The following is a 70,370-nucleotide window of genomic DNA, read 5'->3' on the forward strand; positions in this document are numbered from 1 at the left end:
CACACACAAAGAATATGCCTCGTTAAAACCTTGCCAAGGAAAAACCCAGTGGGAAAAAAACCAATGGCGAAGGAAAAAGAGTACAGTATTCTTGTGTACCACCAAGTGCTTTAGGATTGCCTCATTAAAACCTTGCAAAGGTAAACCCAGTGGGACAAAACCTTAGCGAAAAAAAAAGAGTATAATCGGCACAAAATCTTCAAGGTCCTTGACTCCCCCTGAAAAATGCATGATCAAAGGTCTTTAAGTTGTCGCATTCCAATGTTATACACAATCTTCTTAAATGTTGCGGTTGGTAATGCCTTGGTGAATAAATCTGCCAGATTTTCACTTGACCGTATCTGTTTGACGTCAATATCACCTTTCTCCTGGAGTTCATGAGTATAAAAGAACTTAGGTGAAATATGCTTCGTTCTGTCACCTTTAATATAGCCTCCTCTAATCTGGATGATGCAAGCAGTATTATCTTCATATAAGATTGTTGGGCTATCATTGATTATGGATAGACCACACCTTTTTCGAATATGGTGAATTAGTGATCTCAACCAAACACATTCCCGACTTGCCTCATGGATAGCAATAATCTCTGAGTGATTCGAAGAAGTAGCAGATAATGTTTGCTTCACAGATTTCCATGATATAGCAGTACCTCCACAAGTAAACAAATATCCTGTTTGAGATCGACCCCTGTGTGGATCAGATAGATAGCCAGCATCTGCATATCCAATCAACTGTGAATTTGATCCATTAGGATAAAACAATCCCATATCAGTTGTTCCACGGAGGTAACGAAGAATATGCTTGACCCCATTCCAATGTCTTCGGGTTGGAGTAGAACTGAATCTTGCTAATAAGTTAACTGCAAAGGCTATATCAGGTCGAGTGCAATTTGCAAGATACATTAGTGCACCAATAGCACTCAAATATGGTACTTCGGGATCCAGAATTTTTTCATCCTCCTCAGGAGGACGAAATGGGTCTTTCTTCACGTCAAGTGATCGAACAACCATTGGGGTACTCAAAGGATGAGCTTTATCCATATAAAAGTGCTTCAGAACTTTTTCTGTATATGTTGACTGATGAACAAAGATTTCATTTGGAAAATGCTCGAGTTGCAAACCGAGACAAAATTTTGTTTTTCCAAGATCTTTCATTTCAAACTCATTTTTCAAATAAGTAGCGGTTCTTGTGAGCTCTTCAGGAGTTCCAACAAGATTGAGATCATCAACATAAACTGCAACAATAGCAAATTCGGATTCTGACTTCTTAATGAAAACACATGGGCATATAGGGTTATTCTCAAATCCCTCCTTCAATAAATATTCGTTGAGGCGATTATACCACATGCGCCCGGATTGCTTCAACCCATATAAAGATCTTTGAAGCTTGATAGAATACATGCTTCGGGATGTACTTGAATTACATGCTTCAGGCATTTTATATCCTTCAGGGATTTTCATATATATATATCATGATCCAATGATCCATATAAATATGCAGTGACCACATCCATCAGTCGCATATCTAATTTTTCTGTAGCTACCAAGCTAATCAAAAATCTGAATGTAATTGCATCCATAACGGGGGAATAAGTTTCTTCATAATCAACCCCAGGTTTCTGCAGGAAACCTTGTGCAACAAGTCGTGCTTTATATCGCACAATTTCATTATTTTCATTACGCTTCCGTACAAATACCCACTTATATCCAACGGGCATTATACCTTCAGGTGTTTGGACTACAGGTCCAAAAACTTTTCTTTTTGCTAATGAGCTTAATTCAGCCTCAATAGCTTCTTTCCATTTTGGCCAATTATTTCTACGTCGGCATTCTTCGATGGTCTTTGGCTCACTTTCCTCATTACCTTTGGTAATGCCAACATTACTTCTAGTAATGTCAAGAGCCACTTTAAATGAAAATATGTTGTCGACAACAGTTTTATTTCTATCCCATATTTCTCCTGTACTTATATAATGTATTGAGATCTCATTATTTTCAAGTATATGTTCCTCTTCAGGGGATAACTCTTCAGGAGGTTCCTTTTCAGGAAGTTGTATTCCTGGAGATTGTAGAATGGGAGTTATGGTCTCTTCAGAAGCACCAAATTTTATGGTCTGTTTTGTGGGTATGGCCTCTTCAGGAGCTCCAGTTTCTTTTCTTTGTACTTTTCTCTTCCGAGGATTCTTATCTTTCGATCCAATAGGTCTTCCACGCTTCAGGCGTGCGTCAGACTCATTCGCTGCTTTATTAGCAAGTTGTCTTTCAGGGACCTCAATCCTTGCTGGAGCATTAACAGCAGGAATATGAGATTTTACTACACTTCTGGTGTCAGTAAATACATCCGGTAATTGATTTGCAACATTTTGCAAGTGTATAATCCTCTGAACTTCCAGTTCACATTGATTTGTACGAGGATCAAATTGAGATAAGGGCAAATTATTCCAAGTGATTTCACGTCGTGCTTCAGGCATCGACTTTTCTCCCCCTAATGATGGAAAGACTGTTTCATCAAAATGACAATCCTCAAAACGTGCCTTGAACAAATCCCCTATAAGGGGCTCAACGTATCTAATAATAGATGGAGAATCAAAACCAACATATATACCAAGTCTACGTTGAGGACCCATCTTAGTGCGTTGTGGGGGTGCAATTGGAACATATACAGCACAACCAAAAGTGCGAAGATGAGCAATATTTGGTGGTTGACCAAATGCAAGTTGCGAGGGAGAATATTTATGATAAGCAGACGGTCTAACTCGAACTAATGATGCTGCATGCAGTATAGCATGTCCCCAAGCAGAAACAGGTAATTTTGATTTCATAAGCAAAGGTCTAGCAATCAACTGAAGTCTTTTGATGAATGATTCAGCTAAACCATTTTGAGTATGTGTATGAGCAACAGGATGTTCAATATCAATTCCAATTGACATGCAATAGCTATTGAAAGCTTGAGATGTAAATTCACCTGCATTATCCAATCGGATTGTCTTAATTGGATAATCAGGGAATTGTGCTCTCAATCTGATTATTTGAGCAAGAAGTCTAGCAAATGCAACATTTCTAGTAGAAAGAAGACAAACATGTGACCATCTAGTTGATGCATCAATCAAAATCATGAAATATCTAAATGGTCCACATGATGGATGTATAGGCCCACAAATATCTCCATGAATTCTTTGTAAAAATGAAGGAGATTCAACAACAAGTTTTGAGGGGGATGGCCTAACAATCAATTTACCTTGAGAACAAGCAGAGCATAGATAATCACTTGGTAAAAGAATCTTCTGGTTCTTTAATGGATGCCCAAGTGAATTCTCAATAATCCTCCTCATCATTATAGAACCTGGATGTCCAAGGCGATTATGCCAAATCATAAAGATCTTTGGATCAGTGCACTTTTGGTGCATTACAACATTTGATTCAATCATTTTCATCGGTATATAATACAACCCAGATGAGAAAGCAGGCAACTTTTCCAAAACAAGCTTCTGGCCCGAATTCATTTGAGTAATAAGAAAAAGTTCTGTGTTGCCTTCGTCGGTGGTTTCAATATGATAACCATTACGACGTATATATTTAAAACTCAATAAATTTCTTCTAGACTTTGAAGAAAATAGAGCATCGTTAATACAAAATGTTGTGCCTTTTGGCAACATAATATATGCTCTTCCAGAACCTTCAATTAAATTTGATGAACCCGATATGGTATTGACATTGGCATTGCTTAATTTCAAGCATTGAAAATACTTTTCATTTGTAAGAATTGTGTGAGTTGTAGCACTGTCTACCAGACAAACATCATCACCATTCAATTCATCAGTAAGATCCATGTCTCTACAAATATGCAAAACATATGTAAAATTTTATTACTTAAAACATAACATAAAGTCTTACAACATGATAAAGAAAAATGCACTAATTAAAGGAAACACTTGCATCACCAATCAAATGATCAATTCTACCACTAGGATCTTTAAAGAAATCAGAAACATCAAGATGAGTAATATCAACCCCATCAAAGGTTTTGAAATGTGTTGATGGTTCAGCAAAATTTGTTTCAATTCCCTTTTCTTTTTCTTTCAAAGAGGCTTGGTAGAGGTCTGCCAAATGCTTAGGCGTACGACAGGTACGCGACCAATGTCCATTCATACCACATCTATAACACACATCTTCAAATTTCTTTTTACTCTGAGAGCCTTCTCTTTTATCTGAGTTATTCCACTTTTGGTGGTTCCACTTCTGGTGGTACGGTGCATCCCGCTTGTTATTTCCCCTTTTGGTGGTTTCACTTCTGGTGCCACCATGATAATTTTTTCTACCACGTCCTCTCCCATATCTACGATTCTTTTGGAATAATTTATCATTCGCTTTAGGGAATGATGTGCCATTCGCTTCAGGGAATGGTATGGAACTAGTGGGACGAGATTGGTGATTTTTCAACAAAAGCTCATTATTTTGCTCAGCCACTAGAAGACAAGATATAAGTTCAGAATACTTTGTAAACTTCCTCTCTCGATATTGCTGCTGCAGGAGCACATTCGAGGCATGAAAAGTAGTAAATGTCTTCTCTAACATATCCTCATCGGTGACTTTCTCACCACATAATTTCAAAAGTGAGCTGATTTTAAAGAGTGCAGAATTATATTCACTAACACTCTTAAAATCTTGCAACCTCAGGTGCATCCAATCATATCGAGCTTTTGGGAGGATTACGCACTTCTGGTGCTCATATCTCTCCTTTAAATTATTCCACAGAATGAGGGGATCTTTTACTGTTAGATACTCAGTTTTCAATTCCTCATGAAGATGGTGCCGAAGAAAAATCATTGCTTTAGCACGGTCCTGCAGGGACGCTTGATTTTCTTCCTTTATAGTATTTCCAAGGTTCATTGCATCAAGATGGATCTCAGCATCAAGGATCCAAGACAAGTAATTCTTGCCAGAAATATCAAGAGCAACGAATTCAAGTTTGGTAAGATTCGACATTCTCTACAAACAAGAATCATAGGATTATGAATTTGTATCATACAAATTGCAAGTGAACAATTTGACCATTCTATGTCAATCATAAAAAAACATAAATTAGATATTGAGAACACTAATTTGAAAAAGAAACTTACAGATTGGAGAATGGCACATAAAATATTTTTCTTGTAGAAAGAACACCATGTACTTCCACAATTGGTAGAGCCTTCGTGCTGATAACGTGTTGTAAAATAAAAGGTAAAGAGATTGGAGACAAGAAAATAAATAAGACATAGAAATTATAGAAAATTAGTTCTTCATGAACTAATAGTATTTTCCATTTCTTTCTAATGCCTTTCTTTCTCTTTTTACTTGTGTACATTTCATCCTCCTCAAGGTACCCTTTTATAGGCCTAGGGTTATAATGAGGAGATATAATAGTCATAATCACAAGACAATTAAAGGACAAGAGAAGGTGAAAAGGTGGATGAATGTAGACATCTCCAAGGGATAAGGGGCACATCTAGGAGTTACAAAAGATGGAAAACCCAAGAGGTGGGGAAACTCAAGAGGTGAAGGTTAAGTGGTCATCCACCCAAATACGGTGGATTCATAACATTTTATATCTTTTCTGGCCCCTTACAACTCTCATGCGCACTGTTTTTATATGAAACTGCCGTTTCATCCTTCAAATTCCCGTAATACCTGTATGAAAAGACCAGGTCAAGTCCCCTTTAGCTAATTAAGGGTCCATCCGGGGGCCTATAAATAGTTTTTATTAACTCTAGTAATTAAGGGTCCCCCCCTCTCTTCTTCTGTTCTCTTTCTTCTTGTTTATTCTCAAACTGAATCCCCGGCGACGGCCGAAGCGCTCATCAAATCCGGAGCATTTTCCAAGGCCTACATCTTCTCTCTACATTTGAACCTAATTCTCTTTATTCCCACTCCACTGCTTCGCCATCAGGTGTGGAATTCCCAAAACCTCTTCATCTTCTCAAAATTTCACTGCGCCCGATTGAAAATTTATCATTTCCGCCAAAATTATGTGTTTTTTGGTATTAAGGAAAGGCCAGGTGTTTCTTGGGAATTCCTTTGAATATAATTAGAGAAACAATGAGGGGAAAGAGGACTAAGTAGTGATGAGTTCGCCAGTAAGAGGTAGGTATTCAGTTAAGATTGTTAAGATGAAAGAAAGAATGCTACAAGTCTTCATTTCCAATAATCTTTGTTTGTTAATCTCTTTGAACATAATATGTGTATTGCTTTATCCTGATAGAACTATCTTCACTTCTATTAAATCCTTTTAATCAGTATTACTTATATGTGCAGTTCTCATGTCTAATACAACAACTAAAAAAGAAAAATCTTGTTCAAGAGAAGTGAAATGGATCATTTTGTGGTATCAAGATTACAGGATAACAGTTATCTGGAGAAAGTGCATTAATAGACATATCTATACATGGCCTCCAAGATAAGCTGTTGCATGTTTTCTTTTTCTTTTTCCTTTTTGTGGAAGAGATGTATTTGTTCTATGTATTTTTCTGACAAATTTCTATGAAATGAGACTTCGTGGTCAATGAACTGGTTCTCTAAACCATGATAGAACATATAAATTTTATTTAAGATGATGTAGTTTCTAAATATCGACCTTGATTCTCATCATTTGTTGACTTAATTGTATTAATTATGTTTTTCCTAAGATGCATTAAATATACTCTTGTCCTGCGCTTCTAGGCAAACAATAGACTCTCAGAACAATGGAAGCTAAGTTCTCTTCATTCTGCAAGTAAATGCTATTGGTTTTTTCCCTTTGCAAACTGTTTCCAACTCATCATTCAGGTTGCCAGGGAATTCCTTAATGCATCATGCATTAATCTATTTGTCATCACTAAAATATCCAACATGCAGAATCTTATTTTTCTCTCAGTTTGCTTCTGTTGGTGCCCTGTAAAACTAAGGCATGGTTGTGTTCATGCATGTTATGTTACGACGTAGCTGGCTGTGCCCAACATTACAAGTGCTGACTGAGAATATTACAGATAAAATTTCTGAACTATTTGAGCACAGGTTTAAAAGCTAGCCCATACTGACTGTTTTTTCATGCTAACACATCATTCTCAATTCATGTTTTCTGAAACTTAAATCCATATTCTCATTGATGTTGTAATGTAACGTATTTCTAACTTTATATATTTTTACTTCCAAAAAAGTGAAACTGAAGAAGAGTTTTGTTCATTTTGTTTTTACAAAAGTCTTGTTCATACTGATTGATTTTTGCTCATTTCAACATCACGCCAAAGAAACGTGGTTTGCACAACTTCGCAATAGTTTTCCCTTTTTTTCTTTTTGCCTACCAGCTGGTCACTTAATTTAGATAGGATGCATGTTGGATGATCCAATTTAGTTAAGTGGGTGCTACTTGACTCTTTAACTGATGACAAGGAACTGATCGACATACCTGAGGGATCATTAATATCTCTGAAAAGAATCGCAGTTCACCTTTGGATATCTTGTCCCATTCGTTGATCCAACATGCACAGTTGTTAAATACATATATTTGCTTTTGTTCCACTTATTCTGGAGATAGAAGCTAACAGCGCTGATGTAAGAGTTGTTCTGCTGCATGTCACAAGGAAGAGGTTTGCAGAACAAGGTCAGGAATTCTTACTCTTGTATGTTATATCTCGTATTTATTTGGAGATAAACTTAATCTTTGTTGTAGAATCTGCAGAGTGTTTTAGAATCTGGTTTCAGGCCAGACTTTGAGGCTCTTCATTCTTATCTATGAAATATGTATACGTTGAAATCTGGAACCAACCTATAGCCCTGTTTCTCATTATTGTTGTTAGGGCTGTTAATGAGCCGAGCTGCTCGGGCTCGGCTCGGGCTCGGCTCGGTAAAAGCCCGGCTCGGGCTCGGCTCGTTAGTCAAACGAGCCCGAGCCCGAGCCTCATATGAGGCTCGTTTACATCCGAGCTCGAGCCCGAGCTCGAGCCCGAGCAGCTCACGAGCCCAAACGAGCTTGGGCCTTTAGCTGAATGCTGATTGATTAATCATTTAGTCTCCCATGGCCATGGGCCCACCCGGCCGGCCCACTCTCCAGCCGGACCAGCCCCCACCGTCCATCGACCCAGATCGTGATCACCACCACTTGATGCTCATCAGCTCATGCGATGGCGATGCCCTAGTCTCCTCCTGACTGTCTCCCTCTCGGCCGCCTCTCCCAGACTCCTCCCCCGATTTCGGCCTCTCCCAGACTCCCACTCGACAGTCGACTCCCAAGTCCCGCCGCGCTCCGCCTCCCTTCGCCCGCACGCCGCACCCCCTCCGGCCCTCCTTCTCCTCCGAACCCCTCCGGCCCTCCTTCTCCTCCGAACCCCTCACCCCTTCCATCATCTGGACGACTGGACGGCTGGACCTCGACGAGACGACGACTCGATCAGTCGATCCCTCGACTTGCTCCTCCCGGATCTTCCCCGACTCCGACCGGCGACCCCCGACCGGCGACCGGCCGACCCCGACTTGCTGGTGAGTTCAAATAGACTCGGGTTTTTCTATTGCTACCAAGTGCACTACTCCACCCACGGATAGCAAATTTTGGGTTTAGCAATGCAATTAGAATTATTTTTCCATCTTTCTAGTTTCAACACTTCATATTTTTCCATCTTTCTAGCGAAGGAAGCTGCTCAGAGGATGAGCTAGGTTTCTTTCTCCTGATTTTTGGATCTGTGGATTTCACCTCTTGCATTTTCCAGTCTGTAGCTGTAGTCACATGAGTAGTGAGCTGACTGGCAGCCATATCTTAAATTTTGAACCGGCTATGTCTCAAATTAGATGATATTTTGAAAATGCTGGAACAGTCTTCCATCACAAATTGGCATCCCGCAACGGAGAAGCATTACAGTTATCTTAGGTTCCCATAATCCCATCCTCGGCCATGGACTGTTGAAACTTTCCTTCGTGGTCTCCCTTCTCTTTTGAGAATACTCTTGCCTTGATTTTCCAATTCAAATGGCTCCAACCGTCCTAAAAATAGAGTTTTATCTTGAGCATTCTTGAGGGACCTCAAGGTAATGCATGATGCCAACGGTCAACTTCATGAAGCCACCACCAATGCACCTCGTTGTTTTATTTGATTGAAAAATTGGCTTCTCTTGAAATGAATACAAGCACCAACCTCCCTCTGTTGAAATGAATAGCAGTTAATTACCCATACTGATGGACTATATAGGAATCCAATGATGGACTATAAACTATGTTCCCATCCTTTCCATACTGAACCAGTTAATTACCCATCCTTATAATTATTCTTTTTTGTTTTTTTGGAGAAAATCATACCTGTATGGCTATTTCTTTATGAAAATTTGTTTGGAAGGAGGGCTGTGCTTTCAAGTGTTTAAATGAATTGGCGTCTAAATTTCTTTGGTTTTGTTTTAGCCTTGAATAGGCTTTGTATAATTGTATGGCAGTATGGCATGCTTATGTACTAAATATGTAATTTGATTGGTTGTTTATATTTTTCAAGAAATGTCAGATGGCCAACATGAATTCGATCAACATGCCTCTACAGCTTATAGTGCAAATGAACTTGTTGAATTGGAAAATATTATTGATAAAGATGATGCAATGGATGAAATGAAAAAAATGGGTACAGGACAATCTTCGGATGACCCAAATAGGAGGAAGAGATCTGAGGTGTGGACTGAATTTGATATCGTAACAGTAGATGGCAACACAAAGGCAAAATTCAATTATTGCAGTGCTAAATTGGCATGGAAGAAGGGGGGTGCCACAACTCATCTCAAAAGACATTTAAATGCTTGCATGCCTCGAAAACTTTCTAAGTCTAGCGAAGACAAAGAGTTAAAACAAAGCTTATTGTCGTTTGATGTTACTCAAGGTCATGCAATGCTAGCAACTTACAAGTATGACAAAGACAAGATAAGAGAGATTCTTGCAAAGATGTTTATAGTGCATGAGTATCCTTTTAGGATGGTGGAACATCAGTTCTTTGTTTTATTCTGTAAAGCTCTTAACCCAAAATTTGAGCTAATAAAGCGGGTTACTTTGAGAAATGACTGCATGAAAATGTTTGCAATTGAGAAGCAAAAGTTGAGGTCAATGTTAAGAAATGTTGATAGAATTAGCTTAACGACTGATCTATGGACCTCAAATCAAACAATAGGGTACATTTGTATCACTGGACATTTCTTAGATTCTGAATGGAAGTTGCAAAAGAGAATTTTAAATTTTTGTAGCTTGGCACCTCCCCACACGGGAATTGCTATTGCTGATTGTATTCTTCAGTGTCTAACTGAATGGGAGATTGAAGATAAGGTTTCCACTATTACGTTAGACAATGCATCTTCGAATGACACAGCAGTTAAAGTCTTGAGGGATAATTTTGCAATCAAAGGAAAGCTTTACTTCAGTGGAAAAATATTTCATGTTCGCTGTTGTGCACATGTTTTGAACCTAATGGTACAAGATGGTTTAGCAGAAATACGGGATGTAATTGAGAATATCCGCGAAAGTGTGAAATATCTGAAGATGTCTCCTTCACGACTTCATAAGTTTACTGAAATTGTTAAACAGTTGAAGTTGTCAACCTCTAAAATTCTTCAACTTGATGTGCCTACTCGATGGAACTCAACATATGAAATGCTAGAGTCGGCATTGGAGTTCAAACCGGTGTTTCCAATGTACAAGGAAAGAGACTCCAACTATAAATGGTTACCATCCGAGGAGGACTGGATACGAGCTACAGAGGTTTCAAAATTTTTGGAAATTTTTAATGAAGTCACAGAAGTGTTCTCAGGACGTCGATATCCAACTTCAAATTTGTTCCTTAATGAAATTTGGAGAGTGAAGGAGAAATTAAATGAAATGTCCTTTGATACTAGAGATTTTGTGGTGCGCATGACTCGAAGAATGAATGAAAAATTTGAGAAGTATTGGGGAGACTGTAACTTACTAATGGCAATTGGAGCAGTTTTGGATCCTCGCTATAAAATGCAGCTCATTGTATTTTGTTTTCCACAAATTTATGGTGAGGATGTTTTTCAACGCCATATTGATGATGTTCATGAAGCTTTAGATATGCTCTACAAGGAATATGTATCTTCAGATGGACAAATAGATGTTGATGCTAGCAATATCCCAAGTATCTCTTCCAAACTGCAAAAAAAAAGAAGGGCTAATCATCGGTTTCATATGTGGGCTCAACAACATAGGAATGCTATTCCTTCAAACAAAACTGAGTTGGACATGTATCTAGAAGAAGATATTTTCAAGCCTAGTGATGAAGACTATGACAAGTTTGATGCTTTAAATTGGTGGAAAGCCAACACTTTAAAATTTCGCTATCTATCAAAAATGGCTCGGGACATACTATCCATTCCTATTACTACTGTTGCTTCAGAGGCTGCATTTAGTGCTGGAGGTAGAGTGCTTGATCAATATCGTAGCTCTTTGAAGCCTGAGACTGTACAAGCTTTGATTTGTACTGGAGATTGGTTGCGTCAAGAGCTTCGATTGGAGCAGTCATCAAATGTAAGTATCATTTATAGTATTTAATATATCTTTTAGTAGTTAGTTTTTCAATTTATAATTTCTGGTTTCTTGTTTAATTTGCAGGTTGATGAAGAGTTTACACAATGGAACACCGAGACTGGCCTAAACGAGACTACTTGAGAACTTGAGATTTATTATGTTTATTGTGTTTCTTGAACTCTTTTGTAGAACTTGATTTGTATGGGATGTTTTTTAGTTTGTTGAGGATGAACGATATTTTGTCATGTACTAATGTTAGATCTCCACCTTTAATTTGTATCTTCAGATGGAGTTTTTGTGTTTGGTAGAGAAGGCCGGTCTGATGCTGCAGCCCACCGATGACCCTTGTTATTTGGCTGAACTTGATGTTAGATTGTGTTTCATTTGCATATTTTGTTTTCCTGCTCTCATCTTTTTGTGTTTATCAAGTAGTCTGCTACTGTTGCATGCGTGGTGATAAAGTTTACACTCTCTTTCTTTCTTTATTTCTTTAACCAGGAGTAAATAGGATATATGTCTATACCTTTACACACTACAGCATTGCTTAATGTTTTGTGCTGGTTTATTATGGCTAAAACTCACTGAAGCATCAATTATTTCTATGTTGTTGAGTGCTGTCACCCCTGCAACAAGCTCCTGCCGCCGCCCCGAGGTTCTCCATGCGCGTCGCCTCGAAGCAGGCCTACATCTGCCGCGACTGCGGCCTGCGGGTCATAATCCCTTCTCCCCACCAACCTAATTCTCCATTCTCCTCAGCTTTATTTTACTGATACTGCATTGAGTACTAATGCATTCAGATGTCTTTTAACTGTGATTTGTTTCTAAATTATGTGCAGTTACATATACAATGATAGAACACCCTTTGAGAAGCTTCCAGATAAGTATTTCTGCCCTGGTGAGTTGTATCCTTTTCTTCTCCATGTCCAGTTTCCTTCTTTTTTCTCTGTCTCGTATGTGATTAAATCATTAAACTCTGACTGTCCTGAATCATGCAGTATTTGTTTCATAGATGGCGGGTGAGCCCTAAAGAAATTTGCTCATGGTGAAGGAGAATGCTATATAGGTTCTTCTAATGGATGCTCATGGTGAAGGAGAATGCTGTATAGGTTCTTCTAATGCTGTATTTGTTTCATTCTTTGGCTGTCACCAGAGTTCATAATGTTAGATCCTACTGTAATATAAGTCAAATGCAATGTTCCCTGCATAATGAATTTTGAAATAGCGTGCTTGTTCTTCAAACGTAGGACTAATTAATATGTTTCGATGCCTGAGTATTAACAAGTCAAAACCCTTTCTCCTGATGATGAGAAACCAGCAAAGGTACTTTCTGCATTTAAATATGGTTGCATGAAGACAGACTCAGGTGACTGCTTACCTGATGTCTGAGTTTCATTACAAACTCATTAATCACAGAGGATGCAATTTGCATCTTTTTTTTCCTTTTTTGCTTGTCAACGATAATGCACTTTCCTTCACATATTTCCATACAATGTGTGTGGACTCATGGCCGAAGTTAGTGATGGATGCTCAAGTGCTTATGATTCGACCTCCCTACAGGATGTCTGTCTTCTGTTCAGATCGCACTTATAAATGGAAAAAGGTTGGTCAGTTATTGTTTCCTTTCCAAATGTCTTCAGGGAATTTTGTGCCTTTATGTAAGACCAGAAGGGTGTGTTTATGAAGTTATAGCATGCACTTCTCTATCTACAAGGCAATGCAAGCAAAAGCAGGCAGCCATCAGCTTTCCTTTTGAAGCTTCTGAATCATTTTTCGTTCCTGTCATCATGTTTGCTTCATCATGCTATCGTTCCTGTCATCATGTTTGCTTCTGAATCATTTTTCTTTCCTGTCATCATGCTTCCTGTAACAACAGAATAAGTTAATGTACTTATGTTTCCAATTTCAAGTTGTGAGGTTTCTGTTAAACAAGCAACAAATGCAAATTTCAGACCACCGAGCTCGTACCGAGCCCGAGCCCGAGCTCGAGCTCGTACCGAGCCCGAGCCCGAGCCCGAGCTCGGGCTCGTTCAGGAGCTCGTAATTGAAACGAGCTTTACGAGCTCGAGCCCGAGCCTTTGCTTTACCAAGCGAACCCGAGCCCGAGCCCAATACAGAGCTCGTTACCGAGCCCGAGCCCGAGCTACTGTGAAACGAGCCGAGCCGAGCTTTCCCAGGCTCGGGCTCGGCTCGGCTCGTTAACAGCCCTAATTGTTGTTGTGGGAGTTGCTAGTCCAATTTAGTCCCCTACGAAGTCCTTTAATTGTATGACATAACACACCACATGGTGCTGATAATGGAAAAATCATCACAACAAGATACGAAATGCTACCAATAAATATCTTGTCTTAGACATAATGGTCGAATCTCATGTACTATTCTTAAGATTAGTATATATTAACTCTTGCATCTAAAAAAGAAAAGCAGTCTCATGAAAAGTTGCATATAGAATATCTTGCTTTATGCAACAATAGGGACTAGGGAGGCTGCTGTTCATGATGCTTGGCAACCTAGCAACTCATGTCGAAGTTGATCGAAAAATTGGAGTTTATGGCTACAATATTCAGGCCTTTCTCACCTCTTGCAACACACCAACCCGCCTTCCAGTTTCTTATTCATCAACTGCCACTTCAATACATTTCTATCTTACAAAGCATAGATCAAGAGTTGAAAGTACACACTCGAGTTTCCAGGATAGGGCTTCCAGTCACCTGTTAACCTTCCATTCCTTGCTTGACATTACCAAGTAGATGGTGTTTGGAGGGGAAAAAGGTCATACTCAAACCACCTCAACTAAAATTGAAAAAATATTACTTCTATATGAATAAAATGGAGTAATATAACAAATTGCTTGAATTCTGTTGAAACAGAGCAGATCCTGGTGCTACAAAAGCTCAATGCTATTGGTATAGATCTCGACAGTTTAGATGGCCAGCATTGAATGAAAGCTCATGCAGGGCATTCCTGATGACGTGGAAGGTCTCTGTAGAAGAGGAGCAGCAGCATGAAACAGGGCCATGGAGTTAAAAAGAGGGAGAGATATGGGAGTAAGGCGAGATGGCAGTAACATTTAAAAGGCAAGTGTTTTTTTTTTCTCATCTTCTTTGGGGAGAGAGAGAGAGAGAGGTGTTAGGGAGAAGAGGGAAGTGTTTTTTTTTCTCGTTTTCTCATTTTCCATGCTACCACCATAATGGGGACCGCAGAAGTTCATTTAGTGCAAAATAAAGATATTTAATTGATTCACTGGAGTTACAAAATTAATAAATTCCTCTTCCCAAGGTTCTCTTCCTTGTTCAAAAGTCTAACCTTTGAAATGTGGCAATTGCTTGGTTATGCTTGATGGAACCTTCCTCTTTCCAAAGGTCCCCTCAGGGGCAGACAAGCTCTTTTAATGGGCACTCTCAGAGTCACAGCTCTGAAATTAGGACTCACATGCTGCATGTTAAAAATAATAACCAATGCACATGGCCTTCACTTCAATCAATGCCTCTTGCCCTTAAAAGCTCTACTATAAAACCGCTTGAACTTTAGACAGGGGGAAGAGAATAAGCTTTTCTTATGTCCAGTTAACAGAGATTAGAGATCTTTCCTCCATGGCCGAGCTCACCAAGCAGATGAAGAGCAGCTTCGTCCCCGCAGCTGAAGGCATCAAAGGTGGCAACAATGGCAACCCTCAAGATAAAGGTAGGTAATGTAACAAATGAATGAAAAATAGAAACCTTTCTTTTATGTTATATGTATTACAGCTTTATACTTTATCTTACATTCTTAAATCTTTAGCCACCGAAGATACAGATAAAGCCAAGTTGAGAACTGTGCAGGTGATTAATTTCTCACAAAAATAATTTAAGATACTTCAATCCGACAACTTTTTTAGTGGTATTTTGGCTTAAACTTGGTTATGAATGGATGCTCAGGATAGAGGGATCCAAGTAGCAGCGGTACGTGGCGCAAAGCTCCCAGCTCCAACAAAAGGACCTCCCCCACAGACTAATTGAGTAGTATGGAAGAATGGGTCATATCATTAGCGGCTTCCTCCTGATCTTTTACTCTGGAATCTGGTTGTTTCGTTTGCCGGGTTGCCTTAAGCATGAAGACTTCATACTGCTGTTTTTTTATGTTACAAAATGATCAGTATTTTAAATCTTTGGTAGAGGAGTGTCTCATATCTGAATATTAGCTACGAAACATGTTTTAAGCCATTTACTGTCATCTTTAATATGTAATAAAGTGCAGTTAATCGATGCAAACATATAAAACATGAGCATTTGTGATAAAAAGACACTGCTCTGTCTGTGCTCTATAGGATGCTTGCCTGCTTTTCATTTGGTTGGATTAATCTTCTCTAAAGCCATTAATTATTGTAGATCTAATCAACTTTTTGCATGACAAGATGTTCATATCTTCTCTATTCTCTGTAGCTTGAGACCCCTCTTCTCTTTTCCTTTTGCTTTCTTTTGGTTCCCATCTTTTGTATAATTTCACTCTATCAATGAAATGGTTGGCTTCTTGCCACCCAGTTTCTTTGAATCAAACATACAGCAAGTTACATTCTGTGAGGTGGTTGTGGCAAATATATATATGTAGTTAAACATAGCTCAAGCATACGACATACCTTGTCAAGCAAGCTGGATTACATGCTCCTGCTGCTACTCTGTGAATCACAACCAGCTCTCCTGACACATCTACACTGTATTCCAGTAAGGTGGCAAGTAGAAGAACAACTGGTTTTCTGAATTTAGGGAATGTGAAGTTTGTGATCAGATCTGATAAAGGGACAAGGTGGATTCTATGAGATGGTAGTAACCTTAGTGCCATCCACCTGCTTCAGGCAGTTAGCTGCTACAAGCTTGCATGCTAGCCGAAAATGAATAATATTAATAATAACAAACATATATGAACATATATATCTTTGCACTAGACATATATATATACACACACATACACGCACACTATCAAATCTCATACCATCTTTTGGTGCACAAGCTAGACTGATTGCTTCACAAGTATTAGCTAGTCTAACAAGGCCAACACAAAACATGTATCATCCTAACAACATTAAAGACAATGCAAGACCTTATTTAAATTGTTCCACCGAATCCAATGGAAGAAAGCAGTCCATTTGCATGCATCTCAACCGAGGGAAGAAAAATTGGATTTAGATAATATAATGAGCCTAGACCCGACCACGATCCGGTTCTAACCGAAGAACCGGATCGGAACCGAACTGGGAAGAACCGGAACCGTGTCTCACGGTTCTTAACCGAACCGGAACCTTGAGGAATACGGTTTGGTTGAGGTTTCAGGTTTGATGGTACCGAACTGAAATCGGAACCGGAATCGGAGCTTAATTTTTTTATTTATAATAAAATAAATTAGTTCCAAATTTATTTAATGTAACTTATTATTTTTTTATAATATTATCTAGTTGTATTATTAAAATTTACTTTGATAGTAAATAATAAAATGAGGTACAAATTATCATTTTGTATTAATTATACAATCTATTATAATTTTTTTCAAATTTTTTACACAATCTATTTTTTTTCAAAATTTTATAATTTATGTTGAAAAATCGGAATCGAAACTATTTAGAACTGGAACCGGAACCGGCGGTTCTAGAACAGGAACCGAACGGACTATTTTCGATTACGGTTAAGGTTCTAGGTTTTTGTGGAACCGGAATCGGTAGTTACAGAACCGTGGTCAGATCTAAATGAGCCCCCTTTTAGGAGGAATATAAAGACTTCTAAATTACCCATACCAGTTTGCGGAGAGAATGCACAAAAGAAGCTAGTGGAATGATTTCATCAAGAAGTAGGGCTCCTCCCATCAAAAAGACACACATGGAGTGTGGTACCACAAAGATAAAGAGCCATGGGATGATGGTGGTGATCAGGGATTCAGAACTGACCAAATACAGTGCCTGCCTTTTTTTTTTACTTTACTTTTCTTTTATAGTGCTTGTACTGTCTGCTGCTGACACACGACCAGACCTTCACACCTTTCCTTCGTGTGGCCTTCTTCACGCAACAGTGCAGTGCTCATGGTCTCAAGCTTTTGTTTGATTACTGTTAACCCACCAAAGCTAGTCTCTATATAAACCCAACTAAATGGAGAGACCATATGGAATACGAGAATATAAGAATCATTACTGCAAAGAACGGACCATTTGGTAAGCTCTCTCCATGGCCGAGGTAGCTCAACAGCTGAAGGTTAAGCTCTCCAACCTTGTTCAACGCGTCACAAGCTTCAAATTTGGCAGCTCCAAAGAAGAAAAAGGTGGAGTATATTGATGGAAAAAGAGTTCTTTTTCTTTTTTTTCTCATAACGTCTTTATAGCAATTCTTCTGATAAAGATATTTGGTTTTATGTTCAGAAAACTTGGGCGAAGGGGATGCTAAAGTGGGATCTACCATAGTGCAGGTGATGCATATTTAATTTACTCTGAAAATTATGCTCATGAACTAAATAACATGACAAAGAAGTGTATTATCATTAAAAGGAGAGGAGAGAACACAGAAGCTGGTTATCTACGTACTGTTGGAACGATACCATGCATCCATGCAGGCTGCACCACATGCGGTTGACTTGGAGCCAGCACACTTCAAGGAAGAGATGGTCATAGTACAGAGAAAATAGGTGACATTTGAAGCATGCCTGTAACCCTTAAGGCCTTCTCTGCCAGGATCTTAGATCTACATAAATCATTAAAACGGCAGAATGATACTAAATCATTAAAGAACTCGTAACAACTTTTTGGAATAAAATCTTGCTATTCATAGAGCTATTAAAAAGTCTCTAACTGTAGCTTATGGCCGCAAAATGGTACTAATATCGATGCTTTGCATGTAAACTATGATGATACATGTTGTAGCATTATTGGTATGAACAGCAAATTATCGTATTCGGAAGAAATATAGAAGGCAATATAAATATAAGAAACAAAGGAATGTTTCAAAGTGGTGGTTTTAACCATATTCAATTACGCTATTTTTGTATATTAAAGAAGGGACCAGGTTAGGTCTTTTGTGCAAAAGGCTAGAGTTTGTAAACCAGTATTTCAGCTAATTTTTGTTAACATATTTTTTTTTTCAGAGTAGAGCTGCTGAAATTGATGGTTCCGCAAGAACTCCACCCGTATCCGGAGGCCCTCCGCCGAAGCACAGCTGACGAGCATTTGGTTTCAGCAAGATGGTTGCAATGTCTCATGCTAACTTTGATGCATTGGGTCTTAGCTTATTAGAACTAAATAAAGCTAGATGTTAAGTAAGATATGCTTTTCGTTTGCTTTCTCTTGTTTACTTGTAATCGTGTCCTTTTCTGTTACCCCTTTGTATATATGGTCTGCATTGTGAGGAAGTTAAATTAATGGTGGCTTGGATCTATAATAATTTGTCCTAAATGTTTCACTTGTTATGCAGTGAAACTCTCAAAAAGGGTGGAATTATTTTATAACTGGATGTTGTTCAAGGTCGATTTATTTCACATATAGTTAATAGTTGGTGATAGTTTTTGAGATCAGTAAGGAAGGTAGGCTCCTCCCAAGACTGAGTTGGAGAGAATTTAATTGTGCTGGTTTTAGATATTCAATTCAGATGAATAACTTAAGTGGCTGATGCATCAAATCTCATCTACCAAAAATCCCATCAAAGTTATGTTACTCAGAGAAGAATAATGATGAATCAATCCAGCAAAATCTGTTTAAAATAGATAAGTTAAATACCAAGTTGTTGTTGAAAATGATGGTCCATTTTCTTTCTTTTTTTTTTCAAGTAGATGGAGGAAGCTAAGAGCTTCTCCTAGTTATATTAAAAGGAACTGAATTTACAAAGCAAGAAGAAAAAAAACATAAGTTACAGTGTATCAGAACAACCAAAACAGAGGTGAACAGTTGGAAGCAACAGGTTACAACCAAGAACAATAAGTTGCCTAAGAGAAAAATAGTTCTCCAAACTTTTTTCACATTAAGAGAAGGAAAAAAAATGGAAATCTGTATGCAATCTTAAGGCCATTATAAAGACTCAAATATATAGTATTATATTTTGGTAGGTGGCTGGATATAATCACTTAGAGCTGTGATTTTTCAGTTTGAAGTACTTCCAGCATTCAAATCATGGGAACCAGTTCAGATTAATATGTAAAGGTTGTTTAACATTTTGTACTATATATGAGTTTATATGCAGCAGTTCAGTTCTCACGTGCAGTATGAACTAGAGCCAGCTAGCCACATGCCGGGACTGAGACAAACTTATCTTTGAATCGCCAGGAATGCAGATAAATATTGGAGTACTTGTTTCAGAGTTTTATAATATACAAGAGGTTTTATGTAATAGTTCTCAAGTAAAGCATCCACTGGTCCCGGCGGGTCACCTGCCGGGATTAGTTCGAATGAGCAAGTAGAAACAGAACTAGTTCAAACTTGATGTTGAATAAATTAGAACTCGTTCAAATGAATCTATTTTAAAGTAATCCTATAAATTTTGATAGGTTAATCCTTGAAATTTTGATTTAACACCTACTCTTGGTGCACCCTCCACTCCCCACCCAATCCCTTCGGCTGTAGCCAATATCTTAAACGCCAACCGAGTTCCTTCAAACTCCAGCCTCTATCACTGCATGGAGACAATCCATGGCCAAGAAGAAGAGCATGTCTTCCGAGCCTTCCAAGGGAATCCAGTTCTTCGTACTAATTCTATGAAAGAAGGTTAATTATATGGATGAAGCATTAGTTCTTCGTACTCATACTTCATCCACCATGATGTCGACGAGTGTCGGCCATCCCAGCTAGGATTCACCAAGTTTTTAGAAGAAAAATGGGGCCAAGCACATCAACGTTTGATTAAGATCATGAAATAAGAAACAAAAAACAGGGGGGCAAAAAGAAAGAAGAAGGCAAGGTGGCGAATGGAAACCAAGGGAAAACAGACAAAAAGTAGAGAGAGAACAATCAAGAAGAGCGCAGTCCAAACTCTAACCAACAGCAAACTAAAATAAACCCAAAAGAAAAGGGTGCTACCGGGCTTGCTAATCTGTGCTCGAGATGCAGCAGAAATGTAATAATCTCGGATCTCACCCAAAAGGCTAATCGAAGGTATTATTTGGGTTAGGTTTTTTAGTCTTGTATAAGTACCCAAAATTTTTTTTGGCAAATAACCAATCTTCCGTTCAAGTCGTATGTCCTTGTCAGGCTCAGAGCTCAAATCTAATCATAAGTACCACGATCGGCTCGTGGTCAACTCTAATAAATCCGTGCTGCAGTATTTCCTAGGTTATAGACCAGATCCACTCTAATATCATTTGTAACATTCTAAGATCTTATCCAAAAAAACTAGCTGGAGGTATTTTTTAAAATTTTTTAATTCTATATAAGTACCCAAAATTTTTCTGGCAAATAACCAATGTGGGACTAAATACATGCCCGTATGGTCTTCATAAGAAAGGACTTGAAGAACTACTTATTAATTTAAAAGTAATGCAACGAGCTCTCATTAAGTGCACACAAATAATTCTCTCACCATGTGTCCAAAGAAGATTGATACAACTTGCCAGATTTATCATCAAACATGACAATATGTTGATTATAGAGCTGTCGAATAAGTAGCTGTGAATTTAAGAACTTTTCGTATCAAATAAAGGGGCTCCCTGGATCGTTTTCTATTAATTTAATATGTTAGTTATGATAACTACTCTGGTTATCCAAGGTTGGTCTTCTTTGAATGATGACCCCAGAAGGGGATCACACGAAAAGAAGAATAGTATAATGAAGGAATCTTGCCAGTTGTGACCTCTAAAAGAGCTTCTCCATGTAACGAAGGATGAGAGAAATGATTCCTTGCCACGTTCCAAATGTACTTCTTAATGAGAAGGGGAAAAGAATAAACAAAAAAGGCTTATTATTTTGAGAAAACCAAGTTCCAAATGCAATGGCATATGGTAGCGTTGCCCAACTGCAATGTGAAGAAGCATGAGTACTTGCATTAATTCATCCCATATATTAGAGATTGCATATTTTCACATTTTAGCTGGTGCACTTCTCTTTCCTTGAGAGGAGAACTAAAAAGACCATAGCTAGCTTGAGATGATCCAAGGTGCTCATGGCCGGAGCAGCTTGGCAATACTTCATTTGGGCTTGACTCAGCTAGAAAACAATCTGAACTAAAGTAGTAACTAGAGCACAGCAAGTAGATGAGCTAAGCCTAAAGCTAAAGGCTCTATAGGGAGCACATTCATACTTGATTCAAATCTCATGCAAGGTAATAAGCTTCAACACTTTTTGTTAAGTTTGGTTCATGTAGTGAGCTGAGCTAGACAGCCTATTTAGAAACTATCATATTTTATTCAACCATAAATTTGTATGAAAAAAGACCAGGACAAGGACAATTTTACAATTAGCTAGCACACCAAATCATCTAAAATTAGATTGGGTTCTCCCCTGCAATCATACCATGCGTTTAACTAAACGAAATATTAGTTCGTCTATTTACTGAGGAGTGAGGAAACTTCATTTTTTTTTTTTTTTGGTAAAACAGTTAAATTAAACCAATGTACAATAAATGTATCCATTGGAATCAAAAAACCAAATGTCTAAAAATTGAGCTGGAAGATCTCCTGTATTATGAGTGAGGAAACTTCATTGAAGATGAAAGCTTTTTGGGCACAGCACATGGAAGAGACCTCTGACCAGTTAATGGCTACATACAATATAATATCATAACAGAGAAAGTAATTTAGTCTCATCATGATTGTATAAATTAATAGCTTAATTGTCATGCCAGTTAGAATTTAAGTAATGGGTCTTTTTGTATCTCATGTACCACATTAGAAAATCATACTGAAGGGATGGCTATTATTTATTGTTCTGACCAAAAAAAAAAAAAAACTGTTACAGAATGAACCAAGGAAAGGCAAACATTATGTATTTAATAATAATTACTGCCAACGAGACTTGGTCTACTTGGTTGGCACCCATCTTTTAAATATATTAATGAGGGGGGAAGATCTAGGTTTGAATATGAAAATTAGATCAGTATAATATCTCTCAAAAAAGAAAAGAAAATGAAATGCAATAAATTCTTTATTGGTGGATTAATTAGAATGCATGCCATCATGCTAGGAAGAGGTTCTAGGCTTAAAAAATCTAAGGTAGATTGTTATAATATTTGTAAAAAAAAAATTTTAAAAAAAAAACAACTCAGAATAAATTGAGATATTATTACTGGATTAATGAGGATGACATCATGCAAACTATAATTAACTCAAGCCTCAAGTCATCCTGCAAGCATGTCCTCTCCTTGTTACTTCCAACAGGTGTAACGTTTGCACATGACCTTGCCCACAGATCAATGACACTTGCAACCTAGTCATCAAGTATAAAAGGGATAAATGGAGGTGAAAGGGATAGACCACACACCAAGAGTCTCCATGGCCAAGCTCGTCCAGCAGTTGAAGGAGAGCTTCTTCAACCTGGTGGAACGGGTCAAGAGGTGTGGCGGTGGCAACTCTCAAGCAAATGGTACGCAGATCAATGCCCCTTTTTCTTTCGTTTTAAGAACTATTTTTTTCCATTATGTTTTCTGCTCTTCTGAAAGTTGTTTTATATTTGTTTCTTTCAGGAACTAAAGAGGTAGATTTTTCTCAGCTGCAATCTTCTCAGGTGTTGCATGCTTTATTGTTATCCTAAGCAAGCAGTTTTATTATTAAAGAGATAGTATATCAACTATAATTTTCTGTTTTAGCAAGTATATGTCATGATTTCTTATTAAATCTAAATTCTAAGTGGTATGTTGGCTGATGGTTTGGTTGATGATGGATGCTCAGGATAGAGGAGTTTATGTAGCAAGCGTGAGGGGTCCGAATCCCCCGGGTGTGCCGAAAGGACCACCTCCTCAGCATAATTGAAGATATGCGAAGAAGAAGAAGAAGAAGAAGAAGAAGAAGAAGAAGTTATATGGCCTGAAACAGCTAGTTTTTATGTTTTTATTTGATGGCTTTCGGTCTGTCCTTTTTTTTTCTTGTGGATAATAAAGGGAGGTTTGTGGTTGTGTTTTTAGCTTGTAGAGTGTTACCATGTTTATTGGATTAATGTTGAAGGCAGGACTGTTATTGATAATTTAAATCCTCACGTTAGTTGCATAGAATCCCCTGAGACCTAATGCTACTTTTCTTAAAGTGTCCCTGTGAGGATCCGTGCGGACGTGTGTTTAGTCCTACATCGGTTATTCGCCGGATAGATCTTGAGTATTTATACAGGATCAAAAAATCCAAATAATACCTTCCGACTAGCTATTTTGGGTGAGGTCCTGGGTTGTTACAAATGAATCAGAGCGGATCCGACCTATAAATTGGGGCTGACCACAGATCAATCGTGGTGTTTGTGATTAGATTTAAATAGATTTGAATCCTTAGCCCGACGAGGACGTCAGGGCTTGAACGAGAAGAGTATGTGAGGATCCGTGCGAGCGTGTGTTTAGTCCTACATCGGTTATTCGTTGGGTAGATCTTGGGTACTTATACAAGATCAAGGAACCCAAATAATATCTTTCAGCTAGTCATTTTGGGTGAGATCCTGGGTTGTTACAGTCCCATTTGATATTGAATAGGACTACTTGAGTAGCGTACGTTATGTAAAAGGTATACCCTCAGAAGCAGACCAGATGCACGATTTTTATGACAACTTCTTCCCTGCTGAATAGAAGTCCTTTTTCTTTTCTTTCTGAAAAAAAATCTTGAGTTGTTAAGGTCTTTCTGAAAAGAAAATCTTAATTTGTAAAGACCTAAAGTCTCCTTAGCCAATAAAAAAAAGGAAAATAGAAAAAGAAAACAAGGCTGCAAGGTTGCATGGTGCAACGGGCGTATTTCAAAATCTAGTGTACATCATCCTGCACAAGGCTACGTACAAAAGCTAATTATTTTCCCGGATTTAGGCTTCTCCTGTGAGAAGAATGGTTTATTAAATTTATTCAGTATAAAACTATTTTTTAATTGATGGAAACTATATCTAGAAGTATAATTAGGATATATTTGGTATAGATAGTTGGGCGGGCTCTAGAATGAGAATGGAAACGAGTAGCTCTTGTTTCAGCCAATTGGCTCCGATTTTTTTTTTTTAAAAAAAGAACTTCTCAATTCTCCAAACTTTAATTCTATCTTTTTTTTAATATTCAAATTTTATTTCAATTTTGATTCTAATTTTAGTTACGAATCAAATACATCGAAGGATATGATATTTTCAATTCTGATTTTAATTTTAATTCCAGCTGCGAATGAAATGCATCTTTAAATTATTCATTCTAGGTTACAAAATGTTGTACAGGAGAAGGGGTTCTTTATCCACTAAATCATTAATTAATACAAAGTGGTTTTAGTTAAAAGCAATAATAATTGTTAATGCATCAAGAACATCACAAAAAAAATAGGCGTATCAAGAATAAATACTACCATTTGAAGATCAAAAATAAATAAACAAGGTCACGAAGGACTTTAGAAGAATATTTCTTGAATAACCTTATATAAATTGTTTAATTTTATATAATTTATTTAGACAACTTTTTTTTGATTACTTTTCCTTTTTTGTGGATATGGAAGCCTTCCGGCAATATTTGGCTACAAAATGGATGTAACTCAACTGTTCTCTAGATGACCTACTTTTAATTTTCCAATAGTTGGCTTCCTAATGGGAGTGCAAAGCCTCTTAGTTTTCTACTTCATGGAATAAGGCCTGTAGGCAATTCTAGGCTATATGACAAGAGTAGTATCCAACATCCTCACAAGCCTCTGCAATTCTGTAAGGACTAGACCAGATACTAAGTCTTGGTTATGTTCAAGAACTTAATCATTAAAATTTTATTGCTAATGTATATATAGCATAAAGGAGTTTCATCAAATTGTTGCAACATACCATTACCATTGGAGAAAGTTCTATACCTCGTCTCTAGTGTACCCTCCAATTTATTTATTTCTTAAATATTTTTTCAAAGTTCTAGTTCTCTCCTTGCTGTTTGAGCCATGTTAATTTCTCCATCCCAAACATCCTGTCTTTTGCCTGCAAGGCTAGGAGGGGCAAACAGGTGGCTGTACCTTTTTATTTATTGGTTGAAACCAGAAATCAAACGCATATCTCCAGCATTGACATTGAGACTAGGTAAATATTCTATCTCCGGAGGTCCCATTAAGTACACAAAAATTGTTCCTCAAGCCATTAATTTTGCCTTGGCAATGTAACATCCAATCATCTTGTATGCGTTGTATGAACTACTACTAGTTACCCAATCCACATATGGCGAGAGAAGTTTTTGTGTGAACAAAAGCAGGGCCCCTTAGCATTGCTTCTTATTTTCTCCTTCTCTATTACAATTGCTAGAATCATGCACAATCACGCTTGATATGATAAGTTTGAGCAATCTAACTATAAAAAAAAACGCTCCTCAAGAACTTTCTATGCTTTCTTTACAGTTTCAAAATAGACTATGATGCTCACAAGTAAAGCTAATCATGGGCTGGGCTTGGGCATAGAAAATATCAAATTTTACATAGGCTCGGCTCGAAGCCTGATTGAAAATGAACAGAATTTAGGCCTGAGGCTTGGCCCATGATCAACTCCGCTTACAAGATATTTATAGACCGCATTTCAAATCCAAAAAAGCACCATAATGTTGCAAGTTGCAACATCGCCATGTATCAAGTGTTGCCGAATTTTTATTAGGTTTTTTAAGCGAGTCATCAATAAAGCCAAGTTTATTCTGGACTAAAAAAATAGTCTTCATATAAAAGATAATTATCATCAGTGAGGACTTAAGAGACCAGAATCATGTCTGGATTATTAGAGTGATGGAGAAAGAATAGCGATGTTACATCAACAATATGATCAGAAATAATAATGGAAAGGCCATAATTGTTCGATGGAGAATAAAATTCAAAAAATCAAATACCGAAAGGATGATAGAAGAAACAGAGGCCAGAGCGATCAAGAAAATCCAGCTTTGTATTATGAAAACTTTGTGTTGGAAATAAAACTTAAATTGTTTGTCATGTTTATGGCACTAATTGTCCAGAGCCAGACGTTGATGGCTTTTGATCCAGACCTCACGTTCAACCGCGACGGTGAAGAGAGTAATCAGGAGGATATGTGTCACACCGTTATCCTAGTTGGACAATAATTTGAGCATCTCAAGTTGAATCCTTCGGGTGAGATCAGGTCCAAAGGTGGTCGGACGCCGCTGGTCTGATCAAATCCATTGCATGACACCAGACGTGGCCGGTTGCCATCCTCCAAAAGCGTGTGCGAGCTGCCCCTCCACGCTCCAGTCCTGCGAGGATACGTGTCGACGGACCCTATGATCTGAATCAGACGGCAGATGGGGGTCTAGCCGGGTGAAAGGGCCTCTTGCGTGGGCGAGGAAGGCCACGACAGGTTTGTGTGGGCCCCAACACGTACGAGTCTTAACATTTTCGAATGTCCCCGGCAAGCTTTACGTGGATTCCTAAAATACCGCGGAAAGGACAACCGAGGACCCGGATCCGCTGACCGCAGGTGAGAAATTTCTACATCTTGATCGTTTTAAGTGGATACTATTAATATTCAGATGATATTATCAACATGGTTAACTTTATCATGACTGCAATAATATTCTAACAATAAACCGGCCAAAACCCAACTTGAATTCTGGTTTGAGCCATTTGAAATTATTGAACTTGGCTAAATGTTTGCTATTTAGAAATCACTACAATTCTCAGTAAGCCAAATATTTTTTTTTTGACTAATAACGAAAATAAGTTAAGTGTACAGAAGTAGTTAGGGTTACTTATATTTCTAGTCCTTAACCTATTAAATTATTTGAATATGCAACAAATTATTGAGATTTGAGTAAAGATATGCCGTAATTAGGCTAGATACGGATTTATTCATGTGGTGGTGTGTTTCTTATTCCAACTTAATTTTTATTTATCAAATTTAGTTAAACACATAACGGCTACTACCGATATTTTGTTTGAAGTGTGGTAAGTATGTTTTAGTCACAATGGGATTTTATGTTATTCTTATAGTTTACAAATTAACTTAGAATGATCAATAAATTTTAATTCAAATTAATAGGACTACATTACACTTTGTCAACTTGCATTTTGGCCATATTGAAAAATGCTAATCTAGTTTTTGATCAAATTCAATTGAATAGTCATTGAATATTTTATTGGTCCAGACATAACTTTGAATTTCAAGCAGAACTTGGGGTCAAATAACCTCCAATTTAACTTATATGCCTAAAGCTTTGCAGATTGGCTTGTTTTGACTCACACGTGCTCGACTTGTTCTCGACTTAACCAAACCTAGACGACGTGAGAAGATTCCAGTTAAGATTGAAGATGATGGGTCAAAGGTTGAGTTGGAGATGCTCGAATTTCTATCCGTTTCGTTTGGTCGAGGATGAGACATTTCATGTGTCAGACTCGGCGGCTGGTTGGAGGTAACCTCACCTGACGTAAATCGGATCGTGTTCGAACGAACGACACTGTTTTACGTTACAAGGACGCAAGATTCCAGGAGGCCGTCTCTTTGTCTCTGCCTCCACCCACACAATCCCTTCTCGGCGATTCTTTCCTCCACATCTCCCCAGATGGCCGCCGCCGGCGCCGCGCGGGCGATCTTTTGCGAGCTCGGGCGGGGGGGCCCGAGGAAGGAATCGCCGGCGATTCCGAGGCTCCGAGCAGCGGACCCTTCGCCGGAGGGCGGGAAGATCGTGCTCCAGCCCCGCCTCTGCACGCTGAGATCGTACGGCTCCGGAGCTCGCGATGGCGTGATCAGGACTCTCAAAGACGCCGAATCCTCCCCCTTCTTCGCCTCCCTCGCCGACTACATCGAGAGCTCGCGGAAGAGCCACGACTTCGAGATCGTTTCCGGTCGCCTCGCCATGGTGAGTTCTTGCCTGCTATTTATAATTACCCGCTCTTCCTTGCGAGAAAGAAAGAACCGGGCCGGGGGCTTTAATACTGGATCCTCTACAACAAAAGAAGTATGAATTTGATACAATTTGGGTAGATGGCAGAAAACAGGCTTAGCGTGTAGAGAGTTTGTGCAACCAATGAAAATCTGCCATGTACCCCAACTTTAAAGATTTCCTAACTTCAAAAGATTTCCTACAATTCAGGTTATGGAGGCATGCACTTGTTTTAGGTGTATTAAGTTTTAGGTGGATTGGATTCAGAACCTTCCTGCTCTCTCCATCAGACGATTTGAAACAAAACTATGAGGTCTTAGCTTAAAATAATAAATAGATTAATAAAAAAACCATCTTCCAAACAAATTTTAATAGATTTCAAGACTTGAACAGCTGCAAGAGAGTGTGTGTTGAATAACTGCTATTGCAAAAGCTAGCATCATCCTTTCGGAAATTCTTTATTGACAATCTAAAAATATATTGCTTGAGCAACAAAAAAAAAAAATCGTCTTGTTAAAAAAGTAATATTATAAGACTAGATAATGAATTATAATTATAATATCAATTCGGATCTAATCAGAGTTTACCTGACCCACTTTCAGCCCTAAGAAGTAGCACTAAGTGGAGATTGAAATTCTCCAGTCAAGCTTGACCTTAGAATAAGAGCCCAGAGGCCTCCACTGGATTTGAAAGTTGTACCTTTTTTGTTTTTGTATTTGTCTTTGTTGTTCCATTTATTCCTGTTCCATTCATGATTACCCATCTAACTGTTCATGTTCTCTGCTATAGGTTGCGTTTGCCACAGCAGTGTCCATAGAGGTGGTGACGGGCAACTCCCTCTTCAAGAAGCTGGACTTCCAACAGATAGCCGAAGCAGCAGGGGTGTGCGTGGCTGTTGTCGCCTCTGCCGCCACCTTTGCATGGTTCTCAAGCGCTCGGAGCCGGATTGGCGGGATGTTCACTATAGGATGCAACGTCTTCGTCGATTCCCTCATCGACAACCTAGTTGAAGCCTTGTTCTACGAGAGCGAGCTCAGTGACTGGTCTGACGAGATGTAACTCGTTCTCAAGGGTACTGATATAAACAAAATTATATAAAGTAGCTAACGAGTGCTTGAAGGGATCCATTCATCGTTGGTGTATGCTTGTGTAACAAAAAGGCAGTAGAAAAGAGCCTTTTGGGGTGGTGGTGGAAAGCATAGTTACTCCATTAAGTAGATATATCTACAGGTACTTGATTCCAGATGTACTTCGGAGCAATAGGATCGTTATTTGCAGTCATAGTATGCTGGGGTTGGAAAAGCCCTTCCTGTGTATTGGGAAACTGCTGTGGGGGCAGATCTGGAGCTTGCAAGCGAACAGATACAAGCATATAAACAAGAGGAATTATTGGGTTTGAACATGTTAGCAGTCTGTGGAGAGATTTTCCAGCATTTCCTGTCAAAAGATTATAGTATCATACTATGTAAAATGTTTCCAGAGAGACCTATACAATAAATTTCCTTTTGCCACGTCCAACTGTGAAGCAATCAAATTGTGAAGTGACATAACAGTAGCTGAACTCATTTCTGTTTAACAAATCATAAGAGTTTTGATCAAACATTAACGTTTAAGCAGCATTCTCTATTGCTTCGATGCACTCCAATACACTAGCCTTCTTTGACATGGCAGACATTAGAGCTTCATAAGCTACAGCATTGTTCTTCAGGAGTGATCCAGCAAACAAGACCTGTGCAGGTATTAAGCTTTTAGAGTTAATTTATGATAATATGCTCACGCATGGACTTATATAAATTAATATGTCAAGAGGGTATCTAGCCACAATGGCTCAGAAACTCACTGCCCATCTAGTTAGGTTTTTCTGCTGCTCCTTGCTAGTTTGTGGTTTGCTCCTATTTATAAATCTCTGGCAAGAAAAGAAAATTCTCATCATAGGCACAGGCTCCAACCCATTCTGATGAAGACTGAGATTGAACTATTGGAACTGCTTGGAAAACTAAGATAAAGAAATCAGAATAGGTTTTGAATACCTGAAGAGTGAAAAGATCTGCTGATTGACCAACAACCTTATCATATTTAAGACCTTCTGCTGCAAGTCCAGCCATTGACACAACAGCCAACCTGATGATAGTATTTCAATGGTAAAATACCAAGAATGCCAACTTTAAAAGTGTGATCTTTTATCCATGGGACAGTGTACAGGTCTGTATCAGTGCATACTGGGTGTACCATACTACCATACTGTACCAAACTAGTATACAATACGAGCGGCGTATTGAGCATACACCTAAACAACCCCCATACTAGGAGTACTGATACTACCAAGATGGTATTGATAAGAGATTGATAACCTTGTTTTATAGTTTATCTATGCTATAAAAAAGTGCTGATAAATTTCTATCTAGAAAACAATCATAGCTTTCGAATTATATTAATTCAATCATAACCATCCACAATGGCATAAATATTCTCCATATTTTATACAAATACTCTTCCCATTCCATAGGATTCTGAGATTGCTTTGGATCACTCAGAAGGCTCTGTGGCAAGAGATATAATGCTTTGACGCTTAGATCCAGCTCTCGTTTGATCTATCCAAAGTCCAAGCAACAAATCCTAATCCAATGTTGAGAGATTACGGTTCTTCCTGCTGCATATGGTTTTCTTTTGAAGATTGCTTGGGCCCATCTCTACTGCCAAAATAAAAAAAAAGCTCTCTTTTACACACACCCACCCACCCGCCCACACATATAGGCTAGAATGCTTCTGAATGTATTTGAGACAAAAAGTTTCCTATTGGAAATCAATGAAGGGCCTTTCAAAATGAAAATCAACCCTGTTGATCTTGATCCATATATTTCAAAATATATGCAGATTAAATTTCAACTATTTTTTGATGCCTATATGCTATTGGTCAAACTAAAATATGTTATTATATCATTAAAATTGTCAATTTTGTTTTCATTTGATGTATGAATAAAAGACCTTTAAAAATGTGATTTTGATTTTTAGCCATTTTATATATCATAGATCATTATTAACGGTATTCATTTTCATTTTGAAAGGCCCTACATTGATTTCCATTGGAAAGAATTTGGAGCCAAATGCTCTCAGAAGCATTCTAGCCCCTCTCTCTCATATATATATATATATATATATATATATATATAAGTTATTTGGTCCAGCCCAACGCTTTTTTTTTGAAAAAGCAAAAATGTAGCAGCTACTATGTTCGCCAGGGATATCGAGTCATCAAGTTTCTCTATTTTACCTATCTGCTCGACAACTATGGCTTGTAGATTCGCAAAATAGAAGATGTTCACTCTGACTTGCGTGCTACAAAAAAGCAGCCAACGACTTCGGTAGTGTGTGTGTATGTATGTATGTATGTACATATATAGTTGTAATAGACTTTATGTTAAATCTTTGAAAAATGAGCTAAATATTCAAAATCAATGATAGATTATCCAAATTCAAGATCTAAACCGTCGACCACGATCTGCACTATAAAAAATATCCCAAAACCAAAATTCATGTATTTTGGTGGTCTCTAACCTTATCATCAAATAGGTGTAAAAATAGATGATTTTAATAACATGACACTATGTTTTACTATGATCTAACCATCAAAACCCAATGAATTTAAATCTACATATATTTAAGATGTGTGGATCTTGATTTATAAAGTGGTTTTTCCAATTTATGTGTCCTATCATATACTTTACCATACTAGTGCAATTGATATCGTTCATTTTTGCATCAACTTGATGCATATGTTAGAGGCCTATTGTCACAGAAAATGAAAGAAACCATAGAAACAGAAGATAGGGGAGAAATTAAGGAAGAAAGTGGTGTAGAAACAACTTCTAATAAAGGAGACTAAATAGGAAGAAGGAGGATCTGCCGAAGAAGACCCTTCCCCTTGTTTCGAAGAACAGGAAGCTCTAGAAAATTTTTTTGAAATGGACCAAAACACATGAATTTTGATTTCTATGCTTGTTTTTTACTTTGTAGATCATATTCAATACTTTGGATCTTGAATTTGGACAGTCTATCAATGATTGTGAATCATTAACTCCTTTTTCAAGGAATTAATATAATGCGCATAGTCTCTCTCTCCCCCTCTCTCCCTCTCTCTCACTCTCTACATAGACACACACACACACACATTGTTTCCCCCATCCAACCACCCACAACTCTTTCTCCTTATGCCGTTAATTATTGATTTCATAAACTAATTGAATTAGATATACTAATTTTGGCCAAGCCAGTCTGAATTGGATTCATCCAAATCATATATAGAAGCACCATGTAAGCACATACAATTTCTCCCAACAAGCCTTTCAGATTCTTGGACTTAAGATGATTCATCGTGGCTATTCATAAAACCTAAACTCTAATAATATTTAAAGTTGAGATCTAAACCTTTCTAATTCTTGGTGAAATTAAAGACTATTCTTTGCTGAAATTGGCAGTTCTCCAAACTAACTGAGATAATAAAATTCACATAATCGTTCAAATTGTAGTCCTTTCCGAGCCCATGCCAAAAATATTTACCTTGAGCTGGTACACTAAAATATTTTGAAATAATTCTTCTTATATTGCTTCCTAATTGAACACGCATTTGCAGGTACATGTTTGCTAGTTGACTGAAAATCATAAATTATTAAAACATAGAAGACACATCCTGCAAAACATTGTTTCGTTAAGAATCACTCCAAGCATAACTTTCATATGAATGATTGTGTTGTTCCACATGCCAAAAAATCCGACAAAATCACATCAATGAATAAACTGAAAATTTTAGAAATTTTCAAATCTTGAAAAAGTTGCAATCTTCAGTAGAATGATACAAGATTCAGAAAATAAAGGCTAAAACATAAGTTGTTTAGAATATGCACATTTAATCTGATGATGGCAACAATTTCAAATGCAAAGCAGGTCAAAGCAAAGGGGACCGGGATATGATCTACTCAAGGATTCCACACAATCAAATGGGTTTCAAGCTTGCTGCTTTTGGAGTGAGCAAATGTGTTATCTACACATCTATGCAAACACAGCAGACAGATTCTGATTTGAATTCCATGTTTATACACCATAAAATAGGACTCACACGAACAAGGGATTTAGAGTGATTACTTTTGGAGATACGCACAAAACGGTTCCAGTTGAAAGTGGATAGGGTGTTAGAATTGACCTTGTACCTGTCCAGTTCTTTATCATCAAGTTGCCCACTGTATACCAGCTTTTCTAAACTCTCATCGACCAGATTGACATGTTCTTTTCCAATGTCCAGCGAATATCCCAAGATAGGCAAGCCAATCAAGTAGGCAACTGAGATTCAATGGGAACATCATGAACATGCAAATGCACAGGATCCAGAAGAGAAGATAAAGATTGTAAGTGCAAGATGCATATAGACAGCATTGTGAGGTTATAAAATAATTATCTGGCTATGTTATATGAATGAAATGAATGAAATTTACCTAAGAAATGAGCAGCCTCATGTCTAGCAATCCTCTCTTGGTAATCAGGGAAAAATGAAGAAAACCCACCGATTGCAGCCTGAAGAAGGCTGAATAAGACAAAATTTGCATTAGAGATGTTGGCACATTATCAATTCTTCTTTATCTGATTACAAAATATTAGAAACTCAGTTGATCATTTACAGAATGTATTAAACTGAACTTCTGACAGAGAGTAGTAGGGTTTGAGAGTGGCAATAACATTTTCCCTCCAAAAATGAAGAGATTGGGAAGACCTCAATCATCTTTGGCTTACTCAATATTGAAAAGTTTCTAAAAGATATATGATTCAATTTATTTTGAAATATGAAAGCATAAGCTTAGCTTGATCGTATAAAGTCTCTTTGTTCGTTATAATAGGGTATATCCTGCCTTCGTGGGGGTTAAGGGGTTAGGGATGACTCCATTATGTAGCCAATTGTCCATGGACCTTCATCGACAAACAAAAGAAAAAAAGTTTGAGGTATAAAAATACGATGAAACATTTACCCAGGAGAAATGCTCCCTACGGCCAAAACAATCAACGAGATACTCCCGATTAGGTAGGGCACGAAGAAACCCCAATCCTGCAAAATCAATGAGTTAGCAGGATAACGCAATCCAAAATCAAATGAAAAGCTAAACTGAAATTTGATGTCGCTAAGTTTTCTTAAAATATTCTGTAAATTTAATTTTGAGCACAAGGAAAAATAAGAATGAGTTCATAAAACTGAAGTTAGTGAATGATGGGTATACAGATACACTGGCGCCTACTGTTTGATTGAAGAAATTCTGCATAAACTATAACACATATAAGTCACATCTTTATCTAAGATGTACCCATAACAATATGTGAATTGATGAATTTGTACAAAATGCAAGGGAACATCAAAAATTCAAAACTAAAATTCTTGTGCTCCAACATAATTGTATAACATAATAAATAGGCAAATATTCTAAACAACATGTTGCAACAATATATGTTTGTTTCATCACCTTTTTCTTTAGAGTAAAAGCAGACGTGCTTCTTTGATAAAGTAGCAAAGAATTCACATGCTAGCTCTTAAATACCACATTGAAAGCAGTAGTTCGTATAAAAACATTAAGAAGTACCCCAGGAAGCTGACCAGCAATGACACCAAGAAATCCTGTTGTTCCCACTACCGTAAAAAGAAAAGCTGCCTGCATCACCAGAGATCATATCCATTACCCAAAATTTCAAGCCACCATACATAAGGAGAGAAGTGAAACAGGCATGTGCCTCGTGAGCTTGACACTTTAATGTCTTTAGATGGAAAAGGTGCAGTTACTGAACTCATAATTTTCCCTAGGCAATTGGATGATCAAATCATATTAGAAACATTAAACATATAGTCTGCATTTGTTTCAGGAATAATAAAATGTGGAATAGGAATAGTTATGCCTGTCAGGAATAGTTATTCCACAATTTATTACTATTTTTGTTTGGCTATAGTTTCTGGAATAACTCTAGGCTGAGGCAGTTTTTGTCCATAGAACAAAGAGGTAGGAGGCAGCAACAGTGGACTTTACGCAAGGAATAGTTTATGACAGCTTTCCTTGGAGTAATTATGCCTGGCATAAGAAGGTTTGACCCACAATAACTATTCTTTGCTTATGCCCGTTTGTTGAAAGCTGTTTGGCAAGCATCAGACTTGTTGCAGGCCTTATGCGTGCTGTGTTCCTGAACCAAATGCAGCCATTAAGTATTATGGTGGAGATTTGGGGTAGTAGACTTGTTATAACTGATTATTTACTCGTCCAACATGTTCGTAGTTTAAATCTTGTGACATGCTGATTTCGTACCCTTAATAAAATTTGGGTGGGCCCTGCGCTCCATTACATTCAAAAAATATATATATATAATAGTCTTAAAAGTGGAATGAAAATTATGGTAAAATAAAGTACCTTGACCAAATATTATACAAATAGAGCAATATCATTTCATGGACCCTTGACTGCTTCCAATTTTTTACTTTACATAAGATGAGAATGTTTGCTTTGTGTTCAATAGTTAATAGCCAAAGTGGTGCCTAACATTTCTAATACAAAAAAAATCTACAGTGCTTTTGCTAATTTAAGTACAATCAGAGATACTGCAATTTATGTAGAAAGTTACAGCATGGAACAGGATCTCGATGTATCATGGGGCTTACATCATTCCTAACACTTGGAATTGCAAGGTTCTCTGCATTTTTTATTCCCAGAGTAGCCAGTTCCTGAAGGGATGTCTGCATACATTTTCACAACCAATTTATAATAGTCATATCATACACCTAACCACATAATAAATTACATAAATGCAATAAGCAAATTTTTGTGAGTAATGTACATGTATATATATGTGATTGTAGATGTATCTAGTGTTTGAGCAGCACTTGCCCAGAACTTCACTGTAATGGTAGACTGACCGTACGACGTGATACATATGGTTGAGAGCTCCATTTCTTGGCCCAACCAATTTGGCTTAGCTGATCAAGTATCTCTTTAACAGCATTACTATCTTTCTGCATAAAAAGGCTAGCATCATATTCTGTTCAGCTGTGGGCACATTAATAGCTGATGAAAATGAATGATCCTTGACAGTAAATAATTCCCAAAAGTTCAGAGTATAAGACTTTCAGCAGCTTTCTCAATGCATTAAGGAAGCAAACTAATAAAAAATGGGGTGTGACTTTGATTGTGCAGGTCCAACCAACGACTAGTTAAGAATTTATGACTGCCTGCAAACCTGGCGAATCTTTCCTTCGTAAGATTGGAACTACGGAAACCTTGACCATTACAAACTGCAAGGCCTAACCAACCAATTTACAATATAATTATGTTCTTATACCATTGAGATAAAATGATGAAAGTTTGGATGGTGCAAAGCTTACTGCAGAAAGCCAGCGAGCGGATATGGAAAGAACTCATGTGGACAAAAGACCAGGTTCAGATTTCGTACTTGCAAGTCATTTCCTTATGTAGTAAAGCATCAAAATTGTTTCCCTTTTGGACATGGGCATATTATCAAACTACATAAATCACTTGGATATATCTTGTCGGATTGTAGTGTTTCTTTTTGTTGTCTTATCTTGCACCGAATTCAAATAATGAAGATTCATGAAGTACTTCCATCAGTCACCTCAATGTTCTCTTCTCTTTTTTTTTTCTTCTCCTTATGTACACTTTCTTTTCCTTCGCTCCCCACTTTAAGCACTAACTAGGTGTCCTTCTCATTCAGTATAAGTAGTCAACCTAATAGTCAAGCCCCATTGCTGGTAGGGGTGGCAATCGGGTCGGGTCAGGCATAAACAGGTCGGGTCAAATACAGGTCGGGTCAGAAAACTATAAATCTGAACCCGACCTGTTTATTAAACGGGTCAGGAATTGCAAACCTGAACCTGACCTGTTTATTAAACAGGTAACCCGACCCGACCCGTTTAACCTGTTTAATAAACAGGTAACCTGTTTACCCAACCCGACCCGACCTGTTTAACCTGTTTGCCCAACCTGACCCGTTTAACCTGTTTAGACCTGTTTAATCTGTCCAACCCAACCTGTTTAACCTGCCCAACCCGACCTGTTTAGACCTGTTTAGACCCGTTTAACCTGTTTAGACCTGTTTAGACCCGTTTAACCCGTTTAACCCGTTTAACCTGTTTAACCCGTTTAACCTGTTTAGACCTGTTTAACCTGTCCAATAGTTAAACGGGTTAAACGGTTTAAACGGGTCAGACATCTAAAACCCGTATCCGACCCAATTAATAAACAGGTTAAACGGGTCGACCTGTTTACGATCCGAATCTGCTTAGGCCAAACCCAAACCTGTTTATGGCGGGTCGAACACGGGTCGAGTTGGCGGGTTGGGTCATATTTTGCCACCCCTAATTGCTGGTAAATAATATGAGATAGGCCACAAGAGGCAGTAACCAACACATGGCACAATACAAATAGGCAAGTGCTAGCCATTTTTAATTGAGTGGTATTTTGTATCTCAAGGGGCACCTCTTCACCAGTGTCGCATGCAAAGTAAATGGCAGGGTGCTAACTGCTCTTTACAGCATGACTTGTACAATATCTCCATGCAGACAACCACTTTATCGATGAATATACTCCACAGTTAGCCATAATCCATCAATTAAAACCAACCACACAAAAGCAATACTACCATTCCTCAGTATCTATAGAATTCTCACTTACAATAATGGAAAAATTTTCTAATAATTAGATTTGGAAACTTAAGATAAATCAGAAATTCGTGATTTTCCACTAGCACAACAGTTTCATAAGATTAGGAAACATTTAAACCCTAGAAATTTCACACGATTCTCTCCATCCAATCGAGGAGCCGAATCACCCCAAGACGAGATTTTTATTCAAAAAAAAAGAAGAAGAAGAAGAAGAACACATTCATCAGAGATTTAACCCTAGAAAGAGCATCAATTCGAAATGAAAACGACAAAAAAGATCTATCAAAAAATTAGACGAGATCCAAGAGCGCCGGAACAGATAAAAGAGGGACCTTGGCAATGGCGGCCTCGAGGGCCTTCAGATCGACCCCAGGGGCAGCGGAAGAAGCTCCAATCCGCCATTTCTTGACAACCTGCCAGCTCCTGAGATGGGATTCCAAGGGAGGAGACCTACGGCTTCGCGGAACGACGAGAGAGGGGAGAGGGATGGCCATCGCTCGCTCTTCGTTGCTCTCCCGCCTTTGGAAGAGAGACAAACGGATAACGCCATAGGCGCGCCACAGGAAGCCTTTTATGATGCCGACTTTGAGTGCCGACCCCACCTGGTGAGGTAACCTCCGGCTCGCAGGTTCGCAGCAACTGCATTAGTAGTTCACAAAGTTGAGAGACTTCAGGTCAGTGATCTTTAGCGTGGATTGTTTGTGCCTACCTGAGTGGTTCTGAGCGGCATATCCTCCTCTAACCCTGATCATTACATTAAATTAAATCTCAATGGATAGCTAATTGATTTATCTTCTTTCAGTCATCCAACCCTTTCTCTCTCGATTAATTAATTAAAAAATAAATTATTTTAATATGTAAAATAAAAATTCTAATAGCCCTTGCTATGTAATCCAGATGCATAGGAAGAACATAACCATAACAAAATAAGTCTATTGCTGACAAGAAACGACCATCACCACAAAATATTTGTTGTGGTGATGATTTGGCCATTGCGATCATGATGAAGTTGATACCAAAGGGCTTGGGGTGGCTCTCATGGATGATGACCGACGTAAGCTGGTGTCTCGAGATAGCAAATAAGAGCTCGTTTTTAATGGCTGCATTGACCTCTCGAAGATGGTAGGTCTTCCCATGCTCCACCAAAGGCTTGAAGGTCCCCATATATAGAGGTAAATGGTAAGATGGTCCATAAATGCAAGTGCTTTTAATATTGAATTATACATATTTGTTGAGTGTGTAATTCATTCAAAAGCTAAAGTCTACCTATAGGGCTTGAGATAAAAGCACCCAAGAAGGAAGGTTTGGAAGTGGCTCTACGCCAGCACAGAGCCCATTGGGCCAATCTGGCTTTCGGTCGGCCTATAGACTAGACTCAATGTAGTTCATATCAGGCTTGGGCCTGAAAATAGTCCAAGAATTTCGAGTCGAGACTCTGGCTAATGCTAGGCCGGTCCCAAGCCCGGCCGAAGTCGGCCTGTAACCCGGCATAAAGCCCAAGCCTAGAATGAGATCTAACTTGGCTTGACAAAAACATCTTTGTTATTCCACATACCTGATACCTCCTTCCTCAAGTACTCTCTCTCTCCCCACTCTCTGGGCTGGCCTAATTGAACTTCGGACGGAGCCCAGGTTTGGGCTTGGCTCATCTCAGGGTTTGAATCCGGCCTGGCCTAAAAGTCAAAAACTTTTTCGGACCAAGTTCGAGTTGGTAGAAACTGGACCAAGGCCCGCCTGATTCTAGGCCTACAAGAAGGTAAAAGCATCTAAGAACTTGAAGAGTGCAAAAATTCTGTAAAAATAACAAACAATATAATGAATTGTTTTTACAATTTTTTTTTTTAATGAGAAATATGCTTCAAGTCTGAAAACAATTTAGAGTCTCAATCTCTAGCTAAATAGGGATGGAAATGGTCCAAGCTAAATAGAGATGAAAATGGTCTGACCTTGATTTAATATTCTGGGAGCACATGATCCTCTTTAGTTTGGACATAAAATAAATGGAGTCAGTTTTCCAATTACAGCTATTCATGATTTGTATGATAATCATGAGTGCATAGGTCCCATGCAGTGCATGAAGCAACGATGCATTCGGGATAGATGTAATCACACACAACCATGATTATGGAAACAAAAGTTCAAGGCCCAACTGGAGATGAACCCAACTAAAATTCTAGACGTACAGTTCTTTTGCACTAGATCCTTGAAACTGACATGAAGTGACCTGTACATATGGTATATGTTACATATCAACATACTTTTATATAATATATATTATATATAAAGAAAGTCTTACACATCTTACTTATCATTGACTTATCACCTGTAGAATTTATTTATCTAAATTGCAATTATATCGGCATTGTTAACTGACTCAACTCTTAGGGATGTAATTGATTGTTTTATTATTAGATAAGAATTTGAATTAATTCCCAGTTACTCAATCATCGATGCCCAATGATCCTTTTTTTTTTTTTAAAGTACAGGTGTTTGGGGCCGGTTCTTTGCCTCTGTGATCGAGCTACGCGTCCGATAGAGATAGCAGGCTTAGGTCAGGCAGTGTTGGACCCCAATCCAATGAAAGTTTGTATCAATTGGGCCGACGACGGCCCGGCCCTGATGGAACCCATTATTCTACATATTTTTTGAGGAAATAACCCATTATTATGCATAGCTAAAAACTTTCTCATTTCAACGGGAAAAATTCTAGCCATAAGTTAGGTTATGGTTCAAGTGTATTGCAAGCATCCGTATGGATATATGTTAATACTTTCCAGCTAGCTTTTTTGAGTAAGATCCTTGGTTGTGACTAATAGTATCAAAGTGGATCCAACCCATATCCTATATGGACTACGAGATACTGCCGCACAAATTTATAGAGGCCGACTTCATAAACAGGGGAAGTATTTTTAGTACAATCAAGATCATGTTTTTAGACTGTTAGAAATATTTTGCCTAAAAACTACTCTATCTTTTTTTATAAAAGTATTGCAAAGAAATAAACTACTAGAATAAAATCAGAGGATTGAAAAGAGATTGCCTGAATCGAGGCGTGTGATATACACTGTCCTAAAAATGTGATTTGCTTCCTACGTGCAGGTCTATGGCGATCTCGGATACCCAGAAAAAGAAAAGAATGGAAAGAAGAAAAATTTATTTAGCGGAAGAACTATGTCTGAGGAAAAAACTCTCGAGAGGTGATAGAACGCTAATGAATAAGAAAGAAATCACATTGTTTTTGAATTAATCCCGGAGTAGTCTATTTATAGACTCTATTCGGAATACCGAACATATGTGATAGTTTCGAGGATACGTAATATTTCAAAAATACTATATCTTTTCGAAAACCAACGTACTCTTTCAAAGAGAAATAGGTGTATACAAAAAACAAATATTTAAATAATTTTAAAAAATAAAATTTAGGAGATAAGAAATTTATTTATTTTTTAATTAGAACTCCAACAACCATCACTTAAGCCTTTTTATCGCGTTTGGTAGTATATTACGAAAAATGCTTCGACGTACCTGCCCACTAGACCCACCATGATACCGAACTGGAAATTATGCCATCAACCAAACCTATAAGTGGTACCACTCTCAATATTTATAACAAAATCATTGAGAAGAAATTATTAGTTGGACTAAATCTACGTACCGCTGAGCTGGTGGACCGGTCCACTACAAAGCAACTTGCACAAAGATGGAAAAGAGCGTGCATGATACACATGCATTTGTGCGTGTTACTTCGTAGTTGGACCGGTAGATGGACTTCTCATACGCTTAGCATCACCCATAAACTACATACTCACATGTAATTTAGATTTTATGCGCAACTAAGGCTTAAATGGAACTGTTTCAAGCAAGTTTATTTTTAGTTAACAATTAGTAAACATCCTCATGTATATACATACTAAAAATCCTTTTTCTTTGGTTCCTAGGAAATTATATACCAACCACACTAATATTTGAGGAATGCATGTTGTCAGGTGTGTGATATCTGCACTGCCACTTAGAGCGCCATCTTACCTGGGGCAAGACTGCTGTGTTTATATAGTTAAGGATGGTGCCAGCCCTCCAGCCAAAATGCTGCCCCCACCTCCTTATCTGCCACCATGCTAGAGAAGCTCAAAGTACATCCAACCTTGTAACTTTGGATTTGGAGTTCTAGCAGAAATTGGCTTTTCGAGGGCTCAATGTAATGGTTTTCAGTTTCTAATAGATCAGTCTAGTCTTTGTATTTCTACTAGCTCCTATAATGCAAGCTCATTTGAGCCTTGTTCTAACTAAACCTTGCAAAGCCTTCCGAATCTTTAATCTGCAAGCTGAGTGTTATTTGAATAACTACCATAATTACTATGGCCGTGATTATTTAGTTCGTTAAGAGTCCCATGCAAAGTCACTACTTCATGAGTTTTAGTATTACATTGTCAGGTCATTGTTTGTAGAATAATTTTTTAAAAAATAAAAACTAAAGAATCAAGTTTAGGAAAAAATAATACCATGTGTTTCTTGACCCGCTTCAGAGAAAAATTTGGAATAATGTCATTTTATTCTGATAAAATATTAATGGGTGATATTAAAAAGCTTCCATTGTAACAACATGATGGAAAATAGAAATATTTTTAAGGTTGAGTCGAAAATTCGCCAACCTCCTTCAACCTTGAAAAAGTTTCGATTTATTCTACCCTACGTTGTTTACTTGATCCATGCCGATATGCCATGCTCCGAAAGCATTCTGGTGCTAATATCAAACCAAACCTAGGCCATGGACCAAGATATTGGTAACAGGTTGGATCAGAAACGCCAATATCTCTTACGCCAATAATGGAACTCATTGCTTGGAATTTGAAATGTCAATATATAAGTTAGCCCTAGGACTCAAACCACAACAAAGAGACTTCTTGAAGAGAAGGCCGCCAACAGCAGGGTTGAGGGCTATTTGATGCCCCTCAACACTTTGATCTGCCTAGTCCTAAGTTGAAACCACATGCTGACAAAAAGAATTTTTCTTCTTTGGTAAATTGTCAGAAATTGGAGCTTCAAAAAATTCATCGATCCCAGGAATAAATTTAAAGATACACCAGTTAATTTCCCACTTTTAGGTCATTATGGCTATTTTTTTTTCTGGGATCTGTGTGTCTTAAGGCATTGTTCTCTATATGATACAAATGCCAAATATGCTTCTGAAAGAACAGTTGCTGATCTATATGCTGACAGTCAAATCGCAATTGTACACAAATGTACATGTGATTCATATTTTGATTTAAAATATTAATTTATTGAGATGATCCACAAAGTTACAAGCTTCTTGCAACTGAAATGATGAAAAATAGAATATTACAAGAATGATGAAATAATTCTATCTTCCAGTTCCCCATGTGAAACAGAGTGTCTGTCCCTTTATTTAGTAACTTATATTGATGGGGAAGAATTAATATTACTATGGTTTAATATTTCCAACGCAGAAAGCAACTCATATCTAAAGCTTTCTTGATTGAATCTTCTAACAAGGAGGCATGTTTGAAGGTGGAGGCAGCATTCGGGCTTGTGGGCTCGCACCATTCTTCACTATGAACGCAGTGGCCATTCCCCAGCTGGCATGGCGATCCAAGTGGCAGTGCATGAACCAGACGCCTGAACAAATGCATTCAAAATGAATAAATTAACTTATGCTCGAAGAAAACAGGAAAAAATTATTTTCACATCTCTATCTAGGAAAAATTAAAGAAAAGTTTGGGACAGAAAAAAACCTCCAAGTCAACGTTGGAAGAAAATGTCCATTAAGTATTATAAATCGAGAAAATCTTTTAAATCATATTCCTTTCATAACCCACACACTTCCAAAAGCCAAGTCAGCCCAAGACCGAAAACGCGAAGAAACGAAGCCAAGCTCACCTGGGTTTGCAGCCCTGAACCTGATAGCGGCCCACCCATTCCTGGGCACTCCAACCGTGTTCTCTAGTGGTGGGTCCACCAAGTTATAGCTCTCCGGGTCCTTCTCCTTGTCATAGTTTCCGAACCCCCGTCCCACCACGTAGAACCTAAAGCCATGCAAGTGCATGGGATGGTTCTCCCCAGCCAAAAGGTTAGTCCCCTGGAACACTATCTCCACGCTAGTATTGTAATCCAAAACCCTAACCTCCGTCGCGCTCCTCGGAAAAAACAAGCTGAACGGAAAGTTATCTCCGGTGAAGTTGAAGTAGAATGGCGGCTCACTTGGAAACCCCGTCCCGTAGACCCCATCGATGTTCCGGTAGTAGGCGTCGAGGATATCGATGAACGGTAAAATAAAACTTACGTTGTTAAGGCTAGCGGCGAGCCGGTTTCCATTCGGCCCCTCGCACGATCTGTTGGGGCATAACATCACATTGACCGATACCGAGATGATGATCCGTTCATCGATGGTTTGCGGGACGTCGACCGGGTGGTCTTTGCTCGCCAGAGACCGGAGGTTGGCGGTGAAGTTGGTGGCCGAATCGGTGTCGTCGAATGATGGGAGGTAGGGGAGTGGCGGAGAGGTCGATGAAGTACTGGTGCCGTTGATGTACTCCACGATGGCTGTCGTGGTAGTGTCATCGAACGCGACGTTAACCGCGCTCGAGTAGGCCGAAGCTGCCATGTAGTAACGATTGTTGGTAGAGTTAGCGACAGGTTGGTTGGCCTCAAGAAGGAGGTCCATGGTCTGGCCTGGTGTGATCATGATGAAGTCGGTCGTGAAGGGCTTAGTGTAGCTCGCATCGGTGCCGACCACCGTGAGCCGGTGTCCGGCAATGGCGAAGAAGAGCTCGTTGTTGACGGCTGCATTGACCACTCGGAGGAGGTAAGTCTTGCCATGCTCCACTAAAGCCTTGAATGTTCCTATATATATGTACAGTGAGACAAAATGGTAAGAGACTGCAAGCACACTAGTGAACGACATGTAGTTGGATGAGCGAGTTACCTGGTTTGGAGCAGTCGTAGAGGTCGCCGGGTTGGCCGTTGATGGTGTAGGCATCGGATAATTGCGGGTCACCGCCGGTGCGGAGAGCGTCTGCTATGACTTCACTCACGTTGGCGATCCACCATTCTCCTGTTAGTAATTAATACAATGATGAAATGGTCGAGATTTTGTCACCTCCTTTGTGAATCAAATTAAAGAAGCCTGCTTATACCATGCACAGTTTTACGTAGCATTGCTACTTTAGTATCTAGGCTAGGAGTTGGCAAAAAATTGTGCATGGGCATAGCATCACTTGAAGAACTAGAGGAAGAGAAGAGGATGTACCTAGAATGATGGGTATCTCCTTGTAGGGCATGGGGAAGGGGAAGGTGGTTCCGTTCCGAGGGTACACTATAATGGCTCCATGTACGGTCGCCCGATCCCAGTCGCTGTGGGCATGCCACCAGAGGGTGCCTTCCTCTTCCGAGAACAAGATGGTGTACGTGAAGTTGGCTCCAGGTTGGATTGGACACTGTGTGATGTACTCCGGGCCGTCGGACCATGGATTCCTTGGCTGGTCCACCCCATGCCTGAGAATTAATGTAACCAGAATTAATAAATTGTCAATCACAGCGCTCCATATCATAGGCATTCAGTATAGAGTTCGTTTAATAGTTTCGAATGGCAGTGCTCATGGATTTTGATACGTACCAATGGAGCGTGATGTTTTTCCCCGCATGATTGTAAACCCTAACGATAACGGTGTCACCCTTGCGGGCTTCGATGGTTGGCCCTGGGAACTGGCCGTTCACCGTCAGGATTTTCTTGGTGTCACAGAGCCGACTGTAGGGAGTTTCTTCTATCTGCAGCAATTAGGTAATCTTAAAGTATGGGAAAGTGATTCAAACTTATACCCATGATCTAGAAGTTTTTTTTAAAAAAATAAGAAATGATCTAGAGATTCGAAATTGGTCATACTATGAACATGCAACATACGGTTAGGTATTCTTTCTCTATCATGCAGCATAGAACGACTATTCAAAATTGGAGTATAGAAAAGAACTTAGCAGTTAATTAAGTCATGACCATGTAAATTACTATTCACTCATGCCCACGGAGGCCAGCTTGTTTGCAGGCAAATGTGAAATTGAAATTATATATAGGAGAATGGAAGTATGTGCTAACTTAGGCTACTAATTCCATGGGGAAGATTTTTAACTAGACAGAAAAAAATTAATCTTGGGATTGGTCACTTGATAAGGAAGACGGGTCCACGTCCACATAACGTACGTGTAGACCATCTTCCTTGCTAGCACAGCCTTGCATATAGGCATAGCATAACAAGACTATATCTAATTGGACTTAAGGCCTTGGCCCCCCTCGTTAGCTATTTGATCTTGGATCAAACTCATGTGTTAGACCTAGCTAGGCCATTGGCATCCCTTCCAATAACCAGAATCCTCTACGGCCCATGCGCCACAAAGTGTTGTGCATCCTTGGATGGCTATTATTAGATGGACTGCCTTGTTTGCTGGTCGTCCATCTCTTAATGACAGCAGCCATCCACAGCTCCCTTTGCAGTGGTCATAACATAGACATAAGCTCCTAGTAGGAAAAAAAACAAAGGAGAAAGGAGGAGAAAAAAAAAAGGTAGCCATATGAGGCTGCATGGGCTCATAATGCGTTCGCATCATTTCCAAAAGGATATCCTATATAATTAGTATGGAAAACTTCAAATGGTGATACCGGTTGAGTTAAACTTACGACAAAGTCATAGTCTTGAGTGGTAGCCCAAACCGAGCTAGCAAGTAGACTACATAACACCACAAATCCGAACAACTGCATGATGGAAACCTTAAGGATGCCCATAATTTGATAAGACGGAGTAGAGAAGAGAGAAGGGAGAAGAACTTTGCTTTATATGTTGTTTGGCCTTTGAGACATCCCCCATGCTGTATTTATAGAGGCAACCGTTGGCATGGCTCTGGAATAACTTCCAATTGTTTGGTATGAAAGCTTATGAATCCCTTACCATCGCAAAGGCTTTAATGGGTTGGAACTCCACGATAGTTTCGCTGGGTTTTACTAATAACTAATTTTTGGAAAGTCAAAATATTTTGCGGTCAACGGATGGCTCGCACAACGGGAAGCAGCCTTCCGACTTTGGGTCAAGAGACCAACTCAATGATCATACCAAGGTAAGAGAGGGGTATGCAACGGTTCTTGGGATTGGACTTTTGGGACAAAAACTCAATGATTATATCCTTGTATAAAGAACGAGTTTATTCTCTTCATGGACATAGGCAGGATTTCGCCGAACCACTTAAATCTTGTACTTTCACTCGCATTTTTTGATCTTTGATCATTTTTATTTTCTATTAAATTGGACTAGTGTGTGCGCGTGTGTGTATTTTTATATTTGAATTCCGGTGTCAATTTGCTTCTTTGTGGTCCTGTCAACCTCAGTAATCCTAAATTGAGATTATTAATATATATTAAGGGGAAAAAGGACAATCAACATTTTCGCTTGCCTTATTTGACCATCATGGTCCTGTCCTACAAAGCTTGATTGTTCTTGCAAAACTATAAATCTAAATATTTGTTTACAAGAAGTCACAGTTGTCCCACATTTCTTCAAGATCAATAAACAATTAAATGAATTGATAGCAAGGCGGCTAAGGCTCCAACCTACCACTCACACCAAAAATTAATAGGTCACTAAAGGATAATGACATTACCACACCACCGTCAAGACTTCTACTAAGTTAGATTAGATTTATGAAAGCGATAGGTGATAGGCAATTTATATTTAATTATTATAAGAGCCATCATTCCATGAAACCATGATACGCAATCATTCGACGAAACAGTATCACCCTATCTCACCATATCAACACAGAGGTGTGGTCTATATTGTTTCTATTTTTTTTTGTTCCATAAACAAATTAGCTTTAAATTTTTCTTAATAAATTTTAAATTTTGAATTTTGAATTTTGAATATTGAAATAGTTAGGCCTTGTGCACTATTTTAATTTGGTTTTTGTTTACTTTATGTAAGGATTTTTTTGAATTAGCATAGACAACTATGCTTAACAATATCTGCATGTTCATATTTATTTAAGCCACTATCTTTCCTTTCTTAATTACCGCTCTTGATCTCTGTATCATGATTAATTAATCATCTTAACGACTCAAGAACCTAATAATATAGTTGTACCTCTAGGAGAGATGATTTTATTTTCAATCCCATTGACCAATCTTGTAATGTTGTTGTTTTCTTAGACTGTAATTGAGCTCATGTCATCTTTTATCCCCCGAAAACAATAAGAACAGGCAATCCCATCACTTGAAAATAATTTAAAAGATGGAAAAGTAATGCATCATCTATAGTCTAAGAAGGTTTGTAAGAACGGAAGCAACACGAACCAGCATGCGTGCATGGAGCACTGACGTATTGAATAACTGGTATCCTTGGAGAATTGGGGTCAAACTGAGTTAGGTAGCGAAGAGAGCATCGTTTCATACGTTTCCTAATCCAAGCGCATTGGGCGCATGCATGGGGTCATACCTTACGTACGTATAAATATCTTGTCCAGCAACACCAAATTAAGTGGGGCCCTTGTCAATCTCCGAAACCTATACGGCTATGCCCAAGAAAAAGCCCAGGAATCAGATGGACAATGATGTCCAAATGATGGATCACCACAAATGATCATGATCCGGCTAGGAAGTTGACGAGATCGACAGGTCGAAGCCTTGGACCTTGCATGCATGGTTGGCAGATTCAACCAAGCCAAGATAAGTTGGATTTGCGCCTACGTACGTGAAAGCTTCAGCTCCCATTGTGGACAGAACTCCAAATTATTTATCAGCTCTGTGGGCTTCGAGGAACCTCGCCTCCCAATCGACGTCTAGTCTATTCTCTTCGCCGGGTGGTTATCAGTTACATGGAATTGCAATATAATGGTATCCCAAGTTACTGTTAAATAACAGCTTTAAGGACTAAGAGGATGTCTATCATATGTAAGGACAGCTATTGGGCTTTTTAGCAGAAAATAATGGATTGCAAGAAACAAAATCACTATGTATTTGTAATATCTTCTTTTGTTTATGAAAATGTTATCATAAACTAATTCTTCGTCGCAATCAGTGAAGAAAAAGATTAAATAGGCAATAAAATAAGAAGTAAGATCAAGTAGCGGTTGGAATTTTAATTAGTTATAAAATGATGCTTATAGCAAGTATGGTTGAAGTTAAAATTCCGCTGATAGCAAAGTATGGTTGAAGTCCAGTGCATGTTGTATAATTATCAAAATCTATGTGAATATATCTGTCGAACTAATCAGCCGATAAGACACTACTTTAATTTTTGTGTGGAAAAGTGGATAAGTTCCTTCTTTTCGTTAGCTAGAGAATTGTGTTAAAGTCTCACGTAAATGCCAAGACTAAAACTAATACATGTCAATTTTTTCAAACCAAGGATGAAAGACTCCTTTCTAGTTCTTTTTCAAAAGTTTCTTGGCTGCAGCCTTACATGCAGGTAGAAATCAAGCACATCGAAATAGAACCACTGATTAGCTAAACCAGGTTGGAAACACATCTATTGGACCATCTAGACCTACTATTCCACTAATTCAGGTCTACTGCATGCAAGCCATGGAAAGAAGAATTCAAAGTTTTATTAGGTATGCCTACTTATTAATCACATGTCTCGCATGATGGTTGGTCAAACAACTCGAGCTCATAGCAACTCAAAGTTTGGCTGTGGCCCTAATTGAGTTTATAGTCTCAAGCAATATATATTTCAATTAAGAAGTACGAGACCCATACATAATTTATATAGAACATGATCAAGCTGTGGTCTGCATAGAAATGGCCTTTAGGAAATTAGAGAGCCAAATTAGACCAAATCTTCTGGCAAATAAGTTTGATCATATTTCCTTCCCAACAGAGGTAGAATCACTCGTGTTTGGTCTGCATGTAGATAGTTTATACTTTCTGTACACTTAATAGACCTCTGTAAAAATAAGCGTGGCCATGCAAACTTGTTACAGATGGTCTCATGGGCTGGATTTGGGTTAGGTTTGGATGCTACAGAAGGTCATAATGGGCTGGGCCGGGCTGAGCCAGAGATTAGAAGCACCGTGTCACAGCCCGGAACATGAGCATAATCCTTATTTCCAAAGCTTAAGCCTTAAGCACTACTTGTCCTTGCTGGATGAATTTCTTATGAAAAGAAACAAAAAAGCTTTTTTTTTTCTTTTTTGTAAGAACATGGTTCTTAAGCTCAAATTCACTTAGAAGTTCACCAGTTTCCTGAAAACCAGTGCTCCCTAGTTTCTCCGTGATCGCATGTGATACTTCATGTTCGTCATGCATCATTTAGTCTTCCAGCCATGATTGTTAATCACTTAATTCATTTTGAAATATTTTTTATGTTCTTTTTTTCTGCTTTCAAATTTCAGGTAGCATGATTTGATATGCTTGTGTCATGAAGCTGCTTGTATGGTGATTTCAACAAAAAAAAAATAAATTTACTGCAAATTATTTAGCCTTTTGAATATCCTTTTGTCCTAGCCTTAGTGGAAACTTCCAGCAAAATAAAGTTTAATACACATATTTTTTGTTGGCACTAAATGCATATATATGTTGCCTGGCATGAATGCAAATGCTAAACTCTACTTATAAGCTAGTGGGAAAAAAAAAGAATCCCATTGCCATAAAACTAAAAAAAAAGTGGATCTTTTCTTCAAAATTTTCTCATGAAAATTGTTTTAATGATTTTCAGAAAAGAGAAGAAGTCAATTTCGATGCTTGGTCAGAAAGTAAAAATTTGAGTCTCTTTCACATAGCTAGGTAGATTGTAAAAATGAGTTGACCAGGTATTTCGAAACTATAAGAAAACTTTAAAGTATAGAAGGATGGAGTCGTATTTTCGGTAGGTCCAAACCAACCTGACCTGAGCTGACATGCACATATTGTACATATTATGTATATAAAATAATTTTATATGATACATTTTACATATAAAAAATGTTTTTATACACAGGCTTATGGTTGATCTTTTTATTTGTTTAAGTTATAACTACATCAGAATCAGCAGTTAATTGCCTGATTTTTAGGGTGCTATTGATTGTTTAAATAATTAAGACTCTGAGTTAATTCCAAGTCAATCAAATAATCTTTTTGTCTTTATGGATGAACGCTGTAGGATGGGGCCCAAAAATAGTGGCTGCACCAATGTCTTACGGCAGCACCAATGGCCCCGACGATGCTTTCTGAAGCATCGTTGGGGGGAAGGGGGGCAAGGGAATCGGCCTATGGGGGAACCCTACGACGGCGTTTTTTAAAACATCGTAAGAAATGAAGGTGCAATTAGTCTCCAACAACGCTTTCTAAAGCATCGTCTAATTACTTTTCTCTTTCTCTATTTGGCCTCCGACGATGCTAGCAAGCGTCGTTCTTTGCACGACGCTATTTAACGTCGTTGTAATATCATAACTGTCGACGCTATTTAAAAGTGTCGATAAAATTTGGCGCTGGAGCCAAAATTACCGATGCTTCTATCTAACGTTGATATGTAAATGTCGGAATAGCCAACTTTTTCTTAGTGACTGCCAAGTCCCCCTATAAAATGCCAATCCCCCAAGGCGATGGAAACCCTAGCCGCAATCAGAGAGAGAGAAAGAGGAGGAGGAGGGGAGCCAAAGAAAGTGCCACCGATGGAGATCTAGACGCTGATCTGGAAGAGGTCGCCGGCGACCTAGATAGGGTACTTGAGGTTGGGGTTGGGCAAGCCAGGGAAGGAGGTGGTGGAGTAGGAAAAGGGGAGCCATTGGTGAGGACATCGGGTGATGCGGAGTTGAGGATCTCTCGGTAGCAAAAGCCGATGAAGAGCTCCCAGGCATTGAGATTGGCGATACCGGAGTTGAGGATGGTGGCAGTGACACTGAAGGCCCAGGCTTGCGCGGTGGGATCTTGGACAAAGGGGCAGAGCCGCTCTCCGTGTTGGAAGTCACAAGTTAGGAGGACGCCGTTGCAGTTCGAGGCAGAGGGATCAGGTAGAGTCCCTTGCTGTACTGCGATCGACATAATAGAAGAATAAAAGAAATGAAAACGAGAATGCGATGGAGATGGAAACGGGATTCGAGAGAATCTATTGATCTGTCTCCCTAATTGTAATTTGATTCCCCTCGTCACTTTGATCTGCCTAATACTAAGTTGAAACCACACGTTGACAAAAAGATTTTTTCTTCGTTGGTAAATTGTCAGAAATTGGAGCCAATTAATTTCCCACTTATGGGTCATTATGGCTACTTTTTTCTGGGATCTGCGTGTCTTAAGGCATTGTTCTCTATATGATACAAATGCCAAATATGCTCCTGAAAGAACAGTTGTTGATCTATATGCTCACAGTCAAATCGCAATTGTACATAAATGTACATGTAATTCATATTTTGATTTAAAATATTAATTTATTGAGATGATCCACAAAGTTACAAGCTACTTACAATTGAAATAATGAAAAAAATAGAAAATTACAAGAATAATGAAATAAACCTATCTTCCAGTTCCCCATGTGAAACAGAGAGTGTCTGTCCCTTTATTAACTGATATTGATGGGGAAGGATTAATATTACTATGGTTTATTATTTCCAACGCTGCAAGCAACTCATATCTAAAGCTTTCTTGATTGAATCTTCTAACAAGGAGGCATGTTTGAAGGTGGAGGCAGCATTCGAGCTTGCGGGCTCGCACCATTCTTCACTATGAACACAGTGTCCATTCCCCAGCTGGCATGGCGATCCAAGTGGCAGTGCATGAACCAGACGCCTGAACAAATGTATTCCAAATGAATAAATAAATATGCGCGACGAAAACAGGAAAAAAATATTTTCACATCTCTATCTAGGAAAAATTAAAGAAAAAGTTTGGGACAGAAAAAACCTCCAAGTCAAAGTTGGAAGAAATTGTCCATTAAGTATTATAAATCGAGAAAATCTTTTAAATCATTTTCTTTTCATAAAGTCAAGATAAAATCGAGAAAAAGGAAGCGCTCGACTTAACCCAGGACACTTCCAAAAGCAAAGTCAGCCCAAGACCGAAAACGTGAAGAAACGAAGCCAAGCTCACCTGGGTTTGCAGCCCTGAACCTGATAGCCGCCCACCCATTCTTGGGCACTCCAACCGTGTTCTCGAATGGTGGGTCCACCAAATTATAGCTCTCCGGGTCCTTCTCCTTGTCATAGTTTCCGAACCCCCGTCCCACCACGTAGAAGCTAAAGCCATGCAAGTGCATGGGATGGTTCTCCCCAGCCAAAAGGTTAGTTCCCTGGAACACGACCTCCACGCCAGTATTGTACTCCAAGACCCTAACCTCCGTCGCGCTCCTCGGAAACAACAAGCTGAACGGCAAGTTATCTCCGGTGAAGTTGAAGTAGAATGGCGGCTCGCTTGGAAACCCCGTCCGGTAGACCCCATCGATGTTCCGGTAGTAGGCGTCGAGGATATCGATGAACGGTAAAGTAAAACTTACGTTGTTAAGGCTAGCGGCGAGCCGGTTTCCATTCGGCCCCGCGCACGATCCGTTGGGGCATAAAATCTCATTGACCGATACCGAGATGATGATCCGTTCATCGATGGTTTGCGGGACGTCGACCGGGTGGTCTTTGCTCGCCAGAGACCGGAGGTTGGCGGTGAAGTTGGTGGCCGAATCGGTGTCGTCGAATGATGGGAGGTAGGGGAGTGGCGGAGAGGTCGATGAAGTACTGGTGCCGTTGATGTACTCCACGATGGCTGTCGTGGTAGTGTCATCGAACGCGACGTTAACCGCGCTCGAGTAGGCCGAAGCTGCCATGTAGTAACGATTGTTGGTAGAGTTAGCGACTGGTTGGTTGGCCTCAAGAAGGAGGTCCATGGTCTGGCCTGGTGTGATCATGATGAAGTCGGTCGTGAAGGGCTTAGTGTAGCTCGCATCGGTGCCGACCACCGTGAGCCGGTGTCCGGCAATGGCGAAGAAGAGCTCGTTGTTGACGGCTGCATTGACCACTCGGAGGAGGTAAGTCTTGCCATGCTCCACTAAAGCCTTGAATGTTCCTATATATATGTACAGTGAGACAAAATGGTAAGAGACTGCACGCACACTAGTGAACGACATGTAGTTGGATGAGAGAGTTACCTGGTTTGGAGCAGTCGTAGAGGTCGCCGGGTTGGCCGTTGATGGTGTAGGCATCGGATATTTGCGGGTCACCGCCGGTGCGGAGAGCGTCTTCTATGACTTCACTCACGTTGGCGATCCACCATTCTCCTGTTAGTAATTAATACAATGATGAAATGGTCGAGATTTTGTCACCTCCTTTATGAATCAAATTTAAGAAGCCTGCTTATACTGTATCCATGCACAGTTTTACGTAGCATTGCTACGTTAGTATCTAGGCTAGGAGTCGGCAAAAAATTGTGCATGGGTATAGCATCACTTGAAGAACTAGAGGAAGAGAAGAGGATGTACCTAGAATGATGGGTATCTCCTTGTAGGGCTTGGGGAAGGGGAAGGTGGTTCCGCGCCGAGGGTACACTATAATGGCTCCATGTACCGTCGCCCGATCCCAGTCGCTGTGGGCATGCCACCAGAGGGTGCCTTCCTCTTCAGAGAACAAGATGGTGTACGTGAAGTTGGCTCCAGGCTGGATTGGACACTGCGTGATGTACTCCGGGCCGTCGGACCATGGATTCCTTGGCTGGTCCACCCCATGCCTGAGAATTAATGTAACCAGAATTAATAAACTGTGTCAATCACAGAGCTCCAAATCATAGGCGTTCAGTAGTTCATTTAATAGTTTCGAATGGAAGTGCTCAAGGATTTTGATACGTACCAATGGAGCGTGATGTTTTTCCCCGCATGGTTGTAAACCCTAACGATAACGGTGTCACCCTTGCGAGCTTTGATGGTTGGCCCTGGGAACTGGCCGTTCACCGTCAGGATTTTCTTGGTGTCACAGAGCCGACTGTAGGGAGTTTCTTCTATCTGCAGCAATTAGGTAATCATCATAAGCTATGGGTAAGTGATTCAAACTTATACGCGTGGTCTAGAAGTTTTTTTTTAATAAGAAATGATCTAGAGATTCGAAATTGGTCATAACTATGAACATGCAACGTACGGTTAGGTATTCTTTCTCTATCATGCAGCATAGAACGACTATTCAAAATTGGAGTATGGAAAAGAACTTAGCAGTTAGTTAAGTCATGACCATGTAAATTACTATTCACTCATGCCCACGGAGGCCAGTTTTTTTGCAGGCAAATGTGAAATTGAAATTCTATATAGGAGAATGGAAGTATGTGCTAATTAAGGCTACTAATTCCATGGGGAAGTTTTTTAAAAGACAGAAAAAAATCTTGAGATTGGTCACTTGATAAGGAAGACCAGCCCACGTCCACATAAGGTACATGTAGACCATCTTCCTTGCAAAAAGAGCCTTGCATATCGGCAGAGCATAACAAGACTATATCTAATAGGACTTAAAGGGCTTGGCCCCCTCATTAGCTATTTGATCTTGGACCAAACTCATGTGTTAAACCTAGCCAGGCCATTGGCATCCCTTCTGGCAACCAGAATCCTCTGCGGCTTGTGCGCCACAGAGTGTTGTGCATCCCAGAATGGCCATTATTAGAAGATAGACGGCTATCGAACAACGCACGGACATCATGCGCTCATGATAGCAACCATCCGCAGCTCCCCTTCCAGTGGTCATAATATAGACATAAGCTCCCAGTAGGGGAAAAAAAGGAGAAAGGAGGGGAAAAAAAAGCTAACCATATGAGCGTAGGCTCATAATATGCATGCACATCATTTCCAAAAGGATACCCTATATAATTAGTATGGAAGACTTCAAATGGTGGTACCGATTGAGTTAAACTTACAACAAAGTCATGTTGATGAGTGGTAGCCCAAACCGGGCTAGCAAGTAGACCACATAACACCACAAATCCGAACAAATGCATGATGGAAACCTTAAGGATGCCCACAATTTGATAGGAGGGAGCAGAGAAGAGAGAAGGGAGAAGAACTTTGCTCTATATGTTGTTTGGCCTTTGAGAGATCCCCCATGCGGTATTTATAGAGGCAACAGTTTGCATGGCTATGGAATTTTGGACAAGATGACTAGTTCCAACTTCCAGTTGTTTGGTATGAAAGCTTATGGTGATACATTCATTCACGTTTCTTCAAACCGCGGTAACCGGGCCCCTAACCATGGCAAAGGCTTTAGCGGGTTGGAACTCTTCGATGGTTTCGCAGGGTTTTACTAATAACTATTTTTTGGAAAGTCAAAATATTTTGCAGTCAACGGATGGCTCGCACAACGGGAACGCGTTTGGATTTGGTTCGGGCTCAGAGCTGGCAAGCCTCTTCTAGTTTCTAGCAGCCTTCCGACTTTGGGTCAAGAGACCAACTCAATGATCATACACCAGTAAGAGAGGGGCATGCAGCGGTTCTTGGGATTGGACTTTTGGGATAAAAACTCAATGATTATATCCTCTATAAAGATCGAGTTTATTCTCTTCATCGACATGGGCAGGATTTTGCCGAACCACTTAGATCTTGTACTTTCACTCGCATTATTTGATCTTTGATCATTTTTATTTTCTATTAAATTGGAGTGTGTGTGTGTGTGTGTTTATATTGGAATTCCGGTGTCAATTTGCTTCTTCGTGGTCCTGTCAACCTCAATAATCCTAAATTGAGATTATTAGTATTAAAGGGGAAAAGGACAATCAACATTTTCTTTTGCCTTAGTTGGCAAAAGTAGAGGCATAATGGTCCTTCAAAGCTTGATTGTTCTTGCAAAACTATATCTCCATACTTTGTTTACAAGAAGTTTATTAGTATTAAAGAGGAAGAGGACAATCAACATTTTCTTTTGCCTTAGTTGGCAAAGTAGAGGCATAATGGTCCTTCAAAGCTTGCTTGTTCTTGCAAAACTATAAGTCTCCATACTTTGTTTACAAGAAGTTACAGTTGTCCCACATTGCTTCAAGATCAATAAACAATTACATGAATTGAGAGCAACGCGGATAAGGCTCCAACCTAGCACTCACACCAAAAATTAATAGGCCATTAGAGGATAATGACATTACCACACTGACGTCAAGACTTCTACTAAGTTAGATTAGATTTATGAAATCGATAAGTGATATGCAATTTATATTTAATTATTATAAGAGTCATCATTCTATGAAACCATGATACGCAATCATTCCACAAGACAATACTGGGATGGTGTGGTCTATACCGCTTCTGTCATTTTTGTTCTATAAACAAATTAGCTCCACCTTTTTAATAAATTTTTAATTTTGAATCCTGAATATTGAAATAGTTAGGCCTTGTACACTATTTTAATTTGGTATGTGTTTACTTTATGTAAGGATTTATTTTGAAGTGGCATACACAATTATGCTAAACAATATTTGCATGTCCATATTTATTTGAGCCACTATCTTTCCTTTCTTAATTACCACTCTTGATCGCTGTATCATTATTAATTAATAGTCTTAACAACTCAAGAACCTAATAGACTGTAATGTCCATCGACCAATCCTGTAATGTTGTTGTTTTCTTAGACTGTAATTGGGCTCATCTCATCCTTTATCCCCCCAAAACAATAAGAAAAGGCAATCCCATCACTTGAAAATCATTTAAAAGAAGGAAAATTAATACGTCAATAGTCTAAGAAGGTTTGTAAGAACCCATTGGAGAATTGGGGTCAAACTGAGTTTGGTAGCGAAGATAACATTGTTTCATACGTTTCCTAACCTAAACCCATTGGGCGCATGCATGGGGTCATGCCTTGCGTCACGTAAATATCTTGTCGAGCAACAGCACATTAAGTGGGGCCCTCGTCAATCTTCGAAATCTGAAGAAAAAGCCCATGAATCAGATGGTCAATGATGGCCAAATGATTGATCCCCTCAAATGATCATGATCCAGCTAGGAAGTTGACGAGATCGACAAGTCGAAGCCTTGGACCTTGCATGGTAGGCAAATTCAACCAAGCCATCCTTCCAGATTCCTATGCCACCTTGCATTTGACTTGGACGACGAGATGGCCAAGATAAGTTGGCTCTGCCTACGTGAAAGCTTCAGCTTCCATTATGGACTGAACTCCAAATTATCAGCTCTTTGGGCTTCGAGGAACCTCGCCTCCCAATCGACGCGTCTAGTCTATTCTCTTCGCTGGGTGGTCATCAGTTACGTGGAATTGCAATATAATGGTATCCCAAGTTACTGTTTAAGAAGTAAGAGGATGGCTATTATATATAAGGAGTTATTGGCGTTTTTAGCAGCAAATAATGGATGGCAAGAAACAAAATCACTCTGTATATGTACTATCTTTGTTTGTTTATGAAAATGTTATCATAAGCTAATTCTTCGTCATAATCAGTGAAGAAAAAGATTAAATAGGTAATTAAATAAGAAGAAGTAATTAAGATCAAGTAGTGGTTGGAATTTTAATTAGTTATAAAATGATGCTTACAGCAAAGTATGGTTGAAGTTAAAATTCTGCTATATCTATATATAACAAACAGAAAGGCCTCCGAATATGATAGCAATCAAAGCTTCATGAATTTTTAGGTCTTACAACCCTTGTAATCCGGATCTGATGATTAAAGTGCAAGTGGGTCTCTCTCCCTTTTTTCCCATATGGATAAAGTTGCCATTATTTAACAAATATTAGACTCATTGAACTCCATGCAATTGGAGTGCTCCAACGGAAGACACTTTCATAGGGTTAAAGAAGGAACAGCGACGAATTAGAGGACAATTCTGAGATGTGGCTTGGGTGTTGCAGGTTAGTGTTTTTGCCGGGGGGGAAAGAAAATGAATTAAGCTTCACTTAAAAGAAAAGATCTCCACTGTTTTCTATGTCCCCATTTGATTTGTCTTTTGTAAACCAAGTCCATGCCATTAAATGAGTAACAATTAACCTTTGTCAACACGTGAACATAAATATCTTTTGGCAGATAGATCATTCCTTCCCTGAATTTTCTCCAAAGAAGGAAGCTACCACCCTTGTAAACCTCCAATTGGCTTGTTCTAAGTCAGCCGAATGAGTTTACTCCAAAAGTCATTACTTGATAATCAAGGAAAGATGACTTATCCCTTATCTAGTGGAGGGAAGAAGCTTCAATCCTTTGTTAACCTCAATTGGAATCTTTTTTTCTAGACCATTGCTTAAAAGTCCAGTACATGTTGTATATATAATTATCAAAATCTATGCGAATATATTTGCCGAACTAATCAGCCGGTAAGACGCCACTTTAATTTTTGTGTGGAAAAGTGGATAAGTTTCTTCTATCCATTGGCTAGAGAATTGTATTAAAGTCTCACGTAAATAAAAAGACTAAAACCCCGTTTGGGGAAGCTGTTGGCAGTAGAGCTGTTGGCAGTAGAGCCGTTAAAAATAAAGCTTTTATAAAAAGCTGTTTGCTGTTTGGTAATTACATTTTTAAAGTGTTGTGGCACTTTAACATATGTTTGATAAAGAAACTAAGAAAGTACTTTTGTATGACAAAATTACCGAAAAAGACATTGCATAGTATTATAAAAGGAGAAAGTATATAATTGTTAGAGCTCCAGCAGATTTTTAGGTTTATAAAGGGAGAAAGTATATAATTGTCATATTTTATTATGAGTATTTTGGTCAAAAAATAGCTTCTCGATAAAGCTCAAAATAGCTTTTTTGGAAAGCTCCAAAATGGAGCTTCTCCCAAAAAGCTGTTTTTAGCTTTTTGAAAAAGATAAAACAGCTTTTCAAATTTTTTACCAAATATCCTTTTTCATTCAAAAGTACTTTTGGAGGGTCAGAAAGTGCTTTTTGGCCCTCCAAAAGCTCCGCCAAATAGAGCCTAAAACAAATTCATGCCAATTTTTTCAAACCAAGGATGAAAGACTCCTTTCTAATTCTTTTTGAAAAGTTTCTTGGTTGCAGCCTTACATGCAGGTAGAAAGCAAGCACATCGAAATAGAACCGCTGATTAGCTAAACCAGGTTGGAAAGATATCTATTGGACCATCTAGACCTACTATTCCACTAAATCGGGTCTACTGCAGGCCATGGAAAGAAGATATTCAAAGTTGTATTAGGTATGCCTACTTATTAATCACATGTCTCACATGATGGTTGGTCAAACAACTCTGGCTCAGCAACTCTAAGTTTGGCTGTGGCCCTAATTGAGTTTATAGTCTCAAGCAGTATATATTTCAATTAAGAAGTACAAGACCCATGCATAATTTATATATAACATGATCAAGCTGTGGTCTGCATAGAAATGGCCGTGAGGAAATTAGAGAGCCAAATTTGACCAAATCTTCTAGCAAATAAATTTGATCATATTTCCTGCCCGACAGAGGTAGAATCAGTCGTGTTTGGTCTGCATGCAGATAGTTTATGCTTTCTGTACAATTAATAGACCTTTGTAAAAATAAGCGTGGCCATGCAAACTTGTTACTCAGGATGCTGGTCAGGTAACTATTAGGGCTAGTAATAGAAGGGCGTGGATTTGGGTTAGGTTTGGATGCTACGGAAGGTATCAATGGACTGGGCCAGAGATTAGAAGCACCATGTCACAGCCCAGAACATGAGCATAATCCTTCTTTCCAAAGCTTAAGCCTTAAGTACTACATGTCCTTGCTGGATGAATTTCTTGTGAAAAGAAACAAAAAAAGCTTTTTTTTCTTTTTTGTAAGAACATGGTTCTTAAGCATTGGTGTAGCTCAAATTCGCTTGGAAGTTCATCAGTTTCCCGAAAACCAGTGCTCCCTAGTTTCTCCGTTATCGCATGCGATACTTCATGTTCTTCATGCATCATTTAGTCTTCCTGACATGATTGTTAATTAATTAATTCACTTTGATATATTTTGTATGCTTTTTTTTTCTGCTCTCATATTTCAGGCAGCATGATTTGATATGCTTGTTTTATGAAACTGCCAGTATGGGGATTTCAACAAAAAAAAATATTCTACTGAAAATTATTTAGCCTTTTGAATATTCTATGTCGTAGCCTTAATGGATACTTCCAGCAAGATAAAGTTTAATGCTTATATTTTTTTGTTGGAGCTGAATGCATATATATGTTGCCTTCCATGACTGCAAATGCTAAAATCTACTTATAAACCAGCAGCCAAACAAAAAACCATTCCCATAAAACAAAAACAAAAAGTGGACCTTTTCTTCAGAATTTTTTCATGAAAATTGTTTTAATCATCTTTAGAAAAGAAAAGTCAATTTCGATGCTTGGTTAGAAAGTAATAAACTGAGTCTCATACACATAGGTAGGTAGAATGAAAAAATGGGTTGACCTGGTATTTCGAGACTGGTAAGAAAAGTTTGAAGGTATGGAAGGATAGAGACATTTTTTTGGCCGATCAAAAACAATCTGATATGAGCTGACCTACACATGTTGTAAATATTACATATTGTATATATTTCATATATAAAATATTTTTATACGATACATTTTATGTATAAAGAACATTTTTATACACATGCTTACTGTTGATCTATCTCCAACAAATTTTATTTGTTTTAGTTATAACCACATTGAAATCAGCAGTTAATAGCAAATTATTTAGCCTTTTGAATATCCTTTTGTCCTAGCCTTAGTGGATACGTCCAGAAAAATAAAGTTTAATGCGCATATTTTTTGTTGGCACTAAATGCATATATATGTTGCCTACCATGAATGCAAATGCTAAAATCTACTTATAAGCCGGTGGCAAAAAAAAAAAAAATCCCATAAAACAAAAAAAAGTGGACTTTTTCTTTAGAATTTTCTCATGAAAATTGTTTTAATCATCTTCAGAAAAAAAAAGTCAATTTCGATCAGAAAGTAAAAAACTGGGTCTCATGCACATAGCTAGGTAGATTGTAAAAATGGGGTGACCTGATATTTCGAGACGGTAAGAAAACTTCGAAGGTATAGAAGGATAGAGACATTTTTTCCGCTGGTCAAAAACAATCTGACATGAGCTGACCTACACATGTTGTAAATATTACATATTGTATATATTACATATATAAAATATTTTTATACGATATATTTTATGTATAAAGAACATTTTTATACACATGCTTACTGTTGATCTATCTCCTGCAAATTTTATTTGTTTTAGTTATAACTACATCAGAATCAGCGGCTAACCGTAAATTATTTAGCTTTTTTCTTGTGGTAAAAGCGGCTACTCATCTCATATAACTCTAACGTGAGTACAACCTGCTAAATCGCGGGAAAATAAAAATTGCAAATCAGGATGAACGTCTGCTACAGACGTCCAACAAAAATCCCCGAAGTGCCGGGCAACAAAAGAGGCGACCCAGTCTGCAGCCCTGTTCGCCTCCCTGAACACGTGTCCTATCTGGACATCGCTCATCACCCGCGCCACCCTACGAGTCTCCCGAATGAGAGGGTGACCATCTCCAAATCGATCCGTCCCTCGTAGCTAGTCGATAACCACAGATGAGTCTCTCTCAAGGCAGACCCGCTCCACACCAAGTACCTGCCACGCGTAGGATATGCCCTCCCAAGCAGCCCGCAGCTCTGCCCCGACCACTGTGAGTCCTGGCGTGCGCCGCCCTCCTGCTGCTATCATCCTGCCAAGGTGGTCCCTGATCACAAATCCAACTCCTCCAGCCACGCCATCCAATGACCGACTGCCGTTGAAATTTACTTTGAGATAGCCAAGGGGTGGGGGTACCCAAGAAACAAAGACAAACCGGGGCGCTGAAGCAGCGTGTAAAGTTTACTTTATTTAGCTTTTTGAATATCCTTTTGTTTAGCCTTAGTGGATACGTCCAGAAAAATAAAGTTTATGCACATATTTTTTGTTGGCACTAAATGCATATATATGTTGCCTACCATGAATGCAAATGCTAAAATATACTTATAGGACCAGCGGCCCAAATAAAAAACCATTCCCATAAAACAAAAAAAAAAGTGGACCTTTCCTTTCAGAATTTTCTCATGAAAATTGTTTTATTGATCTTCAGAGAAGAGAAGAAGTCAATTTCGATGCTTGGTCAAAAAGTAATAATCTGAATCTCCTTCACATTGATAGGTAGATTGTAAAAATGGGTTGATCCGGTATTTCGAGACGGTGAGAAAACCCGGAAGGTATAGAAGGATAGAGTTATATTTATGGCTGGTCAAAAACAATCTGACATGAGTTGACTTGCCCATATTGTAAATATTACATATTGTATATATTATGTATATAAAATATTTTTATACGATACATTTGATGTATAAAGAATTTTTTGTACATAGCTTACGGTTGATCTATCTCCTGCAAATTTTATTTGTTTAGGTTATAACTACATCAGAATCAGGCAAATCAGCACCTAATTGCCTAATTTTTAGGGTACTATTGATTGTTTTATTAAATAATTAAGAGTCTGAGTTAATTCCAAGTCACTTAATCCCAAACGTTAAATGATCTGTTTGTCTTTACGTATAAAAGGCGCAAGATGGGGCCCAAAAAATGGGATAGGATTGGGCTTGGATTGATATATTCGTGCTTTGGCTACACTGATGTCTTACGACAGCAAGTTTAAGTAAGGAAACACGCATGTAAAGTCAGGACAAGAGCAGAAGCGAGAGGGTGTGGATTGTTTCGGGCCGTTATGTTTATTGAAATGCGAATGATGTAGCCGGCTGCGTGGCTTTCTTTATATCTCATCATACTTGAGAGTTTCTTTGGGAGAACAAATTAAGGGTTTGTCCCTTCTTTTTTCCGTCAGCTTTTATTTTTTTTAATTTTGTTGGTTGTACTTATGTACATTTTATATGGTGTATTGTTGTACCAAAAAATGAAAAACCAAAAAAAAAAAAAAAACTCATGCCCGATGCAAGATTTATTTGCTCAAGTTGGTCTAATCGTTGCCTGGCCTTGACCCAGCTAGCCCAATATTCTACATAACATAGCTAAGTGACGAAGCATTTAAATTTATGCCAATTCACAGGGCAAAATTATGGTCAGGTTATTGTTTGGGCGTATGTCACACCCCTAGCCAATTGAGCATGTACCCCCTTTTTCCCCTCCTATTTTGAGAGAGAGAGAGAGAGAGACGCATGAGGTAATTAAATCAGCTAGTTTTTTCGTATTAAAAATATTAAAAAATCGCATAGGTCCAACTACTTGGAGAGGGGGGGCTGTAAATCACCCAAGTCCAAGTGTCCAACGTACTGGAGATGCATCACCCCTGTGTGAAGTTAACAATGGTGCAATTAATGAGGTTGGAAGGTTAATTTCATCAAACAGTCAACTTTAATCACCTTGGTCCAACTTGGACTGCCTGCTAAAGCACAAACAAACACAAGCACTAGGTCCAACTTACCCGAAGATGCATCATCCTTGTCTGAAGTTAGTAATGATATGATCAATGTGGGTTGAGAGTTGGTTTCACCAAAGAGTCGACTTTTCTCATCTTTATCCAGTTCCACAAAGTTAATAATGGCGCAATTGATGCAGCTAGAAAGTTAGGTTCATTGAAGAACTAACTTCGTTCCTGCTATGCCCAATGGGGAGAGAGAGAGAGAGGTCATTATAAGCGATGCACCACGTTGTCAAACGTTGAAAATAGTGCGATTAATATGGCTAGAAGGTTAGTTTAACCAAAGAACCAATTTTTTATTGCTTTGTCCAACTTTGCTGCTCTCTCCTTCGACGCCATATGCACGGATGAGGAAGAGAGATAGAGAGGGCTCCATCCACCTTAGTAAATCACCAGTGTCTAGTTATTTGGAGATGCAACACTCTTGTCTAAAGTTAATAATAGTACAATTAATGGGGCTCGAGAATTACCTACACCAAATAGCCAATATCAGTCACGCAAGGGCAATGCAGCACGGGCGCACTTAGATTATCCACAAGCTAATCGTGGTACTTGCGATTGAATTAGAGGTACTTGTAATTGAATTTGAATGAACTTGAACTTTTAGCTTGATGAGGATACCAGGGTCTAAATAAGGGGTGAGCTGTTACAAAAATTATTAGAGTGAAACTGGGCCACGGCCCATTTAAACCAAGGTCACTGCAGCACGGACGCATTTAGATTATCCACAAGCTAATCGCAATACTTGTGATGAAATTGGAGGTAATTGTAATTGAATTTGAATTGACTTAAACTCTTAGCTTTGCGAGGATATTTAGGTCCCACATTGGTTATAGACTAGGTAGATCTTGGGTGCTTATATAGAACCAGAAAATCCAAATGACATCTTTTGACTAACTTTTGAGATGAAATTCTGGATTGCTGCAAATAGAAAGTGCTTCAACCTAAGTAAACTATCTACGTCCAACTATCAGGAGACGCGTGACCTTTATCTATAGTTTAAAATATTGGTGTAATTAATATGGCTAGAGGTTTAATTGCACTGGATAGCCAACTTTAGTCACCTCTGTCCAACTTCGCCACCAACCCGATGCCATACACTCACACCCATAACGGAGAGAGAAAGATCCATCCCAAGTAAATAACCTAGGTCTCACTACTTAGTGATGAACCACCTTTGTCCAATGCTAATAATAGTGCAACTAATAGGTTAGCTTCATCAAAGGGCCAGCTAGTTTTAGTCACCCTTGTCCCTTGTCCAACTTCCCCTTCGTCTTGTGTTTCTAAAGGTCAACCGGCAGTGATAACATAATAACTTTTTCTAGAGAAGAGTAATGGCAGAATAACGTCCCAAGGGAGAACATCATTTTTGAAGATTCCAGTTAATTAGATTACGTTACTCAAACGAAAGGCAACCACGCGTTCAGTTTTAACAATGTCAATGCTTTACAACAGCCCATGAACTTGTTCTCGAGAAAAAGGCACATAGACTAGAAGACCTGAAAAGCTGCACTTCTCCTGGTTAGAGATGGGGATGAGAGGAGGAGAGGGATTAGAATTGGTGTTCTCGAGGCTGGTGTTGCTGCTTGGATTTCTCTTCTGCGCGGCCGGGTGCAACACTCGGCACTATGTGTTCAATGTGAGTACCAGAAGGCTTGCTCCAAATCATATCCCTACACATCAAGGCATTGGGTGCCACAATCTAACTTAAAGATAATTTTTAGTAGTTTAAGTGCCCAACTGTTCCTCTTATCCCACCTACGGAAACAAGAGAAGCATGAGTCAGGCCCACTAGATACTATAGTGACCTTCTCATGGGACTGGGTGTTGAGTGGCCAACTATTCAGATCTAAGCAAGGTATTATAATTACTTAGATCACAATAGTTGGCCACCAAAGACTCATGTCCAGGTTCGCTGCTTGTTTGACAGATCGAGGTGTGACATCCCATATATATTCTCTGCTTGTTCTATTCACTTGAGCAAGAGGCTTCAAATCATGTTATAATTCCTGTCTGCGTAAGGGTATGGATAGGTAGTCTAAGCAGCAAAGACTGATGTAGCTGTGCAAAGGTGGTCCTTTGATGACTGATGTCTAATTAATTTGATATCATTTTTAAGTTGATCCATGACCAAAATAAAGTTTGCATGATATGTTCATTAATGGTTACAAATGCTGCAACTTGATGTTACTTTTGGGGTTTTGTAGGTGGAAGGTGCTCCTTACACTCGATTGTGCAGCACGAAGAACATCTTGACCATTAATGGGCAGTTTCCAGGCCCAACAATACGTGCTTTTAGTGGAGATAGAGTGATAGTCAAGGTCTACAACCATGCGGCTGATAATATTACAATCCATTGGTACGTCTTCACCCCACTCGGTTTTGTAATATTTTGGCTCCTGATAGAGAAATCAGGATGCATATATATATAGACTTTGATGTGCGTGAGATCCTCAGATGAGGTGTGACCCAGGCATGCTTCTCTCTTAAAGTGGGTCAGGCCTTGTGTACATGTTTGAGTAACCAAATAACTCCCAAAACCTAATAGAGAAAGAGTCAGCCTTGATACCTCCTCTCCAATGTGGCCCAGATCATGCACATGAAGGCTAGTTTTGCAGCAAGATGATAACAAAGGCTTGTTGTGACGAGTGGTGTGGAGTTTTCCAAAAGGCTAAGAGTTTGTTGAATGATAGGTGTACATATATGTATATATGTATGTATGTACATATATGTATATGTATGTGTATGTACATATATATGCATATGTATGTGTATGTACATATATATGCGTATGTATGTACGTATGCTGCCTCTCCTATTTGTCTATTGTTTCTAAAATTCATTTAAGCTTGCCAGAAAGGATGACAACTAGGTGCACGTGCATGAATATGGAAAACTAAACTAGAGGTTGGATAAATTAAACAAATAGTTGATATAAAAATTATTTGGACATGTGACCTCCAGTAAATCTAAGTCCTAATACCATGTTGACTGACTAAATAATTCCAAAAGCTTAAACCAATTAGGAAAGAGACAACAACATATATCAATTTTGCACGCATGCGCACACACAATACATACATACATATGTACACACACAAAATATATACATACATAAATACATAAGTATGCACATACCTATAGCAATGCACACCTACTGTTCGACGGGTTTGCCCAAAGAGAGTGCAAAAATTAAAGCAACCGGTTAAATAGAGCACACCACGAAAAAAGGAATTATATCCCATTTTCGAGCAACCCCGGTTCGCCGTAAGAGTCTAGACTCCCGCTTATTTCTAACTTGAGATGCCGACTGGAAACTCCTCTCCTCCTCCTCCCCCTCCCCCTCGCTCCTCTCGGAAAACTTCCATTGCCCGCCGCCGGACATCCGCAAATATACCTTCCCCCGCACGGCCTCCGTCCGATCTCGTCTGCCTCTCTTCCTCAGTTTCAGCTGTGGCATCGCTGACGAGTATGTGCATGTCTGCACCGCTGGCTTTTCCTCCCAAGCTCCTCCCCAGCTGCTACGCAGTCGCTGGCCTCATCCAAGGTTGATGAGTCTTTTGCTTCCTCCATCTGCATCCATGCCATTCTTCCCTCGGCTCCCTCATCATCGGCCACAAGTTCGGCCGCCTCTACGACCTCTGCTTCAGTCCTGACGATAGCTGGATCTTTGTATTCATCAAGCAACCCTTCCCCTCCACACACACATACATACGACTCCGTCTTCCATGACCACTGGTTCCAGAACCCTCCTTCCAGATCTCTCCCTCTCCCATCCTGGTCATCTTCCCTCTCTCTCCCTACTCGGCTGCCTCCATCCTCCGCCACTTTCTCCAGCCACTGGTCCGTCCTCCGCTTCATTAACCCTTTCAACCTTAACCCCCCTCCCTCGTACGCCTCCATCTCACTCGCTTTCGCCCTTCTTCGCTCGATCTCTAAGATCTATCACAATGGAGGTTCACTTCGGGGATGAGAAGCAATGAAAATGCCGTCGTATTCGCAAGCAGCATCTGAAAACAGTTGGAGGAAGCCTGAGATCAGGCCTGAAGCTTAAAACTCGAGTGGTTACCATACTCGGGCTTGAAAGAGGCCCCAATGCCGAGCTGGGTTGGGCCCAAATCTAACTAAATTTACTCATACCGGCCCGATCCTAGCCCAGTCTAGCCATGAACAAGCCTAGGTTGAACAAATTTAGTAATACAAGCTACAACCACATTTGGATCTTATACAAAACATGTGAAGACTGAGGTCCCTAAGTAGTAGTGAATTGAATTTTACTAACCATCTAAGATATTTTCAACATGACTTGATGTACAATGCTTGAACGCTTTATAGCATCCTTCTTAACATGTCCGGTGAGGCTCACTGGTCACACCCTCCTGCCTAGCTATTAGAGATTTTAGTTTTAATTCTTGAATAAATCTAAATAATTATAATGCATGTCGATCTCCTTGTCTTTCTTTTTGCCAAACTTTGTAAGAAGCAAGTGAATGGAAATGAATTGAAGAGACCAAGACATGATGATAACCACTTCTATATCTGCCGACCAGCCCTCATACCTTGATGGCTAGGGGTTCATCCGAGGATTGGCACCGCCATCATCATTTTTTAAAACCACTTTTATTTAATGAATACAACATGTATAAATCGAAGTTACTGAAGACCTAAAATTTTAAATTTTATCATCCATTCAAGACTACTGCTATGTATTGCTTAATATTTGAAGCCTTTTTAATATCCCTATTAATATATCAACAAGCCTTATCTCTTCTTTTTACGCAAAATGCTAGCCGCTTGATTGATTTCTAAAATTTAAAGTGCAGGCATGGAGTTAAACAGCCAAGAAATCCTTGGTCAGATGGTCCGGCATACATCACCCAGTGCCCAATTCAGCCAGGCAAAATGTTCAAGTACACCATCTTGCTGTCAAGCGAGGAAGGGACCGTTTGGTGGCATGCACACGACGATTGGAATCGAGCCACAGTTCATGGAGCCATTGTTATCTATCCCAAACCTCCCAATTGTTACCCGTTCAAGTACCATCAGGAATTCCTCCTCATACTTGGTTTGTACTTGTCCTTAGCCCACACAAACAACTGCACAAGCCATTTCTTTCTTCTTCTTCTTCTTCTTCTTTTTGGAGTTAAACAGACATTAGACTTCTGAAATGGGCCAACTATACTTCCATAAGAATTCGACTTCATAGGAGAAAGAAAATTAGTTCTTGGAATCAAGAAACGACTGTTACAGTCAAAATTCTGAAGCATGCAGTCCAATATCAAGGTTTCTAGATAAACTTTTTGACTTCCACAGAAATTTTTGAGAGAAATATCCTCATATGAACTTTGAGCCACCGAGAAATTATCCATCACTTATTTTGGACTAAAGAACACAATAAATTCTTAGAGTTTTGCTGTACATTTTCGTATCATAGATATATAAACCGCTCAAGTTCAAGAAAATAGATTACTATCAGTTACATACTTAAGGAACTAGCCAGTAGTGCAGGCTTAACTGTAATTCCTGCATGCTAGTCTAAAGATTGGAAAATAAAAATACTAGAATTACTTGTGTAGGTCTCTATTCTACCAAGCTAATCAATAGTCTAAAACTCCTGTTTGTAAGAGAATTGATCCCAAGCATACATTGTATCGTAATTCCATCAAAATTAATTATAATGATCCTAATGAATGATTTTTTTTTCCAATACAGGAGAGTGGTGGAAGAGAGATATGAAGGAGATACTTGAAGAAGCCATTCAAGCACAAAATGACCCAGTTTCAGACGCATTCACAATCAACGGTCAGCCTGGAGACCTGTATCCGTGCTCAAAGTCAGGTGAGGGGTCTATTCTGGGGATGCTCTGGTCTCATGGTTTGCTAACAATTGACTCTCCACTTGGCCTGAAAGTGTTAGTAGAAAC

At 38.9% G+C, this 70,370-nt stretch overlaps 7 protein-coding genes and 2 long non-coding RNA genes across 11 annotated transcripts in view; 5 read left to right on the forward strand and 4 right to left on the reverse strand.

The window, feature by feature from the left end:
* Nucleotides 1-3,914: 3,914 nt before the first annotated feature.
* Nucleotides 3,915-4,985, reverse strand: LOC120111165 (uncharacterized). Its single transcript, XM_039127727.2, has one exon. The coding sequence runs from the start codon at nt 4,983-4,985 to the stop codon at nt 3,915-3,917; it is 1,071 nt and encodes a 356-aa protein (XP_038983655.2).
* A 768-nt stretch (nt 4,986-5,753) lies between these two features.
* Nucleotides 5,754-12,755, forward strand: LOC148703001 (zinc finger BED domain-containing protein RICESLEEPER 2-like). 2 transcript variants are annotated; one of them, XM_088701542.2, is made up of 4 exons: nt 5,754-11,516; nt 11,601-12,226; nt 12,353-12,411; nt 12,512-12,755. In XM_088701542.2, exons 1-2 carry the CDS (start codon nt 9,492-9,494, stop codon nt 11,655-11,657), a joined length of 2,082 nt encoding a protein of 693 aa, XP_088557668.2. In that variant the 5' UTR covers nt 5,754-9,491; the 3' UTR covers nt 11,658-12,226; nt 12,353-12,411; nt 12,512-12,755. The 2 variants fall into 2 exon arrangements, with proteins under 2 accessions (XP_088557668.2, XP_088557667.2); XM_088701541.2 differs by having other exon boundaries at nt 12,526-12,755.
* Nucleotides 12,756-15,004: 2,249 nt separating this feature from the next.
* LOC103703520 (uncharacterized) lies at nt 15,005-19,003 on the forward strand. Its single transcript, XR_005512162.3, has 5 exons — nt 15,005-15,197; nt 15,294-15,334; nt 15,431-17,795; nt 17,893-17,939; nt 18,612-19,003. It is a non-coding gene; the product is annotated as an uncharacterized LOC103703520 (long non-coding RNA).
* A 3,506-nt stretch (nt 19,004-22,509) lies between these two features.
* Nucleotides 22,510-23,565, forward strand: LOC148703002 (uncharacterized). Its single transcript, XR_015988447.2, has 3 exons — nt 22,510-23,028; nt 23,129-23,169; nt 23,334-23,565. It is a non-coding gene; the product is annotated as an uncharacterized LOC148703002 (long non-coding RNA).
* Nucleotides 23,566-28,037: 4,472 nt separating this feature from the next.
* SEP2 (stress enhanced protein 2) lies at nt 28,038-29,965 on the forward strand. The gene is made up of 2 exons (XM_008786370.5): nt 28,038-28,423; nt 29,237-29,965. Exons 1-2 carry the CDS (start codon nt 28,127-28,129, stop codon nt 29,504-29,506), a joined length of 567 nt encoding a protein of 188 aa, XP_008784592.1. The 5' UTR covers nt 28,038-28,126; the 3' UTR covers nt 29,507-29,965.
* On the reverse strand, nt 29,881-39,272 carry LOC103703506 (uncharacterized). 2 transcript variants are annotated; one of them, XM_008786389.4, is made up of 10 exons: nt 38,474-39,272; nt 36,302-36,476; nt 36,126-36,200; nt 35,065-35,133; nt 34,462-34,538; nt 33,934-34,022; nt 33,652-33,781; nt 30,478-30,568; nt 30,288-30,353; nt 29,881-30,176 (listed from the first exon to the last, which is right to left on the reverse strand). In XM_008786389.4, exons 2-10 carry the CDS (start codon nt 36,395-36,397, stop codon nt 30,057-30,059), a joined length of 813 nt encoding a protein of 270 aa, XP_008784611.2. In that variant the 5' UTR covers nt 36,398-36,476; nt 38,474-39,272; the 3' UTR covers nt 29,881-30,056. The 2 variants fall into 2 exon arrangements, with proteins under 2 accessions (XP_008784611.2, XP_008784603.1); XM_008786381.5 differs by having other exon boundaries at nt 36,381-36,476; nt 38,474-38,792.
* A 4,681-nt stretch (nt 39,273-43,953) lies between these two features.
* On the reverse strand, nt 43,954-50,442 carry LOC103705361 (laccase-21-like). Its single transcript, XM_026802549.4, has 5 exons — nt 50,335-50,442; nt 45,772-45,923; nt 45,406-45,650; nt 45,082-45,210; nt 43,954-44,999 (listed from the first exon to the last, which is right to left on the reverse strand). Exons 1-5 carry the CDS (start codon nt 50,440-50,442, stop codon nt 43,954-43,956), a joined length of 1,680 nt encoding a protein of 559 aa, XP_026658350.4.
* Nucleotides 50,443-52,501: 2,059 nt separating this feature from the next.
* Nucleotides 52,502-56,164, reverse strand: LOC103703490 (laccase-21-like). The gene is made up of 6 exons (XM_008786359.5): nt 55,981-56,164; nt 54,933-55,084; nt 54,569-54,813; nt 54,239-54,367; nt 53,194-54,156; nt 52,502-52,893 (listed from the first exon to the last, which is right to left on the reverse strand). The coding sequence occupies exons 1-6, from the start codon at nt 56,059-56,061 to the stop codon at nt 52,763-52,765; spliced, it is 1,701 nt and encodes a 566-aa protein (XP_008784581.4). The 5' UTR covers nt 56,062-56,164; the 3' UTR covers nt 52,502-52,762.
* A 9,625-nt stretch (nt 56,165-65,789) lies between these two features.
* LOC103705353 (laccase-15-like) overlaps nt 65,790-70,370 on the forward strand; it is a 7,138-nt gene continuing 2,557 nt past the window's right edge. Inside the window, exons 1-4 of the mRNA XM_039127780.3 lie at nt 65,790-66,086; nt 66,655-66,806; nt 69,271-69,512; nt 70,160-70,285. Coding sequence (XP_038983708.3) covers nt 65,976-66,086; nt 66,655-66,806; nt 69,271-69,512; nt 70,160-70,285 — 631 coding nt within the window. The 5' untranslated portion in view covers nt 65,790-65,975. The remainder of the gene's footprint in view (nt 66,087-66,654; nt 66,807-69,270; nt 69,513-70,159; nt 70,286-70,370) is intronic.

This window comes from Phoenix dactylifera, chromosome 7 (assembly GCF_051530095.1).
Source record: "Phoenix dactylifera cultivar Ajwa chromosome 7, Ajwa_hap1_PhDact_Kaust_v1.1, whole genome shotgun sequence".
In the NCBI taxonomy this organism is placed as follows: domain Eukaryota; kingdom Viridiplantae; phylum Streptophyta; class Magnoliopsida; order Arecales; family Arecaceae; genus Phoenix; species Phoenix dactylifera.

What these genes read in the sequence shown, in the direction of transcription:
- LOC120111165 (XM_039127727.2), bottom strand. Translation starts at nt 4,985, where the DNA reads ATGTCGAATCTTACCAAACTTGAATTCGTTGCTCTTGATATTTCTGGC.
- LOC148703001 (XM_088701542.2), top strand. Translation starts at nt 9,492, where the DNA reads ATGTCAGATGGCCAACATGAATTCGATCAACATGCCTCTACAGCTTAT. An exon ending in GATTGGAGCAGTCATCAAAT is followed by an intron (nt 11,517 to 11,600) that starts GTAAGTATCATT and finishes TTTAATTTGCAG; the next exon opens with GTTGATGAAGAGTTTACACA.
- SEP2 (XM_008786370.5), top strand. Translation starts at nt 28,127, where the DNA reads ATGGCCGCCGCCGGCGCCGCGCGGGCGATCTTTTGCGAGCTCGGGCGG. An exon ending in TTTCCGGTCGCCTCGCCATG is followed by an intron (nt 28,424 to 29,236) that starts GTGAGTTCTTGC and finishes TCTCTGCTATAG; the next exon opens with GTTGCGTTTGCCACAGCAGT.
- LOC103703506 (XM_008786381.5), bottom strand. Translation starts at nt 38,635, where the DNA reads ATGGCCATCCCTCTCCCCTCTCTCGTCGTTCCGCGAAGCCGTAGGTCT. An exon ending in TCGAGGCCGCCATTGCCAAG is followed by an intron (nt 36,477 to 38,473) that starts GTCCCTCTTTTA and finishes CTTTTTATGCAG; the next exon opens with AAAGATAGTAATGCTGTTAA. An exon ending in AAAACCTAACTAGATGGGCA is followed by an intron (nt 30,177 to 30,287) that starts GTGAGTTTCTGA and finishes ATACCTGCACAG; the next exon opens with GTCTTGTTTGCTGGATCACT.
- LOC103705361 (XM_026802549.4), bottom strand. Translation starts at nt 50,442, where the DNA reads ATGATGCATGACGAACATGAAGTATCACATGCGATCACGGAGAAACTA. An exon ending in AATTTGAGCTTAAGAACCAT is followed by an intron (nt 45,924 to 50,334) that starts GTTCTTACAAAA and finishes TAATTGCTGCAG; the next exon opens with ATAGAAGAAACTCCCTACAG. An exon ending in GGAGATACCCATCATTCTAG is followed by an intron (nt 45,211 to 45,405) that starts GTACATCCTCTT and finishes AATTACTAACAG; the next exon opens with GAGAATGGTGGATCGCCAAC.
- LOC103703490 (XM_008786359.5), bottom strand. Translation starts at nt 56,061, where the DNA reads ATGCATTTGTTCGGATTTGTGGTGTTATGTGGTCTACTTGCTAGCCCG. An exon ending in CTCATCAACATGACTTTGTT is followed by an intron (nt 55,085 to 55,980) that starts GTAAGTTTAACT and finishes TAATTGCTGCAG; the next exon opens with ATAGAAGAAACTCCCTACAG. An exon ending in GTTCAGGGCTGCAAACCCAG is followed by an intron (nt 52,894 to 53,193) that starts GTGAGCTTGGCT and finishes ACATTTGTTCAG; the next exon opens with GCGTCTGGTTCATGCACTGC.